Source organism: Protobothrops mucrosquamatus, unplaced genomic scaffold (assembly GCF_001527695.2).
Source record: "Protobothrops mucrosquamatus isolate PMUCROS unplaced genomic scaffold, P.Mucros_1.0 scaffold_18, whole genome shotgun sequence".
Classification (NCBI taxonomy): domain Eukaryota; kingdom Metazoa; phylum Chordata; class Lepidosauria; order Squamata; family Viperidae; genus Protobothrops; species Protobothrops mucrosquamatus.
Window position 1 is genome coordinate 282945 of NW_015386094.1, and position 70667 is coordinate 353611.

General features: G+C 39.3%; 2 protein-coding genes across 2 annotated transcripts; one reads left to right on the forward strand and one right to left on the reverse strand.

Annotated features, from left to right (window-relative positions):
• The first annotated feature begins 41868 nt into the window (after positions 1 to 41868).
• Positions 41869 to 47012, forward strand: GNG12 (G protein subunit gamma 12). The gene is made up of 2 exons (XM_015828698.1): positions 41869 to 41980; positions 45730 to 47012. Exons 1-2 carry the CDS (start codon positions 41885 to 41887, stop codon positions 45853 to 45855), a joined length of 222 nt encoding a protein of 73 aa, XP_015684184.1. The 5' UTR covers positions 41869 to 41884; the 3' UTR covers positions 45856 to 47012.
• Positions 47013 to 54726: 7714 nt separating this feature from the next.
• GADD45A (growth arrest and DNA damage inducible alpha) lies at positions 54727 to 57659 on the reverse strand. The gene is made up of 3 exons (XM_015828798.1): positions 57394 to 57659; positions 56507 to 56726; positions 54727 to 55455 (listed from the first exon to the last, which is right to left on the reverse strand). The coding sequence occupies exons 1-3, from the start codon at positions 57492 to 57494 to the stop codon at positions 55342 to 55344; spliced, it is 435 nt and encodes a 144-aa protein (XP_015684284.1). The 5' UTR covers positions 57495 to 57659; the 3' UTR covers positions 54727 to 55341.
• Positions 57660 to 70667: the final 13008 nt, after the last annotated feature.

Genomic DNA, 70667 nt, shown 5'->3' on the forward strand with positions numbered 1-70667 from the left:
TTGGTACATTGGCCGCAATGTTTTGTAAGTGGAGGCTGCTTACTCTGTACTGTGTATGTCCAGCACCATGTGAATGCTATTTTCTCATTGTTAAAATGTCATAATTCATAACCCTAATTCATACTAATTCAGTTGCTAGATTTCAACAGATCTTTGTAGTTATACAAGAAGGCAGCAATCTCCATGGTAGCTGGAGATGGATCTAACTATAAATAGTATAATTACTTTCTTCTCGTGGTGCTTCAGTAATACCTGCATGTCAAAAACATAATTTGTGTTCTATATTTTGGCAAAAATACACAAGTCTTCTATTTCTACTTTGGGATTTTTTTTTTCAAAAAGGCAGAATTTTGGAAAGAACAAATAATTTTGTATAGTACACAAGCATGAAGAGGAGAAGCAGGAGAAAATAGTTATCAAGGGGCCTTCTGCTGTCTGCTTTCCGTTAAGCTGCTTTTTTTGTTCTATTAAAAAAAAATCTCAACAATTTGTGAAAGTGAGCCGAATGAGACTCCACCCAGTACTGAGGATGTTGTAAGAGGAGGAAAAAAAGGAAGTAATTGTTCCAATCTGAATGTTGGGTGACTTTGGAAGCATACGCTGCAGAACAGTAATAAGCAGAACAGTAATAAGCGTTACACTTTCACCATTGCTAGTGAAATGTCTGCTGAATAATAATTGCATTTTCTCCCCCCAAAAACAATATGATTGGCAGGAATCCACAGTCTTGGCTTTCTAGACTGTCTTAAGAGACAGTTGTCATTGATCATTCCCATAGTGTTCTGCATGAGCAGAAAAATTGAGAAAGGAAGTGGCTTCTCATATCTCCCTTGGTGTTCATCTTTCACTAATGGTGAGTTTCTATCTGTTCCAAAGTTCAACACAATTGAAATTTCAAGTACAAAACTTACTTCTCCACTTTTCTGGAAGAGATTTTTATATTCCCAAGTTTACTGCAAATTCAGCACAGTGTGAAGGTCTCCTCGCATTTCCAAGTTAGAATTGAAGAAGGATTTCTCTTTTGTTCCGACACTTGGCAAATGAATTTGAGGAGGCCTGATGTTGGGAAGCTAGTCACAAAAAAATGGGACAGCAGAACATTAGGGAGTTGTTGAACGTGTTCTGTCATGCTTAAAGTTGGTTTTGTTTGTTATGGAAATGAAACACAAGACTGACTGCATAGTGAAATCCAACAGAGTTGGATTAAACAACTTCTATTTAATAGCTATTTAAGACAAGCTCTATTTAATTTTTTTAAAGTTAGAATCCCTCCCTTATGCTTGCTTTATAACTGTCAGCACATTATAACTGTTTTAGGTGACATGAAATTATTTGCTCTAAGAAAGATTTAGCTTCAGCTTCTAGATTTTTTGTTGATTTTTTTAGTAGCTATGCAAATAGAAAAAATAATGTTATGATGAATTAAAGTTAGGGTTGTTTTCTTTTACAGACTTCATTTATTTAGATGTTAATGGAACTATTTTTACAGCATGTATACTTGAAATATTTTACAGTGTAAACGGGTTCCTTGGAGATTTAGAGTATGTCATATTTTAGGGGCTGAGGTAGACCTATTTATTTATTTCCCATTTTAAAGATTATTGTAAATGTTGACAATTCGACTGTTTTCAGCATTTGCACATACCCATCATACTTTTTTTAAAAAATGATTTATTGCAGGCTTGGTTAATTCTTGGATAGAAGACCTCTAGGCAAGGTCAGCTTTAAACTTGATCTTAGTAGACATTGGTCTAGGTCAGGGGTCTTCAGCTTTGCTGGCTGAGGAATTATCGGAGTTGAAGTCCACAAGTCTTAAAGTTGCCAAGGTTGGAGACCCCTGAGGATACCAATGCTTGGGGCTTCCATATCATTTTAAAATTGCAAATATTTGGATTACAGAGTCATACCATCAGCCAAAGTGGCTGAGGAACTCCATAGTCTTGGCACTGCCTCCAAGAAATCCCAGAGTTATAGGATAAACTAGAAGTTTTTAAAAAATCATTCCATGGTAAATCACTTCCATACTGTTGCAAAGAATACTAAATGGCTGGACCCATGAAATTACGAGGAGTCAAGTTCAACTTCTTTGACAGAAACATAGACACATAAATAAAACAATATGAATGGTAAGTTGAATGCCAGAAGTTTGTTTGTCTTTTAGTTTTAGTCCTTGGTGATGAGTTAAGATTGAAATAATTGTGAAAGGTTGGTACTCAGTAGTTCAGTTTGATCTCATAATTTGAAAGTTGGTTGATGTTTCAATTCTGCAGTAGACAAATACATCTCATATTACAGTTTCAGGACTTGCAGAATTTGATTATCTTGTATTATTATGGAGATTGACTATATTTCACAATTTGGCTTTGGTTGGCTTCAGCATTGATAGCAGTAAGGAAATATTGTCTCATTTCATCTGCAGACAAAATTTGCAATACAGTAGTCTGCTTTCGAGCCCTTCTGGCACATGCTAACTGGATTCATGCCTTGCACGTCCCACAGTTTGTTCCATCATGATTTACTGAATTACACTACATTATAAACTAAATTACATAACAAAGTATAAAGCAGATTTCTAAACCACAGCGACTGCATTCATATAACATACTCACTCACTAAAGTCAAACAGTGTATGGCTATTATGTGAACCAGGCCAGTGTCTCAAAGGAACTATATCAGTTTGCTATATTGTATGAAGATTAATTACCATATGCAAGGAGTGTTTTTCAATCTTGGAAAGTTCCTACATAGCTGAATAAGAAATGCATGAATTATGCTATGGAACTAATACAAAATATAATTCTTCAGATACACGATACTGCTGAAGTATTTAGCATTTGAAATCTTCCACGTAGTTCACACTATATAAACTGTGCTTATCAATAAGTTTCTCAGGCTCAAAGTCTGCAATGGATGGTCCAAGCAAGGGTGTTGTTGTTTTTTTCCACTTCAGGTATATGAAATTAGATTATAAGATTCCACAACAGTCATTTTCAGGACCTGAAAATATTTGGGGTCTGCCTTCTGTTTGCTTTCTTTTTCTTTATAAAGTGAAGTAAAATTGTGTTCAGTTCTTCCTGTTGCTTCCTTCAGAAAAGCCAGTAATAAGAGCCATGGTGGCGCAGTGGTTAGAATGCAGTATTGCAGGCTAATTCACTGCAGGCTAACTCACTGCCAGGAGTTCGATTCTGAGTGGCTCAGGGTTGACTCAACTTTGCATCCTTCCGAGGTCAGTAAAATGAGGACCTAGATTGCTGCGGGCAATAAGCTGACTCTGTAAACCGCTTAGAGAGGGCTGTAAACCACTGTGAAGCAGTATACTGTAAGTCTAAGGGCTATTGCTATCACCTTTCTTCAGAGGAGAAAAAGTCATATACGCTGGGTGAGTTCCTCAGAAAATAATTCAGGTATGGGCATATAGCCCGCAGGCCACATCTAGCTCTTCAGATGCCCTGTCCTGCCAGCAGCAGTGGCATCATAGGATGGGACATCAGTGTCAGGCAGCAGGGCATGGGAAGGGCAAGGCATCAGTTCCCCACTACAACAGGCCCAGTTTCTCATGTGGCCCCTTGGGAAAATTGATTGCCCACCTTTGCCTTTAGTTCTGGTAATAAGCTTTTTTATCTTTACGCTGAATGTTCTTTAGCAATCCATGTGTACCTGTCTATGTGGGAGGTGTGTTGGGGACCAATGGGTAAATAGTGGATGGATGGATGGATATATGGGGAAGTAAGCAAGGCTGAGTAAGAAAAGAACCCCGACAGACAACAGATAATACGGAATTGGAAACAGCCCACAATGTGCTAGGAGAGAGAAAATCCAGTCAAGAACTTTTTGGAGCAACAGAAGCTTGGGTAAAAAGATAGGGTGAACCTATCTGATATCAATTAGCTTTTTGAAAACCCAACTCCAGGGATAATTAGCACATTTCAGCCGTAGGTTTTTATGGGGTCATGTTCTCAACCACTTAGAATGGGGTGAACTGGAAAAATTCAGAGATGATATTACTCACCTAACTAATTTAATCTACCACATGCTTGAAAATGTACCAAAACAGGGTTGAGTTTTTAGAAATTAGGTTTACATGTGCTTGTATCAAATAGTTGACTGAGCAGGGAACAGAGGAAGCAAGGATCAATAGATGTATCTTTAAATTAGACTAGCTCTTCAATCAAACCCAATTACAACTTTTTGAATATGGGGAAAGGGCATGTTTATGGCCTTTGGGGCACTAATTGTGTTGTGTACCAGGTAGTTCTCGACTTCCAACCATAATGTAACCCAGAATTTCCTTTGTATATCATGACAGCCATAAGTCGAGGTACCCATATGAGCAACCTGGTTTTACCTCATTGTTTTGTGGCAGTCATTAAGCAAGCACAGTGGTTGTTAAGCCCATTGTTCACAATGGGTGGTTTTTGCCAGACCAACAAGGCTTACTGATGTGACTGAGAAATGCTACAAACGTCCATAAATGTGGGCTGGTTTCCAAGCACCCAAAATGGTGAAGAGAATGCAAGTGTTTTGGCATTGCTTTGAAGAAAAAAAAAAGCAATATGATGGGTCATGTTAGCCTTTGAATAAGGATTGCACCCTAGTATGGGAAATGCAAGGGATCCAGTCATCTAAATATATGTATAATTACGCAGCAGAGATACCTTTGGTACACATGAGCGAAATCTGCCTGTACAATTGCTCTGGAGGGGTTGTGGGCTTCTGGCAGACAAAAATGTCCTTGTCATATTGTGGTGGCTGGCTTAGCCATTATTCACTTGTTTGCTTTTAACAATATTTATAACCAATCTCAATTCTGACATTCTGGATGAGGTACAATGAAGACCAAGAAAAGGTATTGGAAACAGATAAAAGTAATAAGATTTTTAAAAATACGAACAAGAACAAAGCTGCTATATCAATTTAAGTTCATGTAACTTAAATGCTAAATGTCTGTTGCTGCTTGGGCCTGTTTTTGAAGCATCTGTTGAGTAGGGGCCATCCATACCTCTGGGACAGAGTGTTCTTTAAAATAAAGGCTACTACCATCACTTGGCCCACAATCCATACACCTCGTAAGGAGAGAAGACTTCCACAGACCTACTCAAATAGTAGATAGGTAGAGCAGATTTGATTTTGGCAAGTACAGGTAGTCCTTGACTTACAACAGTTCATTAGCGACCATTCAAAGTTACAAGGGCACTGAAAAAAGTGACTTATGTCCATTTTCACGCTTATGACTGTTGCAGCATCCCTATGGTCACGTGATTTACATTCAGATACTTAGCAACTGACTCATATATATGATGATTGCAATGTCCCAGGGTCACGTGATCACCTTTTGTGACTTTCTGACAAGCAAAGTCAATGGGGAAGCTAGATTCACTTAACAACCGTGTGACTAGCTTGACCACTGCAGTGATTCCCTTAACAACTATGGCAAGAAAGGTCATAAAATGGGGCAAAACTCACTTAACAAATTTCTGTTAACAACATAAATTTTGGACTCATTTGGTGCTGCATTGCAAAAGGCTTTAAAAGTGATAGTACTTAATCGGTAAATTGATAATTGGTACTTCAGTTTGATGCAGAAACTGATTAGCAACCAGTGCAGAAACACATACCACTACCACTGAAGGGGATAGTTTAATGCTATAAGGGAAATCTTCTGAAGAAGATTGGAGGATTTCCCCTATAGTATTATGTTCTAGAATTGGAATTTGATTTGGGTGGGCAGGCTATTTCCTTAGCATCTGATACTGTGTATCCGGCAAAAGGAGTCAGACACTTTTTACTTAGCCATAAATTTTATTCATCCTAAATATATAAAATATCTGATTGTGGAATGTTTAACCAGTGTATTTCTAGGTTTTAAGAATGATTGGAAAAACAATAAAAAGTGAAAGTAATATTTGTTCCTGTATCAGGACCACAATTTACAGCCGTGTACTTATTTTTTATGGAGGTTAATAATATAATTATTTAAATATATATTATTGTGCCTTTGAATTTTAAGATCAAGTTTGCTAATAACAGGAGCAAAAAAAAAAGCCAAGGAGTGTGTCATATGCAACCACTTTGCATTTAAATTGAAAATCAACAAAACTTTCAAAGATTTGTGATAATTGAAAGAAGGTATATGACAAGTAAAACAAAATTCCACTTGGAGAACTTTCAAGGTCCCGTTTTTGAACAAATCCCTCTCTTTTTAGCATCAGCTTTTATTTGAGATACATCACACTTTTGGCTTACATTTAGTTTGTGATCAAATAAGAACCTTGAGCCTCTTTTTCCACCTTAAATTCAGGGTTTTACACTTTGTTGAAATTCATTATTTAGATCAATGTTCTGGTTTAACGAAATTGTCTGAATATTGATTTGACTTTGTGGCATTAGCTACCCTTTCAGTTTCACCTCATATCAAAATGTTATTAAACATTTCACAGCAAGCTTTAAAAAAAATAAAACCTAAGACTGACACCTATGACACTCCAGTCAAAATTTCTCTCTGGATGGTTTTAGAAATTTTACTGAGCACACATTGACCTAATTTTACATACCGTGTTTCCCCGAAAATAAGATCTGGTCTTATATTTTTTTTTGCCTCCAAAAGAGGCACTAGGTCTTATTTTTGGAGGATGTCATACCCGTTTACCTCAGGACCGCTGCAGCCATATCTCCCATGCCCTAACACCTATCGTGCCACCACCCGACTTCTGCGGCCGTTCGCAGTTGCTCACGGCAGGACACCACATGGTGCATCATGCTGGTGCCACCGCTCGTGGCAGGACATGTGGCATGGCACATCACTCTGTGGCACGGCAGCACCAGTGCAATGCGCTACATGGCGTCCTACCATGAGCGGCAGCATTGGCATGACGTGCCATATGGCCTCCTGCCGCAAGCAGCCGCCAGCAACCGGAAGAAGTGGAAGGGGATGCTGCTGCTGGTGCCACCGCCACAAGGCGAGGCAAGTGTTGGGGCATGGGAGGCCTTGGCTGGGGGGCCCTGAGGTAAGTGGGTGCAGGGTGCATGGGACAGCTCCACACACCCCACTCCCGCCCTAGCTTGATTTTTACGTGTGCGCCTCACCCCATCTCGTACAACCAGACGGGACAGAGTGGGTGGAGTCTTAACTAGAGAGCTTATTTTGGGGGTTAGGCTTATATTAGGTGCCCATGTAAAAACCAAGTAGGACTTCTACAATAATCTGAGCATTAAGTAGCGGTGTTAGATTTTAAACTGGGGGCTGATGTTTAAGAAGAAATGCAATCTTTGGTGCATCTATTTTTTTTTGAAGGGCATTTTTAATATAATTCTCTGATCAGAACTGTTGGGAAGAAGCACTAGGAATTGAGGTGCACAAATCAAAGCTAAAAGAATCAATGCTCTACAAAACTTTGAAAAAAACATTTTGTTTTAGGAAACTATATTTCTGACTGAGAATTTCAATACTAAGTAACTGTTTCCTATGGATGCATAGGTAAGGAACAGAACAGAAGGATTTGTATTCCTGTCCACATGAAAAAACAACTGGCTGCAATTGCATTGTTATTCAGCGGTGATTCAATTTGTCCGTACAATATTTACAGAATAATTTGGGAGTAGATAATAGACCAGTAGCAGTAGCAGATTCCTTATCATGCTCATTGCCACATTTTGAATTGCCTAAGAATCCCCACTTTTAGTGTTTCTTGCAGTAAGTGCTTACTTGTGTTGGATACAAACATTTTCATTTATATTAACCGTAGGAAAAGCTACTAACATATAATGAGGGTTATAATAAAGGGTTAGCAATATTGTTAACAATTAAATGCTTCTTCCTTATGTTTCTGCTTATCACTGATACGTTGTCTTTCAAAGTAGCTGGGAATGACCTGCATTTTTCTCCATAGGAAAATACTGGATTTTTTTTTTTTTTAATCGGCACAGTGGCTTGAGAGCAAAAATTTAAATTTTACACAACAGATTAGTAATAAATACAATTGTGATGGAGAAGAATATCTGTTGAGTTTGGATATTTTGGGTCCCAACTGAATTTTTCCTTAAAATAAAAAACAGAACCAAAAAAACCCCCACAACGGTCTCCTTGTAAAAGGCTGGGAACCTCTTTCCATCCAACTAATAGCAGCAGCAGCACATGACCATCACATACTTTTTTTTTTTAAATTGCCTTCCTGGCAGCATAAGATTTTCTGACCCTGATTTGGGAGTGCTTATTGACATGATACCAGGGGTGGGCAATTATGGAATCAGGAATTTTGGGAGTTGAAATCCACAGGTTATAAAGGCACCATAGTTGCCCACCTCTGCACTATACCGTACATGGTTGTTAAATCTAGGCCTGAACTCATAGAAGATTAGGATTTTTATATTTAATGTTGTTAAAGTTTTCAGATGCAGGGTCAAAGCTGTAATTAGGTTGTTTGACAGATACTTGGTGATTTGCCAGCCATTCAAAGACAAAGGACCTTTTTGCAAATGAATTTCTATAGAGGGAAGGAACTCCAGTGGAGTGGTTAAAATTTAAGCTGGCCATTCATTACTGGATTAGTATAAAATCATATATTTTCAAGTTAGTATTTATGACAACCATCTTTTGTTTGGAACTCAAGACAATCCACATAAGAATTCTCTTTTCTTATTTCTTTCCATAAAAAATGCCTTGTGTGGAAAGTTGGGCTGAGAGAGACTGACTGGCCTCAGATCATCCAGTGAGTTCATATGGCTGAAATGGACTAGTCCAGGGGTGGGGAACCTTGGCTCTTTTATGACTTGTGGACTTCAACACCCAGAATTCCTGAGCCAGCATGGATGGCTCTGGGAGTTGAAGTCCACAAGTCATAAAAGAGCCAAGGTTCCCACCCCTAGACTGGAACCTTGATCTCCAGCTTCTAACCCATCACTTTAACCTTTGCAACACAAAGTGCAACTTCAATACATCTGGAGGACACCAGATTGGACACGGTTTATCTAGATATGAAAGGCAAAGTGGTTGCAATTAGTATAAGACCATTGCCAGCATTTTGGTTTTACTGCTTAGACCAGTAATGTTTCAAGTAATAAAATACCTTATTTGTGTTATATTGAGTTCAACAACTTAAACGATAAATCATTTAGAGCCCTCTAATTTTTTTTGATCCATCTACATATATTTTTTCCATTTTCCAGAAATGATACAATTAGGCTATTTGCACATTAATTCACACAACCAGCTGTGTGATGGTGGAGAGAGACAGAAATTTGAGTAGGATAGCTGTTATGACTGAGGGTTTTAATATCCAATCCAGTTTTATAATGTAGTGCATTTAGATTTTAAGACAACAAACTATTTGCCTTTATTTCCCCAAATATGATTGTATGTAATTTTATGATCTGAAGGTCATGTTTGAAATATTGATTAAACTTTGTTAGTACCTGCAGTTGCAGTGCAAAGAACCACATTCCTCTCTTTGATGATTCAGATTTTTTTTTTAAAAAAATGCATGCTTACATTTCAAGATAAATATACTGTATTCACTCTGTGCAATAAAAAAAACTTTATGCTAATAGGACTCGCTGCTGGAAAGGATTTGGAAATGAAGAGGAATAACAGCTACAGCTGCTTTGCTTAGATTTTTTTTTAATGAGGTTTATAAATTGGAAAGTCTTAAATTTATAAAATCAGCTAAACTCTACTTAAAATATATACCATCTTTTTAAAACTTCATATTCTTTACTCCTTTCCAGCAATACAAGCACATTTCTCCTCTTGGAGCATAATTCAATTCTGGCTTTAGCTATGCTGATTTCAGTAGTTCCAGTTGCTGTTTATCTGTGGGTTTGTGTATAATTTCATTATATGTTTTTATATCTTTTAATATAAATGAACACTTGTGTTTTCAATAAAGCATGAATTATCTTCCATAAATATTTAGAAATTAAGGAACTTCTTATATATGACTAGCTGTCAACAAAATACAGACATAGCTGATAAAATGCTACTTAATTATTTTTGTTTATGACATGGAACATACAGTATGTCATATAAGTGAGCTTAATCTTTTCATCTTTAGTTTTTTTTCTTGCTAAACCAGTTGCAGGATTAAAAAAAGATGTATGTCTGATATAGTATTTTTAATTGATTGAATGAGTTTTTCAGCCTATCACATCAATCTTGTGGCTATAACTTTGTTTTTAGTTCAGAAAGCATCCGAGTGCTTTTTGCTACATGAATGTTGTGTTTCTACCGTTGTCTAACAAATTAATCTGCATTCATATGCAGATGACATTAATGGATAAAACTGCATTTCTTTGAACTTGAACTGAATGATGAAGCTGTTTCATGTTTAGGTTCCAAATTAGAGGTAAAGATAACCTATCTCAGATTAACATTTCAGTATAATTTCAGTTCTTGTATATAGTTTCTGTTGAAATGAATTTTACTTCATTTGTCACTTCTGAAATACTCAGAAAAATGTTTTAAATTGCTGTTGCTCTATTACTTGTTTGAAGTTTGTATTAATAATTACATGGTTTGTATAGTTTTTTATTATTTTAGGTAACAGTATTTCAGTCCTGGGGACTTTGAACAGGAGGGTAAGGTACAATATATGTTCAAGAAATAATTGCAGAGAAGTAATTACATCTATGCAAACAGGAATTTTAGTTAATAGGTATTTATTTAATTTTCAGAATCCTTACTCCAGGAACCTTCCAGTGCTAATATGGTATCTTTAGGTTTCTGTGTTCATTATTGGCTTTAAAATACAAGTAGTCCTCATTTAATGTGGTTAATTGGGATTAGAATTTCCATCAATAAGCAGTGCGGTTATAAAGCATGACATCATGTAAGTGCACTACTTAGCAACAGAAATCCTGGCAGTTCCTGTTGCTGTTGTTAAGTGAGGCCCTCATGTGATTACAATTTAAGACTTCCCGCTGTCTCCCAATAAATAAAGTCAGTGGGGAAGCCAGCAGGAAACCGCAAGTCCCAGTCATGACAAGCCTTTCTGTAGGCAGTTCAGAAACAGGCCTGCAGGTAGGGATGGGTACTGTAGCTTAGTGCAAGCATAGTTGGGCAGGGAGATTGCTGTGGCACAGTGTGAATATGGTTGTGTAGGGGAGTGCAAGGGAGGGTGTGTGTATGAGTATTATGGGGTGCAGACAGGTGGAGAGCAGGTGTGAACATGGCCAGAGCATGCTGTGGCCAAGTGGGCATGCAGTACAGAGTGCAGGCAGGGAGGTGGTGCAATGCACACTACAGGGTGCAAGATCTCCAGGACCTCATTCTTTGTCAGTTTCCTCATTGACTTTGCTTGTGGGAAGTCAGCAGGGGAGGTTGTAAACAGTGATAACATAACAACAGGATGCTGCAACCGTTGTAAGTGCAAGCTGGTTGCCAAGTGTCTCAACCTTGATCATGTGAGAGAGGAGTGCTGTGATGGCTGCATAAATAGCCCTCGTTCAGCACCATCAAAACTTTGCATAAAAAGCTAATTCAAGCTCTTAAGAAAGGCTGTTATCACAAAATCATAAATGTTTTTCCAGAAAAAAAGATGTACAACTCTGACTTACACTGCTCCATTTAGTCCAGATGTGAGCACTAAATCTCTGATTGCTATGCTTAAAGAAAGAATCAGTGGCCAACAACTGCAGTGAGTGATAGTAATTAATGTTATCGCCAGAGAAAATGGGATTTTAGCCCATTTTTCCAGTGTTGGAGGAAGTACTGGGATTTTTTAAAAAAACATAGATGTGCTATGGTTGTCTGACGGTTTAACATCAGCTTTTTCTTTATTTCATTTATTTTCCAACTGAAATTGGCAAAAACGGGGGGGGGGCTATATCTGTGTTTGAACAGCACAATGTCAGGTTTCTTTGGAAGGGGCAGAGAAAATATGGGTTGAGAACAGTGGTGGGATTCAAATATGTGAACAACCAGTTCTCTGTGTGGGTGCCGCTTCCGGAAGTCCATTCTGGGCCTGGGCAACAAAAAATTAGCTACCGGTTCTGCCGAACTGGTGCGAACTGGCTGAATCCCACCACTGGTTGAGAACCACAGATTGTTTATCTCTGATCAGACTGCTTCAGTTCTCTAGAATCTTAGGCAAGTTTGTTTCACCCAAATATCCTTGATAAAGAGGTTTCCTGCTTATGAAACATATTCTGTTACCTAGCAACAGCTCCTCTTTCTTCTCATCTTTTTAGTATCTCAAACTAACACTTTAATTCTCCATATGAAATTCAAGGCACATTAGAGTAATTTTAATAGTACTAAAAAGAGAATCATATAAATGGACTGACAGCCAATTTAATTACAATCTAGAGATTAAAAATGACAAATGTAAAGTATAGATTGGTTTTGTACATCTTATTCATATGTTTAGACTCCTATCCCTGAATGAAAGATGGGATATAAAACTAACAGACATACATTATTGTATAGTGTGTCTGTGCTATTTTTCCTAAACCCAGATTGTTCTTATGTTCCACATAATCCCGAATCATTCTAATTAAGTGGCTTGATTATGTTATCTATAGAGATGCAGTGTTGGGCAAAATACCTGTCATGTGCAAAGACCACATATTAATAGCAATAGTACTTAGACTTATATACCGCTTCATAGTGCTTTACAGCCCTCTTTAAGCAGTTTACAGAGTCAGCATATTGCCCCCAACAATCTGGGTCCTCATTTTATCGACCTCGGAAGAATGGAAAGCTGAGTCAACCTTAAGTTCTACTTAAGCTGATTTATTGATCATGCCTATACACAAGAATCTAATGGTCAACTAACCATCAGCACTAAATTAGCACTAGATAAGTTAACAGAATTCAAGAGATGTTGGACTTGGACCACTTGTGGGAATGTTACAATTCCAGGCTGATTCCTCTCTTGACTCTGCCCCCAGGTTCTGCCTGTCCTCCTCTTGTAATACTTGAGTCAGGCTGTGGTCAAATACTCATACAGTAATAGGATATTTTAAATCTGAAGCAGGTGTTTAGCTAAAATTCTCATTACCAGTAGACTGGGCCCCACTGAAGCTTATGATGAACAATTTTCATTTCTTCCTGGTGGTTAGTAGGCTGTGTGAGTACAGTGCTGGGAGGGAAACTTGTCATATCAGTAAAGTAGCACAGTTTAGGGATCAGAAATAGCCCTTTACATTAAAGACCATTTGATCCTTTTTCACTTTTTTGTGAAAAGGTTGCAGATATGTTAAATATAACTTAGTTTTTCCTTTCTTTAAATCAGGGGTGTCCAACCTTGGCAACTTTTAATATCTGTGGACGTAAGTGTTAAAGAGCCAAGACTTAAAGTTGCCAAGGTTGAACATCCCTGATTTAAATAGTCAACATATCTCCAACACAGCTATGCTCATGGAATTCTGCCTGATATGCCAAAGTGGCACCATTGAACTATTTATTGCATGGACTCTTCATGTGCCCCTCTCTGCCTCCTCCCGAAGGGTATTTTCTGTAGAGTCCCAGACCTCTGAATAGATTGGGCACAGCATCCATTGGCTGTGCATGAGATGTGCATGTGAAAGCCTACTTTGGTATGCATCTGACCTTCCCTTGGATCAGGCTGATATGTCATCACTCCTGTATAGTGCTTTCTCTTCCACCAAAATCAACATCTGTTGTGTACTTCATTAAATATGAGGGAGAAAATACTCACACATCCCCTAAAAGTATTACTATTTTTGTGTTTCACTGACTACTACTTTCTTTTACTGTACTGAACCAACTTATTCTACCGCTTTGGATAAAATAACAATAACCATTGAGAGACCTTCTCATCCATACTATTTTCTGGCTCACTGAACTGTGTGAATTGGGACGAGAAAGTGTTAAGTATAAGGAAATGGATTTGGGCAAGTGGCTTAATCTATTCTAGACCTTCCGGTTGACCTATTGAAGCAGAATGACATCCATTAATCCCCGCCTTCTTCAAGTGTCCTCCTAGCTCCTGTATAGAAAAATAGTGCTTCAACAGGCATGTAATTTTTTCGTCAGGGAAACTGGGTGCCAAGTCAGACTCACAGGAACCGGGACTCATGCCACATATCCACCAGTGAGAAAGTGCAGATAGCATCTCCTCGTAGCGCAGACATGTCAAACACAAGGCCCGGGGCCAGATGCGGCCCGCGAAGTGGTTTCATGTGGCCCGCGAAGCCATCCTGGAAACAGTGAGGGAACGGCCCCCGCTGCCTTGGCCCTGGCCCAGGCCGGCCGGGAGCCAATGTACAATTTTGTGGTGGCCATCTATGCTGAAACGCATTCAGTCTTAGCTCCACAAGGCCATCTAGAAACAGCAAGGAACCAGCCCCTGCTGTGTCGGCCCCGCCCCCTGGGTGCATGCCGGGGAGGTGTCACCCTTTGTGAGGAATGAAGAAATGGACCGTGCCTTGGCACTTGCCCCGGTCCCACCCCTTTCTGCCAGAGACCCTCAGATCTGTCCCACTCCTGCCCAGGCCCCCACAGGCACCCTTGACACGAACGATGTAAAGCTGGCTATGCCCACCCAGTAGGCCACACCCACTCCATCCACGCCCACCCAGTAGGCTGCACCCACCCTGGCCACACCCACCCGGCCCCCTGAGGGCAACCGCAATGTTGATGTGGCCCTCAATGAAATTGAGTTTGACACCCCTGCCCTATCGGTTTTGCTCATACCACACTTTTTCACGGCAGGGAGAAATAGAAAGGTAAAGCCAGAGGCAATCCTAGTAATGGTCTGGTAGGAACTGCAGCAAAATCAGCTTCAACTTTACCCAGGCATTTCCTATTCCTCAATTCTCCATGGAGAAGAAACATGAGGATAAAGTAAAGCAGGAGTAGGAGAGCAGGTAGGCTGGGCAGGGAAGAAAGCTCTTTGCTCAATGCCATATGAGCTGAAAGCCTGGGGAATGTGAGCTGGAGATTGAAGATTTTATTATATCAATTTTTTGTAGATCATTTTCATAGAAATGAATGCTTTGAAAAATTGTTTCTAGAAACTCCTTTTTTTTTTTGAGGTGTCACAAAACTATCTGTGTTTTTATTTAAACAGACAACAGTATTAGCCTCCTGGCAAGTTATTTAGGTTTCATTTCATGTTCATGATAGAATTTTGTAATAAAAGTCAAAACAATCATCTCAATACTATTAAATACGTTTGAATGTAATCTTTTATTGTAAGGTAAGCAGAAAGCAAGCCAGAGCTGAAATTGAATATTGACTGAATTGGCAGTAACCCCCCATTTAACTCAATGAAATGTATATCCATTTATGTGTGTGTAAAGACAGGCACTAGAAATTTTAAACAGAATAATTTCAAACCAAAGGTTTGAATGGTGCTTTGTCTTTCAGGCTATTTATTTTAATATAAGATTTATTTTTCTAGAAGAAAAAGTGAAAAAAAAACACCAATGTAAGGTTTACAGTCATGTTGAACATTCAGTGTACTGTCAAAAGTTGCATTTTTACGTGTCAACAAATATGCCATTGAAAACATTCTGATTTATAAGTTGCGGTTTATAAACCACAGTGACTGAGTTCACCAAAAAAAATTGATGTAAAAATTGCATTATGGCACAGCAGGGTATATTAGTTCAGTCAACAGTCCACCTGCATTTGTGCTTATTGAACATTATATTCCACTGTAAACGCTTTAAGGAAATGAAGTATTTCCATTAAGCTATCATATTATTAGTAACCAGAAATATTTAAAAAGAAAAGTCTTTATAGCACTTTTATTGATGCAAGAAGAGGTATGGTTCCCTATACAGGGACATTTTTTGTCCTTTTCATTGTCTATAGATTTAATTCCTGATATATCTTTTGTTTTACAGATTTGCCAAAAGCCAAGTACACTATTTGTGGCGGAAAAAGGATTGGAAGCCAGATTACCTGATTTCTGGTGCTGTAAAAGCCCGAGTGTTCCTGTTCTTTGAAGGTATTTTTTCCAAAAAAAATGGCATGCTTATTTTCAAGTTCAGGAATTATTAGTATTTTTTATACTTTAGTTTGTGGGAAATTTTGTTGGACTGCCTCACTGGGTTTGGCTTTCTATTGATTTAAAAGTTACAGCGAACTGCCTTGCATCTCCAGACTGGACTGATAATTCAATGTTTGCATAAATTGATTAACAGCTGGCTGTTTAGGAATTAAGTTTAATGTATCACCTGGAAATTATGAATAATAACTTATTATTCTTATTTATAAATTTTACTGTAGTTCTAAATTTACATTCATATATTTAATGTTACCAGGATTAAAGTGTTTCATAGTATTTTACAACCTTGCCACAGTTACTAAGTGAATCACTGCAGTTGTTAAGTGAATCTGGCTCCCCCGTTAACTTTGCCTGTCAGAAGATTGCAAAAATGATCACATGACCCTGCATTTGCCATAAATGCGTGCCATATGCCAAGCGTCCGAATTTTCATCACGTGACCACGGGGATGCTGCCACAGTTGTAAGTGAAAAAAGGTCGTAAGTCAGTTCCTTTCAATGCCGTTGTAACTTCGAACGTTCACAAAACAAATGGTTGTAAGTCGAGGACTATATGTACTGTGGATAGACCGTAGAGCAGAGCTGGCAAAATTTTCTGCAGCTCGAGGAATGTGTTTCTTTTTTAAAACAACTTTTAAGGAATCAAGAACTGCAAGGGGCATAGCAGCAATAAGACAATGTCCCCACTTCCAAGAAATAAAAAATTCTGGCCTTTGAGGGGATTGGAATAGTTAAAATGAAGCCTATAGGACGTTTTAGAAATATAACAGTAACAATATAAAATGCAGAAAACCATGATACAGGTAGGACTCAACTTAAACCGGGTTACTTAATAACTGAAGTTGCAATGGATTCCCCTCCCCAAAAGGTACTTCTGACCCAGTGTTGAAGTTATGATAGCCATAGTACCACATTCATGTTCATTTGATTGCATTTTGGGCTCTTGGCAACTGGCTTCTCTTTATGGCCGTTTGCAGTATCCCGCAGTCATGGGACCTTGATTTTCAAACTGTTTCCCTGGTTTTCTAGCATTTTACTTCCATTTTCCGGCAAAAATGCCCATTGGGAAAAATTAATTCAACTAACAATTACTGCATAAAATGTTGTAAAATCTGGTCCAGTCACATGATGACCTGTGGTGCCCTTTTAACAACTGCAATGACTCGCAACTGTAATTCCGGACTCAGTTTGGTTGTAAGTCGGGGACTCACAGTTTCTGGAAGCCACAAAAAAGAGACTGAAGATCAAAAGCAGTCTGTAGGTGAACTAGCCTTGCTGAAGAGAGTTCATTGTTTACTGTATTTCCAGTTCTAGATGAACAGTCATATACATTCTGAGCCTTCTTGAGGAATGGAAAGCCTTAAAAAGTTGATCTTTTGCTGGAATTTTAGCACTCTTTCTCTCTCCCCCTCATGTGTTGTCTGTGTTGGCAGGTAGCATTTGGAAGCACAAAGTTTTGGGTGAAAATATCAGAATATCGATGAGAATAGATTATCTTGAGCCCAACTTTTGTTGACTACTTTCTCTTTGTGTTAGTGGATGTAGTACTGAGTCTAAGAAATTGTCATGCTTCAAGAGTTTACATTTTGTCTCTGTCAAATAAGCAGTAAATTATTTTTAGCTGGCAAATCAGATTATCTTTAAATCTAAAATACATTTTAAATATACTGTACACAGGATATCAGAAACTGAGCTGAATTACAGTTACCTTTGTCCACTAGAGGTCAGACTTCTACCAGGCCTAAATATTTTGAGGCTTGCATAATTTTTCAACCTATAAATTGGTCTGTTTACTAAGGTTAAAAGCTAGTCATTCTTCATTTGAAACCAGAATTTGTATTGGGGGAGTGTTGAATTGAAGGGATAATTTTTGTGTTGTTTGACCTGTGCTTTTCTAGTTTCAAGTCTTGGCCAAAAGATACTGGAGAAAAATTAATTTCTGTGGAAAAATGACTATTTAGGAAACTCAAGGCAATGCACATGATGCTAGTCTGTACTCTGTGTTCATAATACCTGGTGAGGAAGGTTAGGTTGAAAAATAATATCTATGCCGGACTCATTCATTGAAATATGAAGTCAGGTAGAACTGGAATCTAGGCATTCCTGGTTACAATTAAACAGCCTAATCATTAGATGAAATTGCCCCTCATTGTTTTCAATAGTGGTTAAGTGGTAAACATTAACATAAATATTAAAAATACGCATTAAGTTTGCTAATAGACTGCCAGCTGTCCTCAGCACACAATGTGGTGTGTTTCTGTATCCTTAAATGACTTACCTGAAAATGTCAGATATATAAATTAGCACAACAGGAATCTGAGGACTAGCTCCATGAGTGATCTGGGCCATTCAGAAGCTCATTAATTACAAGAGCTTTTACAGAGTAGACAGACCTGTGTCTGTCTTCCATTCATTTAGTTTCCCAGTCTTTGAAAAGATTTGCTGTCTATTCAGTTTTCATTTCATTTAATATATGCTTATTAATGTGACGTATTTAGTTTAAAAATTGAAAAGAATGCAAAAGAAAAAGAGTAGAAGAAAAAGAAAACAGGGGAGGGGGTTAGTTTCCCAAGGTAAAAAATACATTGTGGACTGTGTGTAGCCCCCAGATCTCCCCTTTTTTTGCCTTCCCACGAGCTTCCTGAATTCCAACTCATGAAATCTAGTATCAAACTGCTATTGGATATTATTATTTATTTATTATATTTTTATCCTGCCTTTATTACTTTATAAGTAACTCAAGGCAACGAGAATACATAATAGTCCTTCCTGCTCCTGTTTTCCCCTCTACAACGACCCTGTGAGGTGGGCTGGGCTGAGAGAAAGTGACTGACCCAAAGTCACCCAGCCAGCTTTCATTGCCCGTGATGAGACTAGAACTGACAGTTTCCTGGATTCTAGGCCTGCACCTAAACCGCTCTATCAGCAAAATTAATAAGTTATAGGATTAACAAAAACAGAAAGCCAAAACATAAAAGGTTCCATCTTTCCTCTTGGAAGCTGTTCCAATTGTCTCACAGCTGCAATATACCACAATAACCTCCCCCCCCAAAGGGAAAGCATCCTTCCCTGTCTGCCAAGACACTGCCAGACTTCAGTGTAAAGTATTGCGTATTATTATTATTATTTTTTAAAAAGCGCCACATCCCACATGAAATCTAGGCTTACCTTCTTGTTCTTCTGGCAAAGCCTGTGTTTACTTCCAATCTTTTCTGCACTCCCATAGTTACTGGTAACTGAAGCAGGATCTGCTTTCTGTCAGGCAAGGGGGGGAGCCGACTTCTTGTAGCAGTTCCTTGTTCAGATGACGAAGGGGAACAGGTTATTGTTCCTTTTGCTTGGTGTTTATCTGGGGAAGTGATGCTCGCACCTTTCCAGCAGCTCTTGTTTCCCTGGCTTAATAGCAAAAACAAGAAGGTGGCTAGATTCATATTTGACACTAAATTTTCGTACGGTTTCTTTGCTTTTGACTTAGCATGACCTGTGAATCAAGCAACTCTGGTATGTTCATATTTCAACCAGGCTGGTATTGCTTATTCCACAAATAATGATTAAAGCAAGCCATGTTTTAATGCAATACATGAACCCAGCCCATATTTACCTTCTGATCTATTGTCCCAGGGCAGTCTGTAAGTGAGTACTCTGTGGGGCTAGTACGGAACTACTTGTATTATTTTCTGTTCAAATTCTTGAATAGAATTTCAAGACTACTAATCCAGCGTTCCCCAACCTGTCCGGGTTGGTGGCCTGGAGCAGGGTGGAGAGGAGGAAGAGGGGATGGTTTTGTATGAGGGGCACATGCACGCGCACACACAGCTTCAAGTGGGGCTGCGAGCGCCGGCAACTGCCACTCGTGCAAGTGGGGCTGCATGCCTGGGTGCGCAGTGGTTCACCACTCACATGGCCTGGTTGCAAATAGGCCAGAGCCTGGTAGTGGTCTATGGCCCACAGATTGGGGACCCCTGTACTAGTTTCTCCAGAAAATATTATTGTGATACCTTTGTGTGCCTTTCAAGTCGAGGATAGTCCTGTAAACACAGATAGCTTGCTCTATGTCATAATTTCTTCAAATCCAGGTGACTTTCTACGGTCTTATCTTTTTAACATATATAAGTTGGCCAATTGTTGCTTTTTCTGTCCTTTTTAAACACTTTTCTCTTGCGCGTCTGTAAATCCTGTCTTTTCAGAGATTTTGAGAACTAGCATAGAATATAACTGCACCTTGTGCCAGAAATGTGTTGCTATCTTCATCTCAAAGCTCAGAAGATGCAAATTATATCTTTGCAATGTCTGTTGTAGGAATGGATAAATTTTTGTGGTTTCCCAGAGCTGTGCGTATAAAAAAACTCATAAAAACAAAAATGTCTGCTTCGGTTCTTTTGTTAACTATATAAGTCCAAGGGAGTTTTACAAATGGTCTTACCCAGAAAATTCATGTTCATCATTTTGGAATTAGAGAATTGGATAGCTGAAACAGCATAACTGTGCTTAAATAGATAATATACTACAATGTAGCTTAAGTTCCAATATTGAAAAAAATCATAGCCACTAGAGTATTTATATACCTGCCCCTCTTTTTAGTGATGACAACAAGTTTTTTTAAAAGGGGCCAGATAGAAGTGTTCATACAGTTAGTCCCTGACTTACAACAGTTCATTTAGTGACCGTTTGAAGTTATGATGGCACTGAAAAAAAGGGACTTATGACCATTTTTCACACTTACAACTGCTGCAGCATCCCCATGGTCAAGTTAATCAAAATTCAGATGCTGGGCAATTGACTCATATTTATGACGGTTGCAATGTCCTGGGGTCATGGGATTTACCTTTTGTGACCTTCTGACAAGCAAAGTCAATGGGGAAGCCAGATTCACTTTACAACCATATTACTAACTTAACAACTGCAGTAATTCATTTAACAACTATAGCAAGAAAACTCATAATATGGGGCAAAATTCACTTAACAACCATCTCGCTTAGCAACACAAATTTTGGGCTCAATTGTGGTCGTAAGTCGAGGATTACTTGTACTTGTGTAATCCTAGGAGATATTTAAGCGTTGGCTAATAACCGGATAGCCAATACATTGCCATGTTGGACTCTTAACGTTTCTGATCATATAAGAATTGTATTTCTTATTAGTATTTAAACTATATGATACAAGTAATTCAGTATTCTTATTAAAGGAAGGTGGTACATAATTAGTTTCTAAAAATCCAGAAAATTATTCTTGCGCTGAACCCAGCTTGGTTTGGTTCATCCAGTACAGTAACCATATGGAAAGTTGTTCGATTTTATGTTAACCCAACTAGTGTGGTTGGTAAATAACTTGTCGTATCTTAACATGCTGTACCATCTGGCCTATTGTGGTTTATTTCATAAACCGATGAAACAAACTTAGCAAGATAGGTGAATTCACACTGTGAATCACATACTGTATCTAGTGATTTCGATCCAGAATCTAGGGATGTTGCTTTGGACAATGAATTCATTTTATTACCTTCCAAATGCCAGCTGATAATTTTTAAATGGTTACTTATAATACATATGTTTAATTTTTTAATGTGATTACTTATCTGTCTCTTTTAATTCAGAATTAAGGGCTTGGGGAATTGTTTGCCATTCAATAATTGGTTGATTAGAATGACTTATAAGCCCTGTAAACATAAATGAATACATACAAGCAGTTGTGCAAACAGTATTCAGATCATTGTAAAAAAACGCTTTAGCTAACAATATCCATTTAAAGTTGGCTGTAGAACACTTAAAAAAGGACCTTGACCCAATGGTTTTCAGAAATAATTAGAAAGGAAAAAAAAAAAGACTGTTTCTTATAAGAAAAGGATAGAAGAGAAAGGGAACCGGAAGGGTGGAGAAAATACATCAGATTTGTTAGTCAACATTTTCTCCCTACCTAATCTTTTTTTGGAAAATAATTACATTTAGCATTTTCATATCTACAGTACCACTAACTATCTAAAGTACCTTAAGGACTAAAAGTGCCACATTTACATAGTTGGGATACCTCTAGAGCAGATTGGACTTGATTCCAGAGCATTCTGCCACTGTCACTGTTTATCCATCCCTGGAATTCAGTTATGGCATTGCAGAGGCATCTGTGGAAAGCTGCAGGCTGCTGATGAAAGAATAAATTGGGCTGAAAAACACAGGGTAGTGGGAAGGAAATGAGTCTGTCCAGTAAAGCTGGTGTGGTTTGCTTATTTATTTATTTCAGCTTAAAACTGCTAATTTGTGTGTGTTAGATTATGATTAAGTTATCCTGTTACGTTGAATACATGATCTTCATTCTTAAGAGAGACACTTAGGCTGTCAAGTGAACCTGCACACAATTGCATAACTGTTTCTGGGCTCTCAAGGTGATGAGTATGCGTTCGTCCTACAAGTTAAAGCATTTCAAAGAAAAGAAAGAGATGATGAGACAGTGCCTTTTGATTGATTGATTAATTAAATATAAATCTCCTGGGGGCCCTGCGTGCAGTCACCCATAACACCCTGGTCATCTCTTGGTAGGATTACTGTAACACACACTACGTGGAGCTACTCTTGCAGGGTATTCACAAACTACAACTGGTACAGAACGCAGTGGCGTGGACAGTTCTGGAGGCCCCTTGGGAGGCTCACATAACACCGCTGTTGCGTGAGCTGCACTGGTTGTCAGTTTGCTTCCGGGTCCAATTCAAGGTATTGGTTATTAACTTTAAAGTCCTTTAAAGGTCCAGGGTATTGCTCATCCCACTTGCTTCAGTAGAAAAGACGTACAGATAGTCCTCAAGTTACAATAGTTCATTTAGTGACTGTTCAAAGTTACAACAGCACTGAAAAAAAATGACTTACGGCCGTTTTTCACACTTACGACTGTGTCAGCATCCCCCATGGTCACGTGATCAAAATTCAGACGCTTGGGAACTGACTCACATTTATGACGGCTGTAGTGTCCCGGGGTCAAGTGATCGCCTTTTGTGACCTTCTGACAAGCAAAGATAATGGGAAAACCAGATTTACATAACAACTGTGTTGCTAATTTAACAACTGCAGTGTTTCACTTAACAACTATGGCAAGAAAGGTTGTAAAATGGAGCAAAATTCACTTAATAAATGTCTGACTTAGCAACAAAAAGTTTGAACTCAGTTGTGGTCATAAGTTGAAGACTACCTGTACTTCAATCCCGTCAGCCAAAGAATTTCAGCTGACAGGGTCCAGGAGAAGAGCCTTTTCTGCTGTGGCCCCCATCCCTTGAAATATTCTCCCGCTGAAGGAGGGACGTTCCTGGCCTTACAGAAGAGCCTGAAAACCTGGCTGTGTCACTTGAAATGGGGTCCCAATAGGGGCCTCCTACATTGGAAGTGGCTGACAGGGTTGAAAAAGATCCCCACTCCTAGGCCACCCTGTCTTGGTTATCAGTTTCTTATTTAACCTTCTTAATTTTAGTCATTTTGTGTTATTATTTTTTTACCTTTCTATCATTCTGTAAGCCACCCAGTCACTGTACTAGTGAGATGAGTGATGTATACGTTTAACAAACAAACCAAACAAATAAAATTAATTTACATTTATTGGCTGCCCAGGGGACTCTTAGATTTTTGTTTTTGACACATCTCGAACAGCATAGCCACATTTAATAAATACATTTTTAAAAAATGGTAGGAGTAAAATATAGCAATAGGAGATAGCAATGATGCATCTAGTGGAATTGACACAGATTTGCTTCCTGGAACATTTTCTACTTAAGGTGTAGGAACACTCGGTTAGCCTGCTTTCAATGGTTCATTGCACCTATTGCAATATGTTCATTTATTTACAGGATTGTACCATATCTGTGCTCCGGGCCATTAATTATTCACTCTGAACTAAAAGGCTCCAATAACAGCGATAGTGTAGCATATTCTTGACAGTCTTGTCATAATAAGCCTCATTGCTACTGCTTCTGTAAGGATCCATAATTATACCTCCAGGAGATACAAAGGAGAAAAAAAAAATCTGCTTTTCTATTATTGTGGGGAGGAGGGCGAAAAGAATTTGGTTTTAGTCTAAGGGCCCAAAAAGCACCAGGGAAGTGCATTACAGGCTTTAAAGCAGTGGTTCTCAACCTTTTTAATGCCGTGACCCCCAACCGGTCGTAAGTCAAGGACTAAACCGGTCGTAAGTCGAGGACTAAACCGGTCGTAAGTCAAGGACTAAACCGGTCGTAAGTTGAGGACTACCCAACCGGTCGTAAGTCGAGGACTTTCCCTGCCCGGGAGTGCCGCGCATGCGTGGTTCCGCCCCCTGCGCCGGCCGAGGCGTAGCTGGCAAGCGGCAGAGACGGAGCAGGCCGACCACCAGCTAGCCCAGCTCAAGGGAGGTAAGGCACCCGCCGGAAAAGGGGGAAAAAATGGCGGACAGCCTTGCTTGGCGACCCCCGTGAAATGGTCGATCGACCCCAAATGGGGTCGCGACCCATAGGTTGAGAACCGCTGCTTTAAACTAACAAAAGGATGGAGCACAGTCCCAAATGCCTCAGTGAGCATTTATTTGTCTAGAGAAGAAAGAGAGAGAAGAGAGAGAGAGAGAGAGAGAGAGAGAGAGAGAGAGAGAGAGAGAGAGAGAAGAAAGTACACCCAGCCTTCCCTATGTTTAATCATTCTATGGCTTCGTCTATGCCATCAATTTAAAAAGTAGATGGATTTCACACAGATTGTTATCACTGATCAAAGCAAATAATTTACTGTTCCAACCAGATTATTTCATCATTCCCGCTTTGAAAGAAAGCCTCAGAACTGCACTGCTCTTCCTTTCTCCTACATTGCATCATTAGGTCACGTTCATTCATGAGGCAATTTAATTACCATAAAAAGAAAAACTCTGGAAAATAATAGGAAAAACGTACTTATAATTACCTTCCTTTTTTTAGTCATTGTTCAAAAACAGTATAGAACAAAATAGCATCTCTTCACAGATTTACACTCTTAATTAAGTTTTGGATGGGAGGGAAGAAGGGAAGGGAAATTCCAGGCATAAATCAAGTGACTCAGAGTCATTCCAACTTTGACTCAGGTTTGACTTGTCTAAGCCGGGGACTTGTCTGCCACTGGGGGAATCTCAGTTTGTGAGTCTTGGAAGTGCACAGGATGTGTACTGGATCCGTGCCCCTCCTGGTTGGTTGAAGCTGCTTGGGAAGGAATGAGGAATTCATGTTTAAGTGATGAGGTCTCCTCCTCAAGAAGCCACTGCTGGAAGCAGCGTTGGATAATTTCCAAGAGTTCTCCAACCTTTCATTTTGGGGGAGGATTATAGAGAAGGCTGAAACTTCAGAGGTGCTTGAGGAAGTGGAGTAGGATTGAAGACCCTACTTACAATCGCTCACGCAATGTGGGTCCACATCAGTTTTCCTTTGCACAACAGGCCAGGAAGTTACAGCTGATTCAGAATACATTATTGGTAGTCCTTGACTGACAGCTGGGTTCCATTATAGTTGTAGGTCAAGGACTATGTGTAGTGCAGGTGCATCTCAATTCACTTGGGAAATTCCTGCTTTAAGAGCTGTACTAGCTTCCACTTGGCTGCTGGGTGAAGTTCCAAGTGCAGGTTATCCTCTGTAAAGCCTTCATAGCTCAAGGATTGATTATCTACAGGACCATCTGTCTCCACTTATGTCCTCCTTATTTATTAGATCTAGTAGAATAGGCATGTTCCATATTCCACTGTTAAAATTATGTTCTTTTGTGGAACCTTAGAAACAAGGTTTTGGCTGCTCTTGCCCTGTGGGATAATATCCCCTAGAGCTTTGGACAGCTCTGACCTTGTTCTCATTTAAAAAAACATTTAAAACAGCCTGTTTCAACAGACTGTTTCCTGGAGTTGGTTGGATGGTTGAGAAAATCTAATTTATTCAACAAAAAAATTAAATCTAACTAGAGCTCAACATGGAAAGTGGACAAATGATGGATCAGTTATGTCAACCTAATAGAGTGGGGATGGAATTTCATGCCATCAAAATATGTTTGCTGTGGCAATGATCTGAAAAGTGTCCCAATGGAATCGGGAAGCCATCTTTCTTTGATGATAGTGGCTTTGTTCAATGCCATTGAGCTACTTAGGTACATCTGATAAGGTGAAGTCCTCAGCTTACAGCCATTCATTTAATGACCATTCAAAGTTACAGTGGCACTGAAAAAAGTGACTTGTGACCTTTTTTCAGACTTACAAGCATTGCAGCATCCCCATGATCCAAGTGATCAAAATTTGGACGCTTGGCAACAGGCATATATTGTATTTATGATGGTTGCAGTATCCGGGATTGTGTGATTGCCTTTTGTGATCTTCTGACAAGCAAAGTTAATGGGGAAGCCAGATTCATTTAACAACCATGTTACTAACTTAACAACTGCAGTAATTCACTTAACAACGATGGCAAGAAAGGTGGTAAAATGAGGCAAAACCCCACTTAACTGTCTTGCTTAACAATGGAAATTTTGAGTTCAGTTATGATTGTAAGTCGAGGACTGCCTGTAGTTGGGTCTCGTTTAGTTTTCAGTTTGTGGCAACTATATTCTAAATAACATTGCTAAATGTTATTTGTTAAATAACATTGCTGCAGGTGGTTCTTGACTTACAATAATTGAACTCAAAATTTCCATTGTTAAGGAAAACAGTTAAGGGAGGTTTGCCTCATTTTACAACCTTTTTGCCCTGGTTGTTAAGTGAATTACTGCAGTTGTTAAGTTAGTAACATGGTTGTTAAATGAATCTGGCTTCCCCCATTGACTTTGCTTGTCAGAAGATCACAAAAGGCAATCACTTGTTTTGTTAAACACAAGAGCAGTCTACATTCCCTAGTCTAGTTTAGTCTGTAGGATTTTCAGACTCTTAAGCCTGAGGGGAAGTTGCTTAAAGAAATTTATGAAGAATTCACCAGGCTGTGAAAATGGTGCAGGAAATACTGAATCCACCAATGAAGATTGTAGGACCCAGTTACATGTTATTTTGGCTCCAACTCTGGTTAGTCAGAGATCACGAGCTCAGGGAGAAAATCAACAACTTTTGAGAACAATAAACAGCAACTTGGAAAGTATAAACACTATTTGATCATGAATGAGACTGGTTAGCAATTAAACTTGAAGAATATCCCTAAAACAATAAGCTTATTGGTGAAGTTTTAAAAGTTGTTTTTCAAGTAGAGATTAAAAACAAAGTTTTGAAAGGTCAGTAGTTTAGCTGAGAACTTAAACAACAAAATCCTGCTGCTTACTGACCAGCCATTAATGCGTACCTCTTTAGCTGTTTTTGCAAGAAAATTGCTAGAATAACCTAATAATTTACAGGGGTTGTATTATGACAGTACAGTACTATGATTGTATAAGCCTAAAATATGGCTTTTTCAGGGAGAGCCAATTGATAGTGATTGAACAATTAGTACCAGCTGACTACTTATAAGCAAGAAAGCAGAAATATTAGCAGTTGCAGCTTCATATTTTGAAGCTTTGCTAGAAGACATTTGGAAATATTGGGGCCTTATAAACAGTTGGAACTAGGCTTGCTTTTTGCACAGGGAAAGACTCCTGAGAGCTTGAAATCTGAAATGGAAGGTAGTAGTAAATGTTTTCATGCCTTGCTTATCCATTTTTGCTATTACCTGTGCAGGATTCCAGAAAATCTCTCAAGCTTCTTGAACTATTTCAGGAAACCCATATGGCTACAAAAAGAAAGGAAAAACAAACTTAGAGAAGTCAAAAGAAAGAGGAGAAAAATAACTTAGCTCCCAAGAGTTGCATCCGCAAGAGGGGCAACCATATACATTTAATAAATAAAATTAACCCTCTTCCTCCAGTAGGAGAGTTTCATGAATGGTGATCCAACTAGGATCACATGTATGAAGTGCATAATTAAGAATGAAACTCCCATCTAATTTGTACTACCGAATCTTTGTGCAACCCCAGCTTAGGGTTAGGTTTAAGATGAGAATTAGGGTTAGGGCAGGCATGTCAAACTGCCGGACGGCAGGCTGGATGCATCACAACGAAACTGCGCCCACCCCATTGCCTTTTTTTGGGGAAAAAGTTGCAATATGTTGCATGACATCACATGATATTGCGAGTTTGACATGCCTGGATTAGGGGTTAAGATTAGGGCTAGGATTAAAAGTGAGAGCAACAAGGCTGCAGCAATGGCTTTGCTATAGCTGTTCTTATACGTTGTTGTTTTCTTGGAGGATTACATTAATTACTGTTTAACCATAAGCTAGCTTAGTGATTGCGAACCTTTTAGAGACGGAGTGCCCAAAAACCACCCTGCCCACTACCCCACGCTCCGCCTGTCCGCAGGGACACCCATCGCCTCCACGGCCTGCCGCAGCAGATAGCCCAGGTGGCCCAGCAGCGCCATGGTGGCCACACCCTCCACCTGCGCCCTGCAGCATCTGCGCATGACGGAGTGCGAGGGCGGAGTCTTGTCCCTGCTACCCGGCTGCCATGTCCTTGGCTGCGCTGCTCTGTGCGGGCCGCGCCCAGGGGCAACTCTCCTCCGGGGGGGTTGCTGATGAGGAGGGGCCATGGGGGGAGGCAGGGCTGGGGCGATGGCACGCGTGCCCACAGAGAGGGCTCTGAGTGCCACCTCTGGCACGTGTGCCATAGGTTCGCCACCACTGAGCTAGCTGTTAGTCTGGTTTTAATGACAGGTCAAATGGTAGTTAAAACCAGTTAGCTGAATCCAGCCTTCAGGTTATAGCTAATAGATTTCCACTATAACTACAATGTGACCCATGTCCCAGATTCAGAAAACAACAAATCAGACCACATCATAGATTGATGCATTAGCAAACTGAATCTGTAAATCAACAGAGAGCTTCTGGTTGCCTAGCTGTGAGTAGTGGATCAGCTGTATTGGACGGCTTGCAATTATTCTTAACATGCAGTTTTGTAATCTGGACATGCTGTTTGATCTGTCATTGATTTTTTTTTGAATGCTGACATGCTGTATTCCATTAGCTCCTGTTGGGCTGCCAGCTGCGTCTTGTGCATTTGTGCTTTACTAGGCTGAATTTCAGAAGACAGTTTATATGATGCTGACCTTGAATGTGTTTTGAAATTTTGGTCCAAAATTGTCTAGGGCTAATTTGGCTGAGCAGGATGGTTTTTTTAAAAAAAAATAATAATCTGAAATAATTACTATTTATTTCTATCTCAGTACAAAGTGTTGCCTCTTACATTTAATTCACCTAAAATCTTGGAACTTAGTAGCCAAAGAACTCTCTTGATTTGTTTGTAAAAATACGGACCTACCTTTCTGGACCAAAGTAATGAATATAATAAAAATGCAACTAATCTCCCCCCCCCCACACACACACACACATCAGGTCATAAAACAGAGGATAACTCACAGCATTTTCTCTCAGCAGTATGTACTCTCTACCCCCTGATACATTGCATTTAATACCTGATGTTCCACATTCTTCATTGATCGATATTAAGCAGGAATAGCAGAGGACAGCATCTTTTTAATTGTGTTGCAGGTTAAAGAGTGGAATGCCTTTCACAAATGCCTTTCACCAGAAGAACTGCTTTGCTCTGTCTTTGAGATTTTGTTTTCATGACCATTCTATTAAAAAAAAAATTGATTATCAATGGGAGAGAATATTTGTAGCTTAGGGTTGAACTGTGGGGCCCTTGGTGCTCTCTGAGCTGCGGACCTGTCCTCACGCTTCTGTGGATGTCTCCAAACAAACCAGATATATCTCTCCATCCAATTGTATCACTACCACGGATTCCAATCTACAACATTGCTAAAGAAGTGACAAAAAAGCTTGGACATCTCACAGAGGGAAACAAATATTCCATCAACTCTCCACTACAGTGCCTCCAAAGAATCAAAGTCCTGACAATAGATGGAAATGAAATCATGGTCTTATTTGATGTCTTTACACCCACAGATCCAGAATTAGCAAAGGAATCCATGACAGCACTGCTACACAGCACACCCAACCTAATCAAATGCACCAAAATTGAAATGCCCAGAATCGTGCATCTCATCAAGCTGTGTCTGACCACTTACTTTCAGTTCGACAGACAAATATATTAATAAATCAAAGGAACACCCATGGGATTCCTGCTTTCAGGACATGGACCATAATGCAGCACCTAGAATCTATAGTATTCCCACGGATCTGGTGCATAGAGGACACCTTTGTCATAATAAAAAAGGAACAACTAGAGAACACACACAAAACTCTCAACAACATCTTCAAAGGAATAAAAGTCACAAGGGAAGAAGAAAATAACAACATGTTACCCTTCCTGAATATCCTCAGGCAGCGATGTCAAATTAGAAACACAAGTTTTTATTTAACACTAACTTAAATAAATAAAACCACCCACACCAACCAAGTGCTCCCCTACCAAATAACAATCCAACCGCCTACAAGAGAAGCTGTGTAATTTTTAGACGAGCACAAACTCACCACAGCAAGCCTGAATATTAGAAGAAGGAAATGCATCATCTATACAACATCTTCCAACAAAATTGATACCCATGCAATTTTATCAAAAAGTGCCTGAGCACTCAACCCAATATAACACAACCAACACAAACAGTGAAAAGGATAACACTGCCATACATAAAAAAAATCTCAGAAACTACCAACAGATTATTACAACCACATGGCATTGCCATAGCACACAAACCAACTAAAACCTTCAAAACATCCTAGGTACATCAGAAGATTCAGCAGCCCCAGAAGAAAAAAAACAGGAGTCATCCACAACATATAGCATAAGGAATGTAACTGCCACTCTGTAGGACAAACAGACAGAAGACTAGCAGAACACATCCATGAACACCAACTAGCAGTTAGAAGACATGTGGAAAACTCCTTAATTTCACAATACATGAAAAGGCTTAGCCATTCTAGACCAAGCCAAGTCCAAAAATGCTAGAGAATTCCTGGAAGTCTGGCATTCAGACAAATCAACGATCAACAGGCACATAGAGATAAACAGCATCTACATATCATTCGAAAGAGACAATCAGAAGGCCAAAAAGGAAACAAAAAGATTAAAACACCTCCTTACCAGCAATCAACATCCAGACGAACAGAGATTAACACCAAGATTAACACTAGGTGAACAGTCAAGAAGTCAACAATACCCAAATCAAACTCAGACAAACAAACTAACAATAAACAACAACCTAATCAAAGAACCACCAAGACTACTCCCACCAACACTGACAGGGCAAGATACAGGGCAAGATGTACAAATGAGAGCAAACCCCACTTTCTTGTAGCACTGATGATGCTACCTAGTTTGGTAATGAAACGTCTGCAAGAAAACAGCCAAGCTCAGCACCAAGAACCTCATAATTTTGATTATGGTCAGTGCTTTTCTTAAATATTGTTGTTGATGAAGTATAGGTAAATCCTTTATTACTAGGTTTATCGGTAATTTAGCAATAAACATAACTTTTATAAAAATAGATTTCCTGTTGTGTTTTACATATTAAAATTATAAGATACATGCTATTTTTTTATATAAAAGCATCCACTTTAAAACACATAGGTGATTTGGCAGATGAACTAATTACTACCTGAATTAAGCCATTATATCTCTGGTATTTAGTGCTTAAGAGAAAGAAGTTATATATTATTCTACCAGTAAAGATACTCAACCATAAATTAAGGTTTTCTTCAATCTCTTACATTCCACTCTTGGTGAAAAGTGTTTACTAAAATCCATTTGCAAAAGAATGTGAACTGGGCACTGTATTGGACTATTAACTCTGGCTCAAAGGTTCGTTTGGAACCAAGACTGTGGAAAGAGAGGAGTTAACGGTCAGGTCAAGTAGTGCAGAAACTTTAATGAAGTCAGAAGGAACTTAGAAAAATTAACAGTAAAATACCATGTTTAGCTGAGGGGACCCTAAATTTAAGACAATATTTCCACCTATTCCATAGCGTTTTAAAATGTTATATTCAAATTTAAAACCATGTTCATAATAGTATTTATAACATTTCAGGTTAAATCAGTGGTGGGATTCAGCCGGTTCGCACCACTTCGGCAGAACCAGTAGGTAATTTTTTGTTGCCCAGGCCCAGAATGGACTTCCGGAAGTGGCATCCACACAGAGAACCGGTTGTTCACATATTTAAATCCCACCACTGGGTTAAATTGAAATTAGATTGGATACTTTTTGTGAATTGATTGCATACGACAAGGACTGCCTCAGACTTTACACAAGAATAGTCAAGTTGGTTGCAAGTACCATCAAATTACATTGAAGTTTCAGGCAATCTGGATGGCTCCCTCTTGGATGACATTAAATACCTGGCTCTTCTTCCAGACCTTGGGCTAAGGTGGATTGAAATTCCTTGCTAGATACCTTTGTCTTAAACTGCAAGTCTCTTGATGTTAATTGCCCAGATTTGCCATTTTGTTTATTTCCAGTGCTGTACTTTTATTGATATTATTGCATTTGTATCGTTATATACTGTGAGCTGCCCAGAGACAGTTTTGAATCAGGCAACACCAAAGTCAAATAAAGTAAGCAAATAAGTAAATAAATAAATAAATAACATTGCATCACAGAATGTATGAGTGAGAACAGGGGTCCCCAACCTGTAGGCTGTGGCCCACTAATGGGCTGTGAGGGGTTTTCAACCGGACCACAGAAACAGCCAGTGTGTGCATGCACACGTGCATCTTCATTTGCGCAAGCAGTGGGCGAGCGGTGCGCATGCACTCCATTTGTGTGAATGGCAGTCACACATGCATGCTGCTCGCAAAATGGAGCTGCACATGCATACGCGTGCTTGCCTGCCACTCGCACAGAACCATCCCCTCTCCCCTACGCCGGTCCGCAAATCGGAAACATTGGAGAACTCTGAGTTAGAAGATACTATAGGAATTATGTGTCCCACTTCCCACTCAGTATAGGAATCCTCTGGACTTTCCTTTATATCATTTGAAAACATTCAGCAAGACGGAATCCAACATATTTTTCAGGCACTTAATAAGTTGAATTAATACAGTTTGCAAAATGCATATCTATATAATATATAATGCAAACAGCTTTCAGTTGGAAATCACTGTTTTATGTCCTTGTTTTAGTAATCCTTTCCAAAAGCAACTTTTTTATGAATTTGAATTGTAAGGTGGTATTCACAAAAATGAGAGATGATATGACTATAACTAGATATGGGCATTCCTTTTCCTGTCAAGATAAGTAAGGGGTAAGAAAATATAAGATTCCTACATCTTGAATAGAACTTAACATTTTGGCAGGTATATTTTTCTGTTTTGCAGTGTAATAGGTTTTTTTTTAAGCCTGCAATTGCTATAGTTTATGAACTGCATGAATTCAACAATTCTGTTTTTCTTTTTCTTGGGTAACCGGTCATTTCCACTTCTCTTCCGTTTGTTTTTCTTTTAATTCATAGTTGGGGAGGAAGGCTGTCTTATGAATTATAAACCAGAAGTATTCGGTGGTTCCCAAACTTATTCTTGACTTCAGAGGTCTCCCTGGGATAAAATAAGTCCTCAGATTCATTTTTAGAATGGCTCTTTCTTGTTTGCTTGACACACGAGTTAATTCTGGAAAACTTTGAAAGTATTCTTTGAGCAGGATGATTTTCTTCCTGGCTTAATTGAGTGGGTGTCCCTGACTTGAAATAACAAAGAACAACCAGACACTTGATCCACATACTGTTGTTAACATTCTCAAAACTTCTTAACTTCACATTGGAACTAGTGCTGAGGAAAGCCTCTTTTACATGAATGATCATCAGTCGTTGCTTTTTCTCCCTCTTGTTGAAATATAGAATAAAATTCTGTACCAAAATATACTGGCAACTTCCCCATCTGGTTAAGGTCATGAAAATTTGCCTTGGATATATATCTTTCTCATGCAGCTAAATGGAAAATAACCCAAGTAGCACTCTGAACAATGGCCAAAAGGAAAAAAAAGTGGGTTAGGACCAGAGCAAAAATTGAAATTATTTACTTTAAATTATATTTAAATTGAATATAATTAATATTACTTCCCATAAAACTGGCAGGTTCCCCCTTCTATCACAATAAACCTTTTCAGAGACAACTTTTACAAGGGCTTTACAAAAGCTGTGGGATGCCTATTTATTTTAATAAAAGCTTCAAGGTTTTTTTTTTAAGCTGAGGAGAGAAAATATATTAGCCCTCTAAGAGTGAGCAGTGACTTGCTTTCTTTGATGCCTAAGTGTGAGAGGCTGGCCCAGGTTTAACTAGAGTTAATAGAAAGAATGATGTAATTTTCAAAAATATGCTAAAAGCATGGGTAACGTTTCTCTAGAGAAAGAATCGCTTTGGCTGTGTGATTTCATTACAGTAGATCAGCATCACAGCGGTGAGTAAGCTTGAACTCACCAAATCATGCTGAGTCATGCAAGATGAGAAAGGACTTATCAGTTGCCTTTTATGGAAAGGCTGATGCTACAGTTAGGAAAAAAAAGTAGTCCCAGCAATAGGTCCCATTGTTTCGGTAGAGCTTGACTGATCATCTCACACAAAGACAAAAACATAAGGGTCACGATGGAGCTAAAATTAAGCACTGCTGAATTAGCTTTTGTTCACCAAGAAGGGTGTGCATTGAATTTAAAAGTGCTCCGTCTTGTTTGGATCAAGTGCAGAAGTCGTCATTCTGGATGGGAAAGCCAGTCACTCATTTCCCATTCTGCCCCCACCATCCCTCCCCCACCCCCCAAAAGAGAATGTGTCTTTAATTTTCTGTCCTATAATGCCATTTCCTACTTACCTTTTTAAAAACAGCTGTTGTCACTGTCTGGTTATGTTGATCATGCTCATAACTAAGGCAGGCCTTGTAAAGTTACTGGTAGAGTTGTAAATATGTCAGTTTAGAGCAGGCTCTCTTTGAGGAATCGGGGAGGATTCTGGCAGTGGGCAGTGTAAATTCTGGTAAACAGTCTTTTGCAGACCATAGTAATCATGCACACATTCTTGAAGAAGGTATCCAGTAGCCAGAGTTTTATTTATTTAATTCACAATAGGAAATGTGATCCTGTTATAGCTTGTTGGGGGTTTTGTTAATTCCGTAAACTGCATGCAAATCTGTTCCTGTGATTGTCAAAAGATTTGCATGCACAGTTAATGAAGCATTCAAAACAAAGCTAAGCAATGTGATAGCCTTCAGCTCCCATAATTCCTGACTGTGATCCATGCTGCCTGGAAGTTATGAAAACTTTACTCCAATACATCTCAAACATATGGACTTTTGATACTTCCCTCCTTTCTCTGTTTTGTAGAGAATATCATATATTGTTCAATGATAAAAGTTATCATTGAGATTATCAAAGAGTCTCAACTTAGAATCAGGGGTAGTCAACCTTGGCTCTTTTATGACTCGTGGACTTCAACTCCCAGAATTCCTGAGCCAGCATGGCTGGCTCAGGAATTCTGGGAGTTGAAGTCCACGAGTCATAAAAGAGCCAAGGTTGACTACCCCTGGATAAAACTATGCAAGACTGAGTGGCTCTGAGAGTTGGGGCCTTCTGGTGACAAGGTGCTTCCTGGCTGGAATGGTCCTGTCCTAGACGGACCCGGTGCACAATCTGGGGGTCCTCCGGGACTCGACGGCTCCTGCTGGAAGTGGCAGCCGTGGCTGCGAGGGCCTTTGCACACTCTTGGTTGTGCACCAGTTGCACACATTCCTGGACTAGAAAGCTCTGCTTATAATCACTTCTGATCTTTCATTTGGATAACTGCAGTGTGCTCTACTTGGGCTCCCCTTGAAAAACATTCAGAAGCTTCAACTGGTGCAAAATGTTGGCGTTAAATGAAATAGCATGTGGCTGCATTGCTTAGTGACAGCAGTTCCAGTAGACCCGGTTTGTGTTTGTTAGGTCAGTGGTTCCCAATCCTGGCATCAGGAACCAGTTTCGTGGAAGACAATTCTTCCACAGACTGGGCGGGAGGGTTTCATGCGCAATTCAGATCCCGCGAAGCTTTGTCCGTGAAGCCTTGCGCAGCCCGGTTCCTAACAGGCCACAAACCAGTAGTGGTTTGTGGCCTGCGGATTGGGATTCCCTGAATTAGGTGAGGATCATATCATTGTTAGGCAAGGACCTTCTCTTGCCCTTTGTGAACTTCTGGTTCCATCCCACCGCCTCCCTCCTGGCCCAGCCCAGCAAGCTCCCTTTGGCCAATAAGGATCTGCTTCCCTCCCGCAAACAAGCCATTCAATGATTCATCTGTTTATTTATATTACAGATTTGTATTAATGCATCATATATCAGCCTATTTTGTGTCATTTGCTGTAGATTTTAAGCAACCTTGCAACTTTTACAAGAGTAGTTGTGTTCGATTGGAGAACTTAGATATTTCGTTAATTATTCAACATGAAGCTCCCTAAATGATTTTTAAGCAATTGCTGTTTCTCAATCTGACATAACTTTCAAGGTTACCAGGAGTATAAAAATGGAGAAGCGGTTATTTTGTATACTGCCTTTTGCTCCAGAAGACATTTACTGCAAATGGAACAAATAAAACGTAAAGTTAGAGGTGATCGTGTACTGGATAGTTTAATGACTTTTAAAGTTACCATGGCCTCGAAAAGAGCACTTTACGGCCTCTATGACACTTATGGTTGTCATAAAATATCGTGCTGTTCCTCCTACAGCAGTGGTTCTCAACCTGTGGGTCGGGACCCCATTTGGGGTCGATCGACCATTTCACGGGGGTCGCCAAGCAAGGCTGTCGGCCATTTTTTTGTCCGCCATTTTTTTTCCCCTTTTCCGGCGGGTGCCTTACCTCCCTTGGGCTGGGCCAGCTGGTGGTCGGCCTGCTCTGTCTCTGCCGCTTGCCAGCTATGCCTCAGCCGGCGCAGGGGGCGGATCCACGCATGTGCGGCGCTCCCGGGCAGGGAAAGTCCTCGACTTACGACCAGTTGGGTAGTCCTTGACTTACGACCGGTTTAGTCCTCGACTTACGACCGGTTTAGTCCTCAACTTACGACCGGTTTAGTCCTCGACTTACGACCAGTTTAGTCCTCGACTTACGACCGGTTGGGGTCACGGCATTAAAAAGGTTGAGAACCACTCTCCTACAGTCACGTGATTGTGATCTGGATGCTTGGCAACCTGTTTTCACTTACGACTGATTACCGATTACCGCCCCACCATCATGTGATTGCTATTTGCGATCTTCTCTGCCACTTCCCCAGAAAGTCAATGGGGAGGCCATCAGGGAAGGTGGCAAGCCATCTGCTGAGAAGACTCCATCTCGTCTCTAGGGGCTGGCTAAAAGAACTGCTTATAAAGAGAAGCTAAACTCTATTAGTGAGTTCAGATTCTGATGACTTGAGCTCCATTCCTGCACCTTGCGGAAGGTGTTCCATTCATGCACGGAGGGGAACTGACATCCTTTGGCAGGCAGCTCTTTCAGCCAGCCTTTAGAGATGAAAGGGACCTGAAATCTGAGCAGAGAACGGAGAGGCAGCATGCTAAGGCGGGGGTAGGCAACCTTGGCTCTTTTATTACTCGTGGACTTTAACTCCCAGAATTCCTGAGTCAGCCATGCTGGCTCAGGAATTCTGGGAGTTGAAGTCCACGAGTCATAAAAGAGCCAAGGTTGCCTACCCCTGCGCTAAGGTAACAAGCCCGGGATGCCTTAGGAGAGTGAGGAACACCTGGCGCAGGCGTTTGGATTTCAGGAGGGAAGATTTTCAGCTCCTGAGTGGAATCTCCCATCCACTCATCCCTGATGCATCCTGGGCTCCTTACCTTGGGACGCTATCTGCCTAACAACCTGCACAATAGCTTAATGACCACTTCCAGGTATGGCAGGTTTGTGGTCATTGAGCAAAGCAGTCATGTGGCCAGTCATCTCACATTTCACTTAATGACCATTTTGCTCCAAGATTCTAGGCTCAATGGTAGTCAGTTGAGGATTACTTTTGTGTTTTTTAACTCACTAAATTGCTAGCAAATTACCCTTGGAAAATGGTTCTCAAGCAAATTTTCTGCTAATTGTTAGCTACCCCAACTAGTGCTTAGACAAAAGGTTTATACATCAAATTTATACATGAGTCTGATATCTTCACAAGTAATGTGTACAAGAATAAAATGTGTGCCACTTCTGGCTAACCATCTCCACGCGTGCATAAGCTGGTATTATTTACCATAAGAATCGTAGCTTCAGTGTTAACCAGTTTTTTGCATGTTTTTGTAAAAGGATATGAAACTTAACCTGCTGAAAGTTTCTTTCTGAAGACCAAGTAATTGCTTGTCATACCAGTATGATAGGCACCATCCTGGTATGTGTCAGTCTATGACTAGCTTAATGGTCCTGCCTGCATTGTTGTTGCCCTGTCAGTTTTATTAAGATGTTTATTTCGTCCTTTGAGGCAAGAAGTACTTTTATTGTTTCTCTAAAATAAGTATGTTAAGTGACTAAGATTTTATATTTTGCTCCCTAAATAAAACAACAAAAAAAGGATTTGAAAGTCGGTTTTGCCTTGGAAATAAATTCCTGTCATTTGCTGCTTTTCTTCTCCTATCATGTACCACCCAAGATTTATTTGCTAGACAAAGAACCAAAATGCCTGCCAGGATGCTTGACTGATGAGGTAATCTGCAATTGGCACAAACCTTTCCCTGGATCTGATTCACTGGATACATACCTACATTGCAGAAGGCTTTTTTTCTGTTTTGTTTTGTTTTACTCCAGGCTTAGGGCGACTTCCGACTAGATGCTTTCTTCTGATAAATTTCACTGGCAGTATATTTACTTGAAATATTTTTGTTTTTGCTTTTGTTCACAACTAAAACATATGTACTGTACACATTTCTAGTGAATATTATGGATACCTGACTTTAATATTCCCAAATCACTGATCAGAGATATACAAATAGAAGCAATACATTAATAAATAAAGCTCTTTCAGAGCCAATGAGGAAGCCTGATGTTAATATGGCTAATATTTATATTTCTAACCATCCTATAAAATCTTGTCCATAGACTCAGGAATCATATGGCATTTAAAAATAAGATGTAAATTGGAACCCAAGCTGATTCAACTCACTGATTGAAAGTGGGAGTTTAACTTGTCTGGATTACTGTCTGTATAGGTTCTGAGCTGTGAGAACTGGAAACTGTTAAAAAATTACTGTAAATGGGGACCAGAACTCATAGACTCCCAGTTTCTACCCTGGTACCTTAGCCACTATATACCAGACTTGTTTCCCTAATATATTAATACATTGATTTGCAGGCACTGAATGGCTCAACAACTGTGATAGTACTGAAGCCCAAGACAGCATATGACCCCTTCTATCAAGGGGGGAGAAGGCAGGAGCAATTATTTAACCCACTGGCTACTGAAGGTTGAGACCTTGGAATTAAATAGAGAAGGAATTGATTTTTGTTTGCTCACAGCATGTATGGAGAGATATTGTTATCAGCTGGCTTCTCTATTCATATTTAGCTTTGAGTTTGTTTTTCTTTTATTAAAAGCAATAATTTCCATAGAATGCAAATTGATTCCCATGTGTGAATCAATAATGCTTGTGTCAGTAATTTTACTGGGCTTTACTTGTCAGTTTATTAAACTCAGATCATTAATGGTAGTAAGTACGGTACCCGTTCTTCTGCAGATAGATGTAGCTTTGGAAGTCTCTATCTCTGAAGACTGCTTTGTAATTTTTAATATGTGTATGTCAGAGATTACACTATTTTAAATAGGGTATCAAGGTCTTTTGGAAGCAGGCACTTTTGAAAGTCATTAAAATATCTAGTAGCTGGATCTGAAACTCAGACTAATAATTTAGTTGTTTTGCTTTATGTTTTAGCAGCATTGTCTACAGAATTGCTATCGTACTGGTGTTTTTATGAGCAGAATCAGATTACATTACAGTTTCATTCTGTTTATCTGCTTATTTATACATAAAGCTCATAATTCCCTTTTACAGAATTTAGCTGCAGTAGAATGTCTGTTCTCAAAACTAGGAGCAAAGCATTCCAGTTTTGGCAGTATTCAGGCATAATCTTGAAAACTAGTCAGGAGTGGTATTTCAGTAATTCACGTGGCTTCCCAGAGGTTAAAAAGCCATTCCAGCAAAACCATCTTGTGCTACAGTGGTCATTCGTTGGCTGAACATGATGATCAGAGTCTGCAGATCATTGGAAGGGATCCAACAGTAGGATATTAAGGCCTGTGACTCAGCTCTGAACACTCAGTGCCAAGCATGATAAGCAATGTCATTTGGATCGGGCAAAGAAAGTGAATGTTTTATGTTCCTTTGAGTGGGTAATTTGATTTAGTCAAGAAGCTGAGTTTATAACCTTACATTGTTTCAGATTTTTGGCGGTGCACACTTTTAGAAGAAATAAGATAATATTTTGAAAAGCAGTATTGCTTATGCAGTTTGAATAACTCTGAAGAAACATCAGTGAAAAATTACTAACATTGAAGTGCTGAAAGTTGAATACATTGAGGAAAATTTGGGGGGGGGGAAAAGATCCAATAAGCCATTTTCATCCCAGACATGTGAGAAAGGAGAACAGTGGATAAATGTGCTAAATGTTTTAGCTCTAGATTCTAGAGCATGGGTAGGCAACCTTGGCTCTTTTATGACTTCAACTCCCAGAATTCCTGAGCCAGGTGTGCTGGGAGTTGAAGTCCACAAGTCATAAAAGAGCCAAGGTTGCCTACCCCTGCTCTAGAGGATATATTTGGGAGTGCAGTTACTGCGTCCATTGGCAGACAGAGTTGTTGATGAGCCACATGCTCTCATAGACCACTTTGCATTAAAAGCCTGTGATGATTTTGATCCTTGGTATGTGTATTTCCTGCCTTTCTTATTTTTATAAATAACTCAGGGTGGCAAACCTACCTAATACTCCTTTCTGCTCCTGTTTTCCTCATAACAATAACTCTATGAGGTAGGTTGGGCTGAGATAGTGTGACTGGCCCAAAGTCATCCAGCTGGTTTTCATGTCTTAGGTGGGAGTAGAACTCACAGAATCCTGGTTTTTAGCCTGGTGCCTTAACTACTAGACCAGGGGTAGGCAACCTTGGCTCTTTTATGACTCGTGGACTTCAACTCCCAGAATTCCTGAGCCAGCAGAGCCAAGGTTGCCTACCCCTGTACTAGACCAAACTGGTTTGTGCGCCTTCTCATTCTCACTCTCTTCATGGGCATGTGTGTACATATACACACCTACCCACACAGAGAGCTATCTACCTATGGTATAATTAGCAGATGGTCTAATGGGCATAAACCTTGAATACCTGCCTGTACTTGCCTTAACCATTAGACCAGGGGTCTTCAAACTTGGCCCTTTTATGACTTGTAGACTTCAACTCCCAGAATTCCTCAGCCAGGCGCCCTGCCTGAGGAATTCTGGGAATTGAAGTCCACAAGTCATAAAAGGGCCAAGTTTGAAGACCCCTGCATTAGACCAAATATATTTAGCAGGTGATCTAATTCTAAAGAGACCAACTGCAGAAGAATAGAAAAGTACTTTGAACATTAAAGGTGTATAACATTCAGTAAGAAGAATACATTTCCGTGTATCTTATTACTTTTTTGTGTGAATAAATACACTGCATGTCTTTTGAAAACAACAATTCTACTGCTTGTTTCCATTTATAAAATGTTCGAAAAAAAGATCATTCATGGTTATGAACTGGCACTCCTAGTGTGCTTAAAAATAAAAGATTTCTACATTTACTGTATAAACTCATTGTTCCCAATATTTTATCAACTTTACTATTGCAAAGTTATTTTCTTCTTCTGCTGTGAAAGCTTAGTTACTATTACATTGGAAGACATGAAATATTCTGAACCTTTGTTCCGGTTGTTGATTAATTATGATTTTTAGCCAGCAAAGCAACCCATGGTCTTTTCTTTACAGGGCTTGGAAGAGTTCGCTGAGAATGTCTAGCAAAACGTCTGGCACAACAAACAACATAGCTCAAGCAAGAAGAACTGTCCAGCAGTTGAGAATAGAAGCATCTATAGAAAGGATAAAGGTTAAGCAAAATATATTTTCTTGTTACGAACTATGCGTTTATTATTTAACGTGCACTCTCTGTCTCTCCTCTTCTGTTTTAAAATGCTTTTTAAAAAATCATATTATTGAAATTATTGGAATATGGCTTTGTGGGTCTAATGTCTTTTGCTTAATGAAACTTCAGGGCCAATGGTTAGATCCCTGTAATAGAAACACATTTGGAGATTATGCTGGTTAGTCACATAAGTCATGATGTAATTTTGATCCTGTTCTGTTCAGTTTTCAAAGAGTTATCCTGCTGACTTCCAGAGAAACAGAGTCCCAAGACTCTGACACAATTTCCCTCCAACCTTTTGTTGGATCGGGAAAAATAAAAAGGATAAATACAAGCAATAATAAAGACAGTGAATTGGAACAATAGAGTTAGCGTCAGGAAAGTGAAAGGCTAGGATAAGAAATCAAAGCAAAGAATCCCAAGAAGAACAAAAAGGGCTATTAGGTATATTTGAAATAAAAAGAAAAATATTAGTATATACTCAGTGTTAGCAGAAAGCTAAGGAAAAAGTCACAGTTGCTCAAATTCTATTTTGATGCAGTCTTTTTCTTCTTGTAAAGAGCCGGGGGAAGTGGCAGAAATGAACCTTGAGGTGGATAAAAAAATATGATCAGAGAATTCATCTTTAATAAGTTTAAACCTCTAGTATCAGATTAATTGCAGGGTAGAGAGGAGCTAGCTGATGATCTAGTCACAATTCCCACACATTTTTCAAAATCAGAAAACACAGAAAGCAAAACATTTAGCAAATTACAGACCAATCAGTATGCCATCAATACCTGCAGAAATTCTAGAGCAAATCATAAGCAACTCTCAGCACCTTGAAAACAATGATAGCAAATCAGCATGGATTTGTCATGAATGAGTCTTTGCAGACAGACGATTATCTCTTTTTTTGGATCAAGCAAATTCCATAATAGGTTGTGGGATTGCTGTAGGCTAAGGATGTGCATGAAATGAAAAACATAGATTGTTGTAAACCTGATATACACTCTTCCATTATGGAAGTTCTGCCAAACTGGTTCGGTGAGCCGTTCTTTGGCAAAAACAAAATCCAGAATACTTCGGTAATTGGGTTTCAACCAAAACAAAAATGATTTTATAAGGCAAATTGGGAAAAGTTAATTCATTTAATCCCCTGTTTTCACTCCTCCTCTGCATGGTTTGTGTGCTGGCTTGTCTGCCTTTTATCTTTTGAGACCCTTTTGATCTGTATATAAATCAAAATATCTGAAACATGCATGGTTTGGTTTGAGTTACAGACCATCGAAAGCCAGTTCTATGCATGGAATAATTCATGCATGGAGGATACTGCATATTCTTCTTGTAGACATACAGGTAATCCTCGTTAATGGCCATTCATTTAGCGACCTTTTGAAGTTAGGACAGTGCTTGAATGAATGGTGGTTATGAACAGTCCTAGAAGTTCCAACTGTCCTCCCACTCCATGATTATAATTGGACAATTGGCAACTGGCTTGTGCTTACGAGAGTTGCAGTGACCCATGCTTACATTATCACAATTTGTGACCTTCCCTGGCAGCTTCTCACAAGCAAAGTCAATAGGGAAGCCACCAATGAAGGTCACAAGTTGCTCTGGTAAGTCTCTCTCGCCCACACGCCCTTCCCAAACCTCATTGCACTGATTGGTACCCCAGCCACTCGCATACTCCCATGCAGCCTCTCCCCCCTGACATGCTTCCTCCACACCTCCCTGGCCACCCATGCACCTCCTCAGTCCCTCTCACACCCAGCAGCAGCTATTTACCTGCCTGCCTGCCTGCTTGCAAGCCACCTAAGACTGGCAACTTCTTGCTGGCTTCCCCACTGACTTTGTTAGGAAATTGCAAAGAGGGCCTCACTTAACAACCCACAATTCTCCTTAGCAATGGTAATGAGCATTGCCATTGCTAAATGATGCGACCATATGACTTTGCACTTTACGTCTGCACTGCTTAGTGATGGAAATTCTGGTCCAGATTATAATTATAACTGTAATATATTTTGACGTCATCAAAAGCATTTGACCTGCTGATTAGAAAGCTGGTTAAGTATGGGTTGGATGGCATGATAATTAAGTTGATACATAACTGGTTCAAAACTCAGTTTGCAGGCATGTTTATCGATTGTTATTGATCCAATTAGAGGAAGGAATCAGTCCTGGATCTTTTTCAATATTGACATGGGTGAAAAAGTAAAGGGAATACTTAACAAATCTGAAGATGACAAAAAATTGAGGGAACAATAATTTAGTAAATACATACCAATTGCATAAAGATAGGGTGTGGGATACTTGGCTTAGTAAGAGTAAAAGTAGTCCTCAAATTATGAGCCATCGCTTAGCAGCCATTAAAAATTCTGATAGATTCCCTTAAAGGTATGATACAGTTCCAAAGTATCACACACACACACACACACTCCAATGATCACCAATGTCACTACATGGTGGGAATTCTCTAACTGGCCCACAAGTTCAGTCATTAGCAGTGAGCTGCAGTCATATAATCATGTTTTACTTCTGGTTTTTGACAAAAACAGCCCATAGCAAACAATGAGCTCACTTTATGACTGCAGTGTTTGCTTAACAACCACCACATGTGATGACAAGCTTTACTACTTTCACGACTTACAACCATAACGGGCAAGTTCCATTATGGTCATAAGTCAAGGATTACCTGTATTTGTGAAGAAAATGGAATAGTTGTTGATTACAAATTAAATACAAGTCAACAGGCTACTAAAACAGGCAAATGCAGTTAACAAAAGTATAATTTCCAAATTACAGAAAGTAGTAATCATTGTTCTGCTTTGCTCAGACCTAATTTCAAGTACTGTGCCATTTTCAGTCACCATGTCTTACAGATCTGGGTTTAGAGAAGGACAACAAGAATGATTTCAGGGAACAGGGAAACCAAATCTCAAGAAGAGAGAGAGAACGGGCTGGAGATGTTTAACCTTGAGAAACAATGCTTGAGAGGGCCTATTATAGCATTCTTCAAATTAAGGGATGTCACATAGAAGGCCAAGGCCTGTCCATTCCTATTCCAAAGTGCAGGCCGTGGAAGAATAGATTTAAATCCTAGAAAGATAGGTTCTGATTGAATGTTAGTAATGATGTTCAAATCGTAAAACAGGTTGACAGTGGAACCAGTTATTCAAAGAGATGATAGGCTTCCCTGTTTTGAATGTTGAAGTAGAAGGACAACTCTCTACCTAGGATGATTTAATTGTGAATCCTGCATCGAGCAAGGGGTTAACCTGGTGGTCTGAATAGACTCTTCCAATTCTTGTTCTGTGATTCTCTAGCCATTTATAGAAAGCTGCCACCAAGATGTACTTGATTATGTCTCTGTTGTATCTTGATCAACCTGGTCCCTTAGACTAGACTCTAGAACATCAGGGCTGTGATTTCTTTGTGAAAAATAAGAATGCCATAGGCATTCCCAGACTTCTTAAGATGCATATGTGAAGAACAGAAAATGAAAAGTAATGCATACCTACTTTAAATCATATTTCTGCATAAATATGGCTTCTCATTTTGCAATTTGTTTATTTACTACCGAAGTCTCATTCATAAACAAAAGCTAAAAGACCACAGAGTATTTGGGGGGGGGGTACACAGGGGCATATTCAATGAATGTATATTCAAATTCACTTTATTAAGGGAAGCTTTTTTTGGAAAATTGATAATTCTGCACCTTTTTTCCTCTGCAGGTGTCGAAGGCATCAGCAGATCTAATGTGCTACTGTGAGGAACATGCCAGGAAGGATCCTTTACTAATGGGCATACCTGCTTCAGAAAATCCCTTCAAGGATAAAAAAACCTGCATTATTCTATAGGCAAAGCAGCAAGATGCCTTCAAAACCTTCCCCTGCAAAACCAACCTAGCCAATTCTTAGAGAAGTAACCTGAAGGTCACCTGGTAGCCATTGCATAAAACAGCAACTTATTTCCACCTTGTGTATGAATGAACTTTTAAGTTTCCTTGAGTGTTTGTTTGTCCCATCCTAAATGCCAGGCATACGGTTCTAAAAGTTACTTCTTGCAAAATGGAGGGGTTCTACAAATGTTGTTAGGCATGGATTCTGTTGGCTTTGTTGGGTTGAACCGGGCTGGGCTGGGCTGGGCTGGGATAGGCTTGATTTTAAAATGCAGTGAGTGTTCACAGATCCAAGGATTGAACTATCAAGACCAAAGTTGCCTGAGCTTCATTTACAGAGTAGTGAGGTAGACAAGCCTAGAGTGCTAATCAAGCTTTCTTTTGCATTTGATTTTATACCAGTGTGTACCTTGTATATGTAAATGGAGTCTATATCTTGGGTGTGTGCATATGTTCGTTTAGATGTATAGACACATTCCAGAGTGCATTCTTTGAAGTGCACTCTTCAGAGTTCATTGATGCATTTATTGGTAGGATTTCTGCAGTTCATGCTTTCACTATTTAGTATATCTTAAGCTCTCAAAAATGTCTTAAAAACCTACACCTTTGTACATACCATAAATTCTGATTCTCAAAATGAGTTTTGAAAAGCGACATCTAGCTCCTTTAATCTATCTTTTGTTTCCACTGAAATGTAGACTACACTAAATTCATATTGATTGTGATAATGGTGTCTAAAAATTTTTCCTCCTTTTCTTTTTGTCTTTAAGAGGAATTCTGTCCTTTGCCTTTCCTACACAGTTTCTAATGAACTGATTTTTGGAAGCTTTCAGGCTTTTTTTTCAGTTTGATCCCCAAATGTACATTTCATAAATGTCAAACAATCACTAAGTAGGAAGAGAGACTCCGAGTGAAATCTATGGTGCTACTGCTTCTGCACAAGGCCTATTAAAATCAGTGGTTGTGCTAAATAAATGCTTGAAGGGTTATAGCAGTTCTCGGCAGCAGCAACCAATCTCTTCTGTATGTTAACATTATTAATGAATTTGGGTACCGGTCACGTGGTAATGAAATACTGAATAAAAAGAAGCAACACTGATACATTTTAAGCCAGGAGTATGCATCTGTATTCTGTTTGTTTGGCCTTTTAATTTTTATTGTATTATTGTGATCTGCCATAGCTCTGTATTTTGAAGATGGATTAATTGTAGCTTTTTGTTGTTGTTCCTCAAGAGGGGAAAAGAATTGCCCCATATATAAAGGCCCTCAAATGCACGGTTAGATTTCCTTCATAGAAACTTTAGTACAGAGCGCAAAGTCAACCAATAGTGCTCTCCCAGAAGCAATCATTTTCAACCAGCCAAGGGACACCCCCCCCTTCAAAGATTTATTCCTGTTAAGAAGACCTAGACGTCCATAGTGTTTGTATCTGCTTGGTGACAGCTAAACACACACTTGGTTTCACCGTAACTGTATTGAGAAGCTAGCTGCAGAGCTGGTAAGCCAAAGTCCCTACCCAACTTACTGGTGCTCTTCACTGCATTAATCAAGCTGCTTGTGAAGAACTGTATTAGTGCTGCATGCTGCTGTGTTGATACTGTACTTCTTTTTGCCTTCACGTTCCCAAAATATAAATTTAACACATTTTAAAAACTAAAATAGCTTCCTAAAGATAGCACGGAACTGATAACAAAACCACACTTCTGCATTGATTTTGCTTATTTTACGTCAGTCTGCTCATCACTTAATCGACGTACAATTAATTAATTGGATTAGCTGGAATTTGGTGCCATCTTAGTTGCTATCATAATTTAAAACAGTGTCTTTTCTGATATCAAGTCTTAAGTTCCTATCCCCAAATCACGAGATGACCTATCTTTTGGTTTGTTTCAAGATATTGGACAGCGGTTGATTTGTCAGCTATATAAATCTGCTTTATAAAGAATGATCCTTGCAACTGTTAGTCCATGGCAACAACAACATGGGTTAACTTGCATTTCTGTTAATTGTGTTGAACCAGACAGTAGTTAGGCTTGTGTTATGATCTTAACCTAAGAAGTAAAATCCAGCAGAAAAGGTCAGCCTATGTTTGACTTTGCTACATGGAAGTGGTTAATTCACACCAGTACATGGACCTCTGATGTACAGATCATGTACCTAAGTTCATACATTATGGCCATAAAGTATTGAAGCTCTCAAGTGTCAGAGTTGATACTCATTGCAATAAGCCTATAATAAATGAGGAGAGACTGCATTGGCAGGCCTGTCAACTCTAAGAGAGTCAGTATAATTATTTGTAATGAATACATTGGTATTGCCATTACTAAATGGACACCTTGTAAAAGCTGAAGTTGATGCTGGATGTTTTCTCACCCATCACCAACCCAACCTGTTTCCTACAAATCGTATCCCAAATATCAGTATTTTTAAAAACAATTAGAATGTTGCTCTTTTTAGACCTATTCTCATCAGATGAATGCAATTTAAAAAAATCTCGATGCGTTCATCAATTTTATATTTTCATATACAATGAATATGCTATTTAAATGATTGTGATCATTTTTAATGAATTCAGTATATATATATATAAACTGATATGCAAACAAAAGCATTTTCCATGTTGCAAACACTACACTGTCACCAGCAAATACTGCTCCGTATGCTTTAATGTAGAATAAATTTGGACACATTCACTTACTCGCCCTAGTGAGAAGTTTAAACTGATTATGATTGCTCCTTGCCTCCCATTTAGGCTCTATTTCACGTAAGATTGGAAGGTCCATATCCTTAAATTTTAAAATCAGATTATTTACGATAGATGAAGAACCTCTGTAGCTCACTTAAATACCCTCAAATGACTGAGCATTTAATAAATGACGTTTCACTTGTTACATTGTTTAGTCAAAGCTAAGATTAACACTTGGTGATCAGGATCTAAAAAAGCATCCTATCTTGCCTGATAGGAGAGAAGACAAATTGGCTAGAGAAGGCATTACCAAAAGAAAGAAGGAAACCTTTAGATGTTGCCTTGCAATTGACCAGTGCCGTTATTTTTTTCTAATTTCTTCTACCCATTTCTCAGCTCACATTTTTCCAAATTAAGGCTTGAGTTATGACGCCTTGATATTGGGCCTGTTTTCTGCGCTTTTTGTTCTGTTGAGTGGGTAATCATGCTACTTTAGCCTTTTAAAGTTGTGCTCAGCTCCTGATGGCTTCACAGACACATCCATGTGGCTTTGGGGCAGCAAATATAGAAGTGGTTTGCCATTGCCTTCTTCCAGAATGTGATCTTTTGTTGTTAAAATCTTACCACACTTGTGCATTCGCCGTGTTGTAGTGTTATAGCACCAGGCCAAAATAGGTTGGATCCAAATATGCCCTGCCATATGCGGGATAAGCTCGATTATGTCCCCAAAAGCAATGTTTTAGCCTCACTCTAATATGTTCCCAAGAAAAAGGAATACTAAGAATCCAAGCCAATACAATATATGCGTGCAAGGGAGAAAGTCCCATTTCACAAGTGAGCAGTGCTGACAAGACATACATAAGAGCCCATTCAGAGGCTACAATCTCTTGTGGTTTTAATAACCACTATTCATTATAATGGGGCTTATTTCTAAGTAAGCATGTATAGTGTTGTACAATACAACCAAAGATGGTTCTGTACATGTGCCAGAGGAAGCACGGGAACTGCTATGAACTTGCATCCTAAAGCAGTCTGGAAACTGCTTTCTTTGTGTTTGCAGAGCAACGCAAGCAGCAATTCGATTTATGCTGTGGTGCTTTGGACCCAAACCAATATTTTCACCAGCAGTGCTTTAAATTTTAATCATTCGCATGTATTTTACAAACCGAAGATAATTATTGAAAACACTTGTGTTATAAACTGCAGATGTTTTCATTTGAGCCAAGTGAAGTGTTGTGCCAACTTCCATTTATGAATGCATTTGGACTTCCCCTTGAAAGACTCATGGGTGGTCAACCTGTTTGGTTTCTTGTATTGATTGAAATGTAGCAGTTTTCAATCAAAGCAACAATCAATTCAGAACCAAAATGTAACTAGCTGCTTTGGGTTATTTCTCTCCCAAGTTTAAGTTGTTGCTAGATGCCTCTTCACCCTTCACCAGCTTTTCATAACTTTTTTTTTATATATATATATATTGAGAGTTGAAACATACACACATTGCTTATGTGTGATGGTGATACCACAAACAAGAAACTGAGAACATTGCATTGGTATCTATTGCCTTGGATTCACTTCAGTGGGACTTGCTGCAATGGTGCTTAGGTTATTGTGATTAACAGAATAGGGTAAAAAAATGAACACCTTTAATTTAAAATAGTAACTCCTGCACTATTGTGAAGTTTGAAGATAAGAGTATAAAACTTAACAAGGAGTTTTTAGTCATTGTACCACTAACCTCCACCTTGGTGCTTTGATTGAAACATCACGCAAGAAAAATAATACTGTATTGTAGAGACACGCTGCTCTTTATTTATCCCTTTTAAATATAATAACAGTAATCTACTTTATTTCTTACAATCTTCTCTGTTTTTTTTTCTTGCTCTCACAAAATTATTGTTTTTGTGTTATTGTAATGTTGCATTGAAAAGAATAAATACCATGATTTGCCTTTGAAGTAAAAAAAAATGCATGAAATTATTTTAATAGTTTTGTTTTATCTTTCATGAACAGTCTGTAATATGTTTGCTTTCATTGTACCTCTCTATACAATGTGATTGCTCTTGGAAGATGGTTTCTTGCAAACACTAGAAGGGTTAAAAAAAATGTAATTAAGATTCCTTTTCACAGCTAATATATTTAGTATCATGGATATAAAATCCTTTAATTAAATATCACTTCTTTTCATACTGTTTTCTGCCTATCATTGCACTGCACTGGATTTAAGTGTGTTAGAAATAATAAATCACTTTAGTTGCATCGTTTAATAATGACATGACAAATTGATTTGAGTTGGGCATATAATGAAATCGCATTCTGCTGCTATTGATACAATTATTGTTTTAAGGCATCCGTTGGAAAGCCAAAGGGTGGCCTCTACTTTTACAGCCTGACTTCACTGAACCATTTCAGAGGAACACTGAACTATAAAGACATCTGCACATTCTTTCTTGGCAAATGGTTTGCAGAGCATGCCGACCTTTTAGCTTCAAGAATAGTGAACATATTTCACCTTTGATTCTGCATGCTCTATCCTGAAGAGACAGTTACGAATAACAAGAATAGCACTTGCCATGGTCAGATTCTATTCAACAATGTGGTGATAATCCTCGTACTATCCTAGAACCGGTGTAGCAAATCTTGACTCCCTGCCCTCCTCGCTGGGTGATGTTGCACTTGGTATGCTGATGTTTGTTGTACTTTTGAGGAAAGAAAAAGTGAAGGAGAGGATAAGCCCACATAACCCACCACCACCACTCAGAATATCTGCCTTTCTATTGGTAATTGGTTTTGCTGTGTACCTGTGGCTGGGGTAAACTGCATGTTGGATGTTCACCTGCTCTGTGGAAGCACGAGATCCTTGGATAGGTGGCATATCCAACCAATGCCTCCTTTGACTAGATTCTGCTTAAAAGATTAGTGAACAAGGATTAGTCTCACTTCTCATTTCAGATGCCCAATTCTGTTGACTGCTGTTCTTGGCAGCTCCTCTAATACTATCTTCCATCCAATTCCATGCATTTATCTGAGGCTACTGAACTCTTTGTAAAGTAAGGTTGAGCCCCTAAGAAAGACATGGTTTACAGTTGGGCCATTTTAGAATGGAATACCAAACATTCACTAAAAAAACAAGTTTCCATTGCCCTTAAATGGTACATTTTGGAAGCTTGTCTGTGTTGAGCAATGGCCATCTTCCTGCCCTGTGATTATTTCTGTGTGGGTGTGCTGACACAGGCTGCTGAGTAAGAGAGTGAACATTTGTCCTACTAATCTGTTGCAGCACTGGAGTGGAGTTTCTGCTCAATATTCCTACATGAGGAAGGGTTTATAAAGTGATTGTAGTGGGTGGGAACGATGGGTCATTGCAGAGTGTCCAGTTGGGAAAATTGCAGTTTGTTTTCCCTGGTGGTTTTTGTTTGTTTGTCTGCAATGCAACCTCCTCAAGCCTCATGTCACATAGATGTGTCGTATGGCAGTTCCCATTATCTTTTAATATCAAGATGGTAGCCATAGTCCAATACAGCAGAAAGGTACCAAGTTGAGAAAGGCTGACCAAGTGAATTCAGTCTTGAAATCTTCTCAGTGAATATCGCATGACACACTTAAGACATCAGTAAGCGAAGGCTCTCTTTCCTCCCAAATATCTAATTCATGTAGAGTCGTACTGCAGGCAGCACAAGATGGTTTGGACTGATATATTTTTTCAGATTTTCATTCCAGCAGTTTCAAGTGATGATTTAGTAACCTACTTTCAAGTTCTGTTGCTGTATACGAACATTAGTTGCTGATGAAACTATGGCTAATCATAGATCTTTGACTTTGTGCAGGATACCTGCCCATCTGGTTTCAGCGATCTGGTTCTGTTGCTGAATAGTCTCTATTCATTTTAATCAGTCAGGTTCAAGATTCCATAGCAACAATTTTTAGACCAGTGTTTCTCAACCTTGACAATTTTAAGGCATGTGGACTTCAACTCCCAGAATTCCACAGCCAGCAGTGCTGGCTGTGGAATTCTGGGAGTTGAAGTCCACATGCCTTAAAATTGTCAAGGTTGAGAAACACTGTTTTAGACAATAATGCTCTTCCTTACTCTCATCTTTTCAAAAACAACTTTTTTAAAAAAACTTACATGTTTTAATAGCTGCTTTCTAAGTGTTTTAAAAGGAAACTGGAAAATATTTTTAAAGCCAAGTCGGCCATAATTGTAGGTATTATTTTGAATGGCTGACACTTAAAATTGCAGGCAAAGCAGCTATTTGAGGTTTCAAGGGACAGTATCATATTTCAAATAATAGTATGCTTTCCTTTCTTATTAACACTTTGTTATTTGCTTCATATTTGGTGTTTTTAATGTCATGCTTTCTAAGAAAGCTGAGTAGCTGATAACCAGACTCATTACTGAGGTTTGATATGCTTTTATTTCCCATTTTCTATTTTTCCTGTAACGTGGATTAGTTTTTGAACTTGTTACAAATATTTTATATTTACTGAATAATTAAGCCACAAATGATGCCCTGCATCCCAATCCAATTCGTAATTATCTTTCTTTTGCCCACTTCAGATGTTTATGCAGGTTAGCTTTTTTCTGTGGTCTATTACTGGGACTTGGGCTAGAAAAATAATTAAGCAATTTCATGAGAGAGGTTCCCTATTCTTTTAGCTTGAGAATAGAATGAAACAATCCAGCTGCTTCTAGAGGTACCCAGATTTCCTTACCTGGGACTCAAACTCCTGAATTTCCTCCTGTGGCACAGCTGTTCTTAGAAACCAAGGTTCAACACATTTTCAAAATCCTAGAGTGGAAGAGGCTACTGGTGCTGGGGATTTTAAAACACAGCACGGCCTCACTATTGTGTATGTAGTAAAAGTTATTTCTGAAGCAGATTTCCTTATGAAGAATTGTACAAAGAAGAGGGGCTACTAATGCCTTTTCTTACAAGAGGCATATGCTACAGATGGCTGATCTAGTCATTCAGCAGTCTCTAGTCTATACAAATAACAGATTATGGAATACTGTTCAGTGTGAATTGCAATTGGGAACACTTTCCACCTATCACAAGCTGTCTCTTACCCGCTATGTAATAGAACAGGTATGCCTACCCCTGGCCTAACCCACGACATTTATTGCTGTAGATAGTTCCTCTGCTTTACTGAGATTTGCTCTATTTTCAATTAGCCAATTTTATGTAGTGGTTAAGGCACCAGGCTAGAAACCGGGAGATTGTGAGTTCTACTCCCACCTTGCATGAAAATTAGCTAGGCGACTGTGGGCCAATCATTCTCCGAGTCCAACTCACCTCACAAGGTTTTTGTTGTGGAGAAAATAGGAGAAACGAGTACAGGGTATGTTTGCCACTTTGGGTTCCTTATAAAAGTAATACAGTAAAGGCCAGGTAAAAATTAATTAACTAAATAATGTGTGTCCAATTATATAACATATACTTCAAGGGTCTTTAAAGAGTAATAGAAAATCAAACTGGAGGCATTTCAAGTCCCTCCGCATTCAGAGCACTTCACTTTCAATACTTTGTAATGAGACAAAATAAGAGGCATTTGCAGAAGACAGAGGGTTTTTTTTTGTTTCAATTACTATTTTTCAGCTGTTTTTCCTGGACTCTTATTAGACCACATACATCTCTCCTCTACTGATGATTCATTTGCCTTTTTACCCAGATACTCAGGGCAAAATGTCGTTTAGGAGAACCCATCATTCCTTGAGAGTGTGTGTGTTTGATTGGCAATCATATGTGCGAGAAGAATAGCACAGCTACTCTTATCTTCGGGTGTGTGCTAATCCCTTTGCAGAACCACATTTTTTTTTATTATTTTTTTAAGTTTTCCAGTGTTATCTGCTCCATCTTTTGAATGCAAACAAGACCTTCCAATTCCCTATTTGCCTATTATTATTATTATTATTATTATTATTATTAAGTTTGGGGGGAAACCTCTATTTTATTAAAGGGGTTTATAAATCACAGCACATTCTCATATTCACAGATGTTATGCTGTTACAACAAAACTTCCAAAGTATTGTGCAAAAAACATATAAGCTGAATGCCATGCTGTATGATAGTCACAATCGTGATCCAGGAATTGTTTCACCAACACCAACACTTTGTGTTGCCTCTAGCCTAAAAAGCAAAAAATAACAACCATTTCCTGGTGATTTTTAAATGTTTTATTTCAGTGAACACAGTCCAATTTCAAACATTAAAAGGCAGCAGTTCAACCATTTTAATACAAGTGGTGCACAAAATCCCTAGCATAAATAAATCTTTCACTGGTCTTGCGAAATAATTTAATACTTCTTAGAAGAAAACTGAAGAAATGGGCGTGTTGAAACAAAAGAGAATGGTTGCTAGAGTAAACGAAACCTTTTCGGTCTCAAAAGTGAAAGGTATTTAAAACAGAAACTAGGAGTTTCCTCTCTGACAATGCCAACTAAGCCCACTTGGTGGCTTCTGAAAGGAACTCTGCCACACTTGATTTCACAACCGTCTTGCAGAACTCTTAACTTCCTCTGGGGACTTCCTATTGCTCCCTCAACATGGCTTCTGCTTTGAGTCCATCATTGACCAACCGTGCTGTCAAACATCCTTCAGTTTCACACAATGTGCAGTTCAACCTCAGCCTACTGACTTGACCTCAATTACTGTAATCCTTGTGTCAGGCTGGGAAATTACTTCCTGAGCAAATAACTAAAGTATCTTGAAACTTCAGTGCAACTTTTTCTCTATTCAGTTCAACCTTATTTGCCTGCTGTCACCGTTCAGGCAGATTAATAACGGGGACCCACTGATCCATGTAGCGGCTTTCACGGCAAAAGCAGATCAGCTGACTTAGGGCTGGATCCTTCCATTGAGAAGCATGTGGATTCTGCAAGAGGAGAGGAGACAGAAAATGTTCACTGTCAGCACAAAGTAAAATGCTGCTGACAATAAAAGGACCTATATATAAAAGACACAAAATGCTCTAGATAAGACTGCAATGCAACATTTATTACTGGGGAGCTGGTGGGTGGATGGGTGAAAATTCAACTGAATACCTTCAATTAATCTTATAAAAACAAAGCTGCTTTAGTGATTTGGGGGAAAATTTAAACTTTTGTTTAAAATATCCAGGAGTTCACCCTAATAGAGTTGCTTCTCCCCCTATAATTAGCAAAAGAGCTAATATAAAAAGTAGATTTTTTAAAAAAAAAACACCTGTCTGCAGCATGGTTTGGATAAAAAAATAAGAAATCAATATTTTAGTCACAAGCTTAGCATTATGCACATATTTCACAATTACAAACAAATCATTTGCCTTTGCATGAACAGCCAAGTAACTGTATAAAGTGTATTTGCAGTTCATGTCAAATAAGGGCTTGACCTACAGAAATATTGGCTGCATTCCTTTATTGCAACTTGAATGTAAAAATATATTAAATATTGTAAACCTACTTCTTAAAGTATGTCTTCTGAAGTTATGAATAACTTAGCAGTTCCCAAATGACATCAAGGCCACAAATTACTAACAGTGACCAGTCTTTTAATCACAGCCAAGTGAATTATCTAATAATGACCTTTGAGCTAATTAGTAATGAGGAAAGACAAATATAGGCAGGGAGTTACTGTAGGAAGGTGACTCATGGGGTTGTACACTCCTGTTGTCAACAGGATGAAACATGTTTGTACAGGTCTTTGCTTTCAAATGCTCAATAAGCAAAGAGAGAGGTTGTGATACAATTTGTGCAGAGGAAAAGGCTAATTAAAGCAAAGGCCATGCAAATTCTCACTTGGAACCAGATGCAGAAAGGTGAGAATGCTGGAAATTCAGGCTTACCTTGGCTACAATTATAGCTAAGTGGCAGGCCATGAAGAAGCAACAGAAATTATCCTGTCCCAATAGGTTTTATACCCCATCTCTCAAGAAAAACAAAACTTACTGTTACTAGCACACAGTGCAGGTCTGCAGGCTGTTCAACCCCTCCGCTTGCCCCTAAAAGCAGAAGCTCTGCAAGGCGGCTTGGGTTATTCACTCGAAGTATATTAATGTCATTTTCACAACAAAAAGCTTGAATCAGAGTGAAGTGAATTTGTAAAGCAACATCCTGGTTGTCTTCCTCGTCTGCTGCCAACAGGCAAAGCACCACATTATCTGGATCCCTGCAGGGATAAAACAATACAGATTGCATTATTCACCGTGTGACAAACAATAATAGGTGTATTTTATAATGAGGAACTGAGACAAAACAGGAACTGAAGTCATGGAGCATATTATAAACATGGGAAATAATTTTGTCTGGGTAGAAGCAGAAGCCCAAGACATTGTCTTATATGGGCTTGAACTTCAGATGACAGGAACTAGATTTTTAAATGCTCAGCATCCACAGTTCCAGCCTAGAGTGGAAAAAAAAGGGCTTTTTTTTTTTTTTTTTTAAAACAGCCTGATGACATTTTAGCATCAAAGACAAAAACAAAATCCCTGGTCAGCAGTTTCCATTAGCTTAACTGTCACTTGGCTCTTAGAACTCTTGCATTGTGGGTAATTTGGAAAGAGAAATAAAATAACTGCAAATGCAATGCTTCTATGATCAACACAGAGAAAGCTGGGCACATCTGCATTTGGCAAGAAACTCAGGATTTATTTTTTTTTCCTGCCTGCATAATGCAAGTTCAGGAGCTTTGCTTCCCGACAGATCATCCCCGCCCTGATGTTTCCTGAGGTAGATCAATCAACCCATAAACCCCAAAGTGCAATATCAACCATGAAGAACTTGGGAGGACTCCCAAGTCAAGACAGTCAGGCACCACCACCTCACTCTCCACTTACACGTTGAGTAGTTTGGCAGCCTCATACACCCCAACGGTGATGCTTCTCTGAGTCAGGGCTTTGCTCAGGACTTCTTCCAGGGCATCCCCCACCTTCTCCATGCTGGCAACCCAAGGAAGGGGAAGAAAAAAAAGTTTCAAAACTCAAACTCCAGCCAAAATGTATTCTTCTCATCAAAGATCACCATAGTAATAATACACTTAAGGGGCCGTTTCTCTCCAGCCCCAAGGCCCTCACCCCGCCAGCCTATGCTGCATAACTCAAGATCCAACAGTCCTCTCAAGTGGAACCGATCAGCTCCTAAAGAAGCAGGGAGGGGGAGGAGATCCGGGAGGGGGGGGGATCGTTTCTGTCTATTGGAGCGACCGCTGTCTAAACTCGTCCGCCTTCTTCCCGTGTCCTGTCAGAAAAGGCCATGCCGCCCTCTCCTCACACACACACTCACACACACACACACACACACACACACACACACGAAGGCACAAAAAACGCTGCCTCTCCTAGTTTCTATTCCCACACAGGCGCAAATCTCCCTTCCCCGCACCGCCTCTTCCCAGATCGCTTCTGCACCGCGCCTGGCCGGCTCCCCGTCCCCCCCTCCTCCCCTGCCCAGCTGTGAGGTGGCAGTCGCGGTTGCCGGCCGGCCGGCCGGCGAAGCAACGCGAGCGGGGTGATCCCTGCTGCGGCTTCCGCGCTGCTTGATCCCCCCCCCCAAACTACAAATTTCCACCGTGCAACTGATCGCCTCTGCAGGCGACCAGCCGTTCCTCGGACGGCCAAAAGGGCAGACGCTGCTGATCCCCCCCCCCCCCGTACCTTCCAAAAGCCTGATGGTCCCCAGCCAGATCTTCCAGGGTCATGTTGCAGCTGCAGGTGCCTGCAGAGAAGGACGGGAAGAGGTCGCGGGGATCGGGCGTTCTGCCCCGTGCCGCCGCCGCCGCCTCTCGCCTTCTAGACGTCCTGGAGGGCTCCTCTTCTCTCCTCCCGTTTGCTTTCCCGCAAACCGGCGGTCTGTCTCTCCAGCAAGCCAATCCCCAGCCTCGGCTGCTGTCGCTGCTCTCTCCTCCTCGTACTGTGCCCGCACGCCCCCCTTTGCCCGAGTCTCCTTCGCTCCACGCCGCTTGCAGCCTTGCGCCCCTCGATCTAGTCCCGCAACGCCGGCCGCCCTCGGCTGCTCTCCACCGCCCAGCTGGAATGAGGGACAAAGGATCCCTTGGGCCGGAGTTATCCTGCCAACCCCTGGCCAACCGTCTGGCGCCTCATTTGCATACCGCCGCTCTATTGGACCATGCAAATAAGGCGGTGGCGTGTATTCCTCCACTTGACCCCCCCCCCCCGCCCGCGATTTCCAGTGGAGAGAAAGGCAGAGAGCTGTCAGTAACTTTCTCTGCCTTCGCTGAATGCTGATTGGGCGTTGCGGTTGCGAGGGGCGGCGCTTGCTGTGGGAGAGCGGCGGGCGGCTGGTTCCCTTCCTTCCCGCCTGTCTGGCTTCAGCTGTTTTTCCTGTTGGTGCGCGTTCCCCCTCCCCGCTTTGTTTCGAAGAGGTGGGGGGGAGCGATCGAAGGGGAGGGATTGACGGTAAGCTTCTGTTTGCAGCCAAATGTTCTGCCGATCTTCGTTTACAATAAATAAGTGGCAGTAAGCAAATTATCAAAGTCAGAAGGGAAACCGATCGGCTGCAGCGAAGTTTATTTCCCTCGGGGGGCGGGTGACGTTGCTGGGCTGACTGCCTAATGGTGGAATCCCTGCAGCACTAGGCTAAACAGCTGGAAACAGCTGGCTGCTTTTCCCTGGACTCGGGATGTAACCAGGATTGCAGCTGGTTAATGCGTCGACGGAAGAGTGGGAAGTCAAAACGTTCTGGAAGGCAGAGGCAGGTGTCTTCTGTTATACGATTGTGTTTGTGGAGACACCAGGTGCAGAGCACAACTCAACCTGAGTGTTTTTACTTAGCAGCTTAAGACCTATTCAGCCACAAACTAGCCAACCATGTTTTGGTCTCCAACCCAGCCCTTGTGGCTTGCCTATGATTCATTGGCTGTGTGAACCCAGGCTCTTGAGTGAGTTCAGGCTCCCTTGTTCAGTTGTCATGTTCAAACACACCCGCTGAATTAAGATGCCGCTTCTTGCTGTTGCTGTTTATTTGGTTTATTGTTGCCCTTGCTATTGAGCTGCTAAAGACATCATGGATTCGATAGCCATGATTATTAAAGCCAGTGACCAAAACAAAAACATTAATACAATCCTAGGTCAGAACAATATTACATATAATAAAGTAGAATAAAGTTAAAGGCCAATTGCAGTAATTAGATAAATACATATCTACTACCGCAAATACAGTAGTATGCCAGGTTCGAGCCACAAAACAAAATTTGTGGCAACCAAGTAAATGATTCTCAGTCTTTGGCAACTAGTAAAAAAAATGGCTTAAATTGTTTTGCCAGTCACTGCTTGTTTATCTTTTTGGCAATACCAAACCCTGAAAATAGCTCATATCCTGGAGAGAGGCCAAATGATGTCAACCTGTTCATAATAGTATTCCACCATTGCAGCCGAGGATTGTCAGATATTAGAAAGGAAAGCAGTCCAGTTGGAGCCAGATGGATCCTCAGCCAAGCCAATAAAATAGCTTGCCAGATTTGCGCTTTGATTTTTAATTAGACCACTTGCAGATCTCAAGACTGCATTGGAAATACTACTAGGAGTCAGACCTCTTAGGCAACCTGACTGGATTTTTTTCAAAAAGTTCAAAATTTGTATAAGGCCTGTGCTGCTGATTATGCAACCTTTTAATGGCAGCTAGAATGAAATGTATCCCCCCTGTTCAAACTGATGTGGCATTCCTGTGCCTCCGAGAAGGCATGATTGGCTTGACCTTCTGGAAGCTTAGAAGATAACCACTTAATATCTCAAGCAGCTTGCTTCCTAATCTACCTGTAGGCTAGCTGTGAATCTTAAATCTGTTGAAGAAAACAATCATTTTAATTTGGGGGAATTAATAAACTGTTCTGTCCTTGACCCAGGCATGCCTCAAAAGAATCCCTATTGGGCAAGAACATTAAGGATTCTCTGGAGGCGTGCCTGGATCAATGGCAGAACAGGATCTGTAGTGCTTTGCCATGGATTACCAATTTGTTGTAGTTACAGTGGCTGTGTTAACTAAATCTTGCTGGATCCTAACTAATTGCCGATGTTCTTCTCTACAGTAAACCACAAAGTCATCCACATTTTAGTCTAGCATGTTCAAACTCAATAATTAATATATTTTATTCTCTCATTATATTTTTCTCTCTCTCTTTCAAGAGGCTAAGGCTAGGGAGTCCCCACTCCACCTAACAAACACTTTTTTGACTTCAGATATCTTTATTTACAAAAATAAGTCTGGTGCAAGTCACCTTTATGACTCTGGCAAGTTGAATCCAAGGACAAGAGAAGAGAAAGGGTGGGTCCAATCATGCCATGTTAATTGGGTTTTTGTTTTATGCATGTGCATTCCATATGGATGAGAACAACATCAAGCAATGACTTGTAGGTGTAAAAATATGTCATCCAGAGCTAAGTACTACAGACTCAATTTTTAAATTACCTCCAATATAATAATTAGTGTGGCCATGTGAACCAATCAATGCATACTTTCAGATATTGGATACTGGTTGTTTTTGTGTACATGACACCAAATTATAGTTTGTGTCACCATGATTTTTTGTGCAAGCTATGATTTCCAAAGCAGAATGGCTAAGTTCACACAACACACCAATCAAAAGCAAATAAATCACATTCACATCCTTGTTTATCTGCTGTTGGTTCAGTATGGTATGTCCACTCTGTTATTGCATGCATCAATTTGCAGCAGGGACTCTGAAAATGTGTTATGCAACTCCAAAAATTCCCAGTCATGAGGGCTTCTTAGGAATTCTAGAAACTGCAGTTTCATCACACTTTTAGTGCATCACTAAAGGGAAAGCTGGTTTACAGTAGTTAAACAAAGTCACTCACATCCATACAGATAAGAACACTATTAGGGTCTAAACACAGGACAAGTAGATCTAAAGATTACCTGGCTGTAAGCAGCAATTTCTGTTAAGGCCAGAGTACCTTATTCTGCCAATCAAATGTTGATATTTTTGATATATTTTGGTATCATATAGAATAGAAAGGAGAATAACTACTTCTGAAACAGAATGGAAAGCCAGCATACTGTATTGTTAGTTTAGAATAAATTGTGTACTGAATGTGTTATTCAGTTACATGGAAGTTAGTTGGTATAAATGACAGTTGTCTAGAGTCACAATGGAAAGCTGAACAAAGGAAAACAATTATGACAACCTATCACTTCTGAATTGGAGAAAGGAAGGAAATGGTCTGTGTCAAATAAATGGAGGCTAGGAGCTGGTAGTGATCTGCTGTATGAATGTACATCTACAAAATAGCTTGCAAATTAGTTGAGATTTTTAAGCTGCTTTTATGAGACAAGGCCAAATTACAGATGTTATATTTCATAATAAAAAGGTATATTTTCTGCCAATCTTTGCAAATCTATGATAGATCAATGGTAGAAAGAACTTTGAGTTTATTTCACAATCCAAAACACCAATGAAGAAGCTCGCATTGAAAGAATAACCTATTAAGAACATGGTGCTGGGCTTCCTGTTTCTTTATAACTGACCTTGGTTTGAAAAAAAAACAACACGAATAATTTTGCATGGGCAGAAAAAATGAATCCTGCAGTGTGTGTTTTGAGCTCTCTTGCTCGCTCTCTCTCCACCCCCCACCCCGATAACTACATCCCTGCAGTATTCCTTAAACCAATAAATATAACCATCACGTCATGTGGACAGCTAAAACAAAGGTTGGGAAGTGGGATGATTTCATTTTTTAGCACTTTTCTCACAGAATTTGGGGCATAAATTTTAATTTCCTTGCATTACATTTTGTACTTTTTACCATATTGTAAACCACCCAGAGTCAATTATTTATTTATTTATTTATTTAACAATTTAGGAAATAAATAAAAATTGAAATCAATTGAGGATGTGCAAATTATGCAAGGCAAAAGAGTAGCACCCCTTTTGCTGCGGTTATTTCCTCATGCAAGTGGGAACTCTCACACGATAACAGGCTTGGATAGACTCTGGTGGGATAGCTGACTAAACAAAGTCAAGATGGTGGCTAATCAAAGTCCCTCCGCTCTGTAGGCATGCACTTACAAAAGGGGCGGGACTTGGATTGCACATCTATGACTTCCACATGTACTTTAATGGATGCTGCCTCCATGCCTAGTTACTTCTCACAATCTGGTTTGTGTCTCAAATACAGCCCATGTGATTCCCTCTGCATGGTACATCTACCATCGTTGTCCCTGTATAAAGTCAAAAGGAGCGCAAAATTATGGGAATCCTTGGCTCTCCACCTCCGGTAACTTCTGATGGGTAAGAATGAAAGTTCTGGTTTGCTGTATATGCAAAAGCCTATCTGGTGATAGTTTGGCTATTACCTATCAAAAATTGTTTACCAAATGTTATCAATCAAAACAAAGTTAATAGGAGACAGCTTATTGCAAAACAAAGCATCAGTCTGAAGCATAAATGTATTTCCAACAATATTGCTAGGTCCTATATAGGAACGTTAACACGCAAAGAATATGGCTGCAGCCCTGTGCTTATAACAACCCCATCACATGCTTTCAATAGATTCCAAAAGATTGAAGATCCTTCCTAGAAGGTGTTAGGACTTAAAGCAAGTCCTCTCCGGTTCCATTTTCCTTTCCATGTCAATAAGTAGAAATCATTGCCTTGTACTCACATCTTTTGGAATATTTTGATTTCTTTCTTGGATGTAAAAGCTGCATGTCTTGAGAATTTCTTGAATATCTGTATTCAAGCTGTATCTCATTTGAAGCTGTCTGGTTTTTGCCAAAACTGTATGTATTCAATCATTTAAGTGTGTTCCCAAATATGATCTAAACTTCATAAACTACTCCCAAATATAATCTAAACTTGCCTCCAGAAGCTGTAAATGCTTCAGCACTGGAAGTTTTTAAGAAGAAATTGAACAACCATTTGTCTGAAATGGTATAGGGTTTCCTGCTTGAGCAGGGGGCTGGACTAGAAGACCTCCAAAGTCCCTTCCAACTTTGTTATTCTGTATGTCTGTCACATATTCACATCTTTACACTCCATAGCCAGTTAGACTTCTTCAAAAGTATGACTCATACATCCAGTGGAGCTTTCTCCACTAGTTAGCTATGCCCAGAATTGCAGAAGAAGACTGCAACCTTACAGAAGTTTATTCAGAAGAAAATCCTGTACAGTGAAACTTAATTCTGAGTAAATGTGTACAATTTTGTCTGAATTATTACAGGAATCTGAGACATCAATTTCACTTATTTTTTTTTTTAATGTGCTGATGTATATTTATTTAGTGGTGAAATATGAGCATCATCCATACTATTTGGCATTTGAGGAAATGCCGTCTAAATCCATTCCCTTTTGGACCTCATCTGGAGTCTCAATTGTGTTTTCCAGTTTCATAATTACCTTGGCAGAAGCCAAATGTTCTGCTTCTTCTAAGAATCCTGGTTAAAGAGAAGCAAGGAAAGAGGGCATGTGAAAATTCAGAACAAGTTTGGAGAACGATAGAATATTGGTTATTGTTAAAACTCAGAGCTATTGCACTGGGATCAATGTGACTATATTAAAACCTCATTAAAGGTGTGGATTAAAAAGAATATAGTAACCAAAAGGCCATACATTCCTAAAAATCAATTAGGAATTATGATTAAAGTATATATAACCTAGGGACTTTTCCTTAAAAATAGAGAAAAATGGATGTTGGAATATAGGAATAGTTAGTAGATTAATTTTTGTTGTTGTCAAAACTAATGTTAGTTTTATAGCACAAATATGTTATATCGTCACAATTTCAGGGATTTTTAAACTTGAGGCAATTTTATTATCATTTTTTTAAACCTGTAGAAGTTTAATATTAAAGGACAGACTAGAAACCATGTAAACCAGGGTCTTCAAACTTGGCCTTTTTAATGACTTGTGGACTTCAACTCCCAGAATTCCTCAGCCAGACATGCTGGCTGAGGAATTCTGGGAGTTGAAGTCCACAAATCATAAAAGGGCCAAGTTTGAAGACCCATGATATAAGCAAACTAATTACAAAATAAGGCTAGTTCCATCTTTTAATGTCCCTTTATTTCTAAATTTAGAAAATACTGTATGGTATTTGAATACTTTTGACTACTATTTAATCTTCAAATTAAAGATAACAGGGAGCAATCCTTCATAATCCATCACTGAATGTGACAAATTTGAGGATATATGCTTCATTTGGTAGTTGATTTCCTAGGGGTATTTTTATACTTGATTTCATTAAAAGAACATTATCAACTATTTAAAATAACGTTTTCAGATTTAAGATTACAATGGTCACAAGATATATTTTTTCCAATATTTCAGTGCATGCTTACAATGACCAGAATTTTTAATTTGCCTGAACCACATTTAAACTAAGAATGGTCAAATGTTGATATTAGGAAGTGCGCCTAGCCTTTTTTGAGTGATGAGTGATGCAAAAGAGGTCTTAGATTTTCTAGCAGAAGCTGGTTTTGCAGGGAATTATGGGGCTGACTTTATTTTCTGAACTATGTTAAAGACTATTTTGAAACGTACATTATATGTTTTTATTGTTTCTCACCAGCCTAGCTGGAAGCACATCATCCATTTTCAGCAGTGTGAACCACCAGCTACATAGAAGGGGTATAAGGGCTGCAATTGGCTCTCAAGTTTCAGATGGACCATCCCTGATTTCTTTAACCATTGCCTTTTGGGGATAAATTTCCTGAAAAGTTTGATATTAAATACTTTTTGAGAGGGTAGTATCTCCAATATGGAATTTCTTTCTAATAGTCATCAGCCATATTTTTCAATACTTCAAAGAATGCTTACTATAAGTGGATCCACTTATAGATAACTAGCTGGAATTTTTTCTTTCATAAGTATTGTATTTATTTAAACGGGCTACAACTGTCAGTTTCAAACTTAATACCATCTCCAGAAGTAAAAAAATAGATAAAATAAATTCATCTGTTTCCATTATTGTATTCTCAGTTAAGATTAAGACACTTAAAGGGAAAGACTTTATGCTACTCTCAAATCAGTGCTCTCGTGCACTGTGCCTGAATGTCTCTGATTTATGTCCATGTTGGGTCCAGTCGTCAACCATTATTGTAAGTCTAAGTTCCCACTGAAATGCTGGAGCTCCATAGAGCTTAGGAAAGGTGTTTTTCCACTGGTGGGAACCTTTCCCCTTGAGAGTTTCTGTTATGATGGCATCATGCCATTATCCTAGTATTTTACCATTCACTGTTCCATTCAGTTATGAGCAGAAGGTTGATGTCATGGCAGTTTCCCCCTATTAGAACAACTTCAGTGATTTTGTGTAACTTGCCAAACAAATAAATATATCACATAGGTGGTGTTATTTGTCTTCCATTCATCAGCTAGATGAGAACACCACAAAACGCATATAGAGTTTCCCTTTTTCTTGTGGACAGCAGCAGAAAAGATGCTTACAGGTTATTTCCAAATTGCTGCAGTCTTTGTGTGTAGGTTCACATCTTTGGATGTGCAAGAAGGAACATGGCATGAAAACCTCTTTGCCTGAGAGTTACTGAAGGTAGATTCATTTCTAGATGAAAAAACTTCAGCTGCTAGACAGCACAACTCAAAAAAATGTTGCCAGCAGGTTTCCTACATCTGAATAATTTTTGTATGATCCTTTGGATATGTCAAAGGGTTTTAAGTATTTGGGTGCTTCCAGAGAGAAGAATTCCAATATTACCCATCGAAAGATGCTGTACCATGCAGCAGTTTCATCTTTCTTCTTTTAGGGGTGAGAAAAAAGATGGGAAATGTTGAGAAAATGCAAAAGGAAAGACTTTGTTTCTTGCTCTCCTGCTCCTCACATTCTTCTGTAAACTATCATTAGTGAGATGCTCATCCTCGCTCACTTCAAAGCTTTTTTTATTGAAGCAAAGGTAAATGCCAACGTTACAAAAAGAAGTAGACCTCTTTGCTAAGTTTTCCCAACTGGCCAACCAATCCCAAATTCCTATAATTTATTCTTGGATAGGTCTACCAGAACCGGGTTGCAAAACTCCAGATGATCACCAGATATGGAAAAAAATTAGAATCTTCTGATCCTGATTGGCCAGATTATTTTTGCAGCCCAAATCTGAGAGACCTACTTTTGAGAATGGCTCAGATGTCTATTAGCACCACTTTGGGTTGGGTTTTGTTTTTTTTTCACAAAGTCACATCCTGAATTTCTAGTATTCTCGTAAATTGATGTAAAGGCTCAGGCAAAAGCTATGATGAGAAACTTTGTACTTGTGTTGCAACAGGAAGGGAGAAGCCATAGAGCTGTTGATGTCACCAAGGCCGTCTTGAAAAGCAAGGTCCACTTTTGCGCATTGAAAAATGTTTGCTGGGAGATATGAACAGAGCAATATTAGCCGCTTGCAGATTTTGATTAGTGCAGTTCTTCAATGAAGGGGGAAAGCAGATTACATTTCAGTCCAATTTTTAGCTCTCCAAGAGTTTAATCTGAAAAAATGTGAGAAGGTAGAACTTCTACAACTTACAACAGTTCATTTAGTGACCGTTCAAAGTTACAGCAAAAGTTACTGAAAAAAGTGATTTATGACCATTTTTCACACTTCCAACCTTTGTAGCAGCCCCCATAATCATGTGATCAAAATTCAGATGCTTGGCAGTTGGTTCGTACTTATGACCATTGCTGTGTCCCAGGGTCATTTGATCACCTTTTGCAACTTTTTGACAAGCAAAATCAATGGGGAAGCCAGATCCACTTAACAACTGTGTTGCTAACTTATCAGCTGTGGTGATTCCCTTAACAACTATGGCAAGAAAGGTCATAAAAAGGGGCAAAACCCATTTAACGAATGTCTCACTTAACAACAGAAATGTTCGGCTCAATTGTGGTTGTAAGTCGAGGACGACCTGAATTTTGCTTAAGGTCACACATTCCGGGTCTATATATACTGTATATGAAATTCCTCACATAAAACCACAAATCCCCCAAATATGTGATGTTGTCCCATTCAATTGTGTCTGTCTGCCTGCTGCAAAAATTAAATGCAGCCCCGAAGCCTCTACCTTAGCACAACGTGTGAACTCAGCCAATTGTGCCTTATTCAGTCCCTAAATGTTATATGCAGTTTTCTTAGGAGGAAGAGATTTGTGAGGGGTTTTTTTCTTAACCACTTATACCGTCATCAACTGAAGTAAGTGTGAACATATAACAACTAAACTAAACAAGCCCCAAAACATCTGCCGAAGAGCCCTTATCTACATACAGATTTGGCTTTGGATATTGACTGTTTATTCAACCGACATTCCAGGTAGATCCAGCTTGATGATACACATTGCATCAAGATACAGAGTTCTCTATAAATTCCACAATATGAGTCAGCGTTTTCTATATCAGTAAACGTCCAAGGAAGAAAGGACATTAAGAGTAGATTTTTCTCCTGCAGGATGAAGTAACTTATTTCTGTCTCAGCAAAATAAAAGACAGAAATACAGGCTGCCAGTCATCAGCACGACAGATATACTGTATTTCTTGCTTTATTTGTACAGGAATGCCAGCAAAAGAGTTTCATTCGTTATGTGATAGACGCCAGAAGACAATGGCAAGGCGTGACGTGTGGTGAATTTCCTCTCTGTTTGCTTTGATTTCAGGTCTGCAGGAAAGAAGCAGAGACTGGGATAGACTGCCGAATCTTCCTGACTTTTCACCTCTTTTTTAAACAGTAATTTTATTAAAAACAGTATAAAAACTAATGCAAATTAAAAAAAGAATAAAAAGGAAAAATAGAAGGTGCAGAAAAGAAAAATAAGAATATATAGGTAGCCCTCAACCTATGACCACACTTGGGACCAGAATTTCTGTTGTTAAGCAAGGCAGTTGTTAAATGAATCATGCCCAATTTTACAACCTTTTTGTCATGGTTGTTAAGGAAATCACTGCAGATAATAATAATAATAACAACAACAACAACAACAACAACAACAATAATAATAATAATAATAATAATAATAATAATAATAATAATAATATTGGAAGGGACTTTGGAGGTCATCTAGTCCAACCCCCTGCTCAGGCAGGAAACCCTATACCATTTGAGACAAATGGTTGTCCAGTCTCTTCTTAAAAACTTCCAGTGTTGGAGCATTCACAGCTTCTGGAGGCTGGTTGTTCCACTGGTTAATTGTTCTAACTGTCAGGAAGTTTCTCCTTAGTTCTAGGTTGCTTCTCTCTTTGGTTAGTTTCCATCTGTTGCTTCTTGTCCTTCCTTCAGGTGCTCCCTCTTTTTGTTGAAAGAATCATGGTAGATTTTAGAAAGAGCCGGCATAGTCATACTTCACTCACTATCAAGGATGCAGCTGTAGAGGTGGTCAACAGTATTAAGTATCTGGGGGTGCAGATAACTAACAATCTGAATTGGTCTCTTCACACGTCATCCTTAGTGAAGCATGCAAACCAACGTCTGCATTGTCGGATGAGGAGAGCACATCTCTCTCCTTCTGTCCTGGTCACTTTTTACAGAGGCACAATTGAGAGCATTTTAACAAACTGCATCACTGTCTGGTTTGGTGGCAGCAGTGCCTCAGATAGAAAGTCCATACAGAGAGTGGTAAGGACTGCCGAGAAGATCATAGGAGGCTTGTTTCCTGGTATTCAGGATACTGCTTATAAGCGCTATGTGCTTAAAGCTTGAAGCATTGTTAGAAACCCCACACACCCACTTTACGGTCTGTTTCTGTTGTTCCCCTCTGGGAGGAGGTTTCAAAGTTTTTCTAGCAGAACCACCCGATTCTGTAATCGATTCGTTTTTCTCGGCATGCACATTTATACATAACCCGAACTAGACTATGGTTTCTCTGTGTCATATAATATACTGTATGTGGGTATATGTATATTTATTTATTTATTTTTGTCATTTTTATGTAGTGTATATCGGAGGTGGTGACCCTTTGAGAGCTGAATGCAACAAAATTTTATTTTAATGTATGCCAATTAGTGTACATTCAAAGTGACAATAAAGTATTCTATTCTATTCTATTCTATTCTATTATAATCACAAAGTCATTTAGTGAATCTGGCTTCCCCCATTGACTTTGCTTGATCGCCATTTGCAACTGGGAAGGTTGCAAATGGTGATCAGGTGAACTGTTATAAGTACATGCCAGTTGCCAAATGCCCAAATTTTGACCATGTGATTGTGATTTTATCACGTATGGTGGAAGTGGAAAGTTGCCCAAAAAAATATTCAATGCAAATAAATATGCTGATTCAAAATATTTTGAAGAGTAATGTACAATTGAAACCAGAAACTTTTCTTTTGGGACTAATGGATAGATGATTAGAAAAAACCATAGAACTTTTTTCTTATATATGACAACTGCAGTGAGACTACTATAGGGTCAAAAGTGGAAAAATCTGACTACTCACAATAGAGGAATGGCTGCTGAAAATGATGGCACTTGTAGAAATGGATAAATTGACTTCACTAATCACAGAAAAGACAATATCTACATTTAGGGCTGACTGGCAACCCCCTCTAGACTTTTTGCGTGAAACAGGGGGGAAAAATGCACGTAGGATTTGTGGTTTGAAGGATTAGGGGGAAAAAAATTCAGTAGTAGAAAAAGTGAGGTTTTTTTTAATCATAGAGCAAAAGATAATGTTATTATCTTTTCTGTTATTGTCTGTTATAATGTTTTTATCTTTTCATCTTGTGCTTTTCTTTCTCTTTTACTTTATTTGTTTTTTTTTATTTCTGCTTTAATTTACGTTAGTTTTATATTCTCATTAAAACTTTATGTTCCTTAGCCAGTCATGATGTTCTTCCACCTCTGTGCATCCTAATTCAACTCCAGACTGCTAGAGTCAGCCTCTCGTTTGGCCAGCTCTCTGGACCTCCAGCCTGGATCTTGCCTAGCAAAGAATTGTGGGAAGTTAGCCCAGAGAAGGAAATATTAAAAGGCAGAAAGAAAGATATTGTTCACCAAAAGGATTTTTAAAAGCATTTTTTGAAAAGCAGAAACCAAACCTGGCCTCATCTCTTTGCCCAAAGCAGTAGCTAGTCTTATACATATGCAGATGTGGAACCATCAGGAAGTTTGGAGCCAGGGATCTCAAGACAAAAGAAGCTCTTAAGAGTCATTAGCCCCATCACC

Bases quoted from the DNA above. Each gene is read 5' to 3' on its own strand.
- GNG12 (XM_015828698.1), top strand. From the start codon at position 41,885: ATGTCTAGCAAAACGTCTGGCACAACAAACAACATAGCTCAAGCAAGA. The intron at 41,981-45,729 runs GTTAAGCAAAAT...TTTCCTCTGCAG, and splicing joins CATCTATAGAAAGGATAAAG to GTGTCGAAGGCATCAGCAGA.
- GADD45A (XM_015828798.1), bottom strand. From the start codon at position 57,494: ATGGAGAAGGTGGGGGATGCCCTGGAAGAAGTCCTGAGCAAAGCCCTG. The intron at 56,727-57,393 runs GTAAGTGGAGAG...TTATCCCTGCAG, and splicing joins GCTGCCAAACTACTCAACGT to GGATCCAGATAATGTGGTGC. The intron at 55,456-56,506 runs GTAAGTTTTGTT...CTCCTCTTGCAG, and splicing joins TGCACTGTGTGCTAGTAACA to AATCCACATGCTTCTCAATG.